The 72,089-nt window shown below is 33.8% G+C and overlaps 2 protein-coding genes and 1 pseudogene across 2 annotated transcripts; 2 read left to right on the top strand and 1 right to left on the bottom strand.

The window, feature by feature from the left end:
- Nucleotides 1–53,325: 53,325 nt before the first annotated feature.
- Nucleotides 53,326–57,358, top strand: LOC145137273 (uncharacterized). The gene is made up of 12 exons (XM_079071416.1): nucleotides 53,326–53,631; nucleotides 53,807–53,963; nucleotides 54,118–54,187; nucleotides 54,271–54,357; nucleotides 54,475–54,594; nucleotides 54,856–55,209; nucleotides 55,282–55,640; nucleotides 55,813–55,912; nucleotides 56,199–56,258; nucleotides 56,342–56,428; nucleotides 56,617–56,745; nucleotides 56,840–57,358. The coding sequence occupies exons 2-12, from the start codon at nucleotides 53,926–53,928 to the stop codon at nucleotides 57,140–57,142; spliced, it is 1,707 nt and encodes a 568-aa protein (XP_078927542.1). The 5' UTR covers nucleotides 53,326–53,631; nucleotides 53,807–53,925; the 3' UTR covers nucleotides 57,143–57,358.
- Nucleotides 57,359–58,477: 1,119 nt separating this feature from the next.
- On the bottom strand, nucleotides 58,478–59,440 carry TOM6 (translocase of the outer mitochondrial membrane 6). The gene is made up of 2 exons (XM_079071417.1): nucleotides 59,130–59,440; nucleotides 58,478–58,648 (listed from the first exon to the last, which is right to left on the bottom strand). Exon 1 carries the CDS (start codon nucleotides 59,325–59,327, stop codon nucleotides 59,163–59,165), a length of 165 nt encoding a protein of 54 aa, XP_078927543.1. The 5' UTR covers nucleotides 59,328–59,440; the 3' UTR covers nucleotides 58,478–58,648; nucleotides 59,130–59,162.
- Nucleotides 59,441–59,476: 36 nt separating this feature from the next.
- On the top strand, nucleotides 59,477–62,235 carry LOC145139988 (beta-1,4-xylosyltransferase IRX14-like; annotated as a pseudogene).
- The last annotated feature ends 9,854 nt before the right edge of the window (nucleotides 62,236–72,089 follow it).

Raw genomic sequence — 72,089 nt, 5'->3', positions numbered from 1 at the left:
CATACTCTCTGTTCGTGTGTTGTTTCCCGATTTCCGATTTATGACGACTGACAACAGACTACACTTGAACACATTAACTTAGTCCCGGCTTCGCCAAGCGCTTAGGGTGTCATCACTTAATCATCGAGGGGCCCACAAATATCGATTTTATCCCACTTTGGGTAAAAGGAACGGATAAACTTCGACTCAATGCTCGCTTGTACTAACTCACCGAATCACACACAACAATACGTTTTATAACACCAAGTTACTGATGCGTTTACATATTATCAATGTGTAACCGGCTCGCAAGATACAACTCACACATCTCGGTTTCAAGAATATAAGATATTACCGTCTCACCAATCACTCGTGATAAAATCCATGAAGCGATCCAAGTGAGCGTGGGTTTAATCCAATACTCTAATCTTATAGCAGTACTCATGAACTCTGCAACAAACTTGTGCTATGTCAAAACATTTTAGACAATCTACAGACGGATTCATGACAGCCTTCTTTCATACCTACTTCCAAAGTATGAGCGACTGTGGAGGGTTCGAATAATCTTATTATTCAGGAATTCAAAACATACAAAGTGAAACACAAGAATAATACTAATCCTATATGGCCCCAAACCTTTGAGTATAAATAAAACACCTTTTATTTAATCACCATATTGATTACTCATTATTTGTTGTTTCGGGTAATCAACTTCTTACTTGAATTATAACAACAATTGTCCCATGCTCTTAGCATGCACACTATGTTTTTCCTATGGTCTTTACTTTGTGAAATACATCAAATGAACACATTTCCAATGATGCTCATTTCACAATTCCTAATCTTAATCAATTAGTGTAAGAATACATACTCTCGCCACTACTAGAATATGTTAGATTCTAACATTTTATGCAACGGTCCTTTCGTAATATCACAGCGCCAAAGTCACCAAGACTTTGCCAATGAAATTACAAAGTGCTCTATTGGAAATTGTTACAAGACAACTCCATATTCATGAAGTCTCACATTCAAAGTACATTCCTTTGAACATCCTTCTTGCATAGAAGTTTCTAATCTAGACATAGATTCTTAACGACCAAATCCCAATAAGGAAACATTTCCATATTTTCCATATGACAACTCATTCTAAATATAATCTTATCTATTCATAATAATGTCAATATGGTCCATCCATGACTATACTTCCAACTATCCACAAGCGACCAATCTTTGGCGAACCTTAGATTGTCCTTGACAGTTGTTTAATTATTTTAGTCAAATCCGGTAGAACGGTCGAATATTACAGCATATGCAATCGATCCTATACCCGAAGCATATGGGATACGATTCATAATGAAAAATGTGATACTTTACTAGGTTCTTGCTATAATATTGTCATAATATTTCTATTTGCCGTGTTCTCAAAATTCGAACTATAGAGGGATGTCGTAATCATAATCGAACTTTGAGAATGCAAATAATAAATATATCCTTGACTAAATTCAATTAAAATTTCTCGATCTAAGCTTTTAGATTGGAAATGAAGTACAACATTCTCTCCCTTAATTATAACAAAACAACTTTTCAACCCCTGCAACTTTGCAAAGTGAAACTTTTGTTTTTCTACAATTAATATTGCCAACTTGCAATACTTAAAATAATAATAATCATGCTCCCACTAACATGATGATTATATCCATTCCAGCATAACATTTATACTCCCACTAGCTTTGACACGTATTCAGAAAACAGTTGGACTTCTAAAAGACAATACTTATTGACTTCCAAAGTTCATATTTCCAATACGATGTGCTTTGATAAGCCTTTATCTAAGCTTCTCAAAATCACACACCTTTCCTAAGACAGCTCACATGTTTGTCTAAACTAATTCAGAACTTATATTACTAAGTCCCAAATGTTCAGACCAATTGCCAAATCTCACAATTCGAACTATGAAGAGGGATGTTGTAATCATAATCGAATTTGAGAATGCAATTTACATAATCGCTATCTCCATAAAATCTCTCTTAGTGAAAGCGTTTCCTCACAATCATTTTCATGAAGGAGAGAAACGTTATGACACTTAGATTTTATGGTGCATGTGTTCCTATCCATGTGGATTTGTCATAATCATAATCATAAGATAATGTTTGTGACAAATCCAAACTCTTATGGACAGAACTTGTTCATACTTGATTCTTTGCCATCAAGGGTCCCACCATTGCTTTCAAGTTATTTAGCAGCTCACTTATGCCAGTCAATGTACTTTCATTAAACAAGGTGCTTGCCATATGCAGTCTATTGAGAACTCGTAGAACTCATATGCATAATCAACTCAACTGGATTGGCACAGAAACAAGAATACGTCAACATGATAGGTTACAATCCTCAAGTCGTATGCTAGTGTTTAATAGGTTTACTTCTTGATTTGTTCTTGAAACTTTTCGAGATCTTTAGACTCCCACTGACCTCTTGACATATTAGATTCTCTTATCAAGAAACATTTCTTGACAAAAACAAATATCCAAGAGTTATTGTGTGTCTCTAGAAAAAACCTACATGCAATTCGGTACTAGTTGGTCTTTGTCTTATTCAAGACATCACAACTTACCAAAATGTGCAAGTGTAAGAACATTCCTACTTAAGATTATGTTACTCAAGTCACAATCTTGGAGTATGACTCTAAGACTTGATTTTGGAATGAAGTACGATACATCTTATTGACTTAACCATTTCAACAATTCTCCATTCCTCTTCTTAGCCAAACTAGTGCACTAAGGTGTCCTTAGAGGATTAATTGTAATATGGTTCCTATGATTACCAAGACGATCATAAAACACGATACAAAAGTACTATCCCTTCTTCTTACATTGGAGAAACTTTTTATCTTTCTGCCTTCATTGATTCTACTTATTCGTTCTGCCATTAATTGAAAATTTTTCAATGATTCAGAATTACACTTAATCTTGTAAGTATAACCACATTTACTAGACCTTTAGTAAATCATGACGAATAATGTTATTATTTATGGTGGACTTGACTAGTGCACAACATTGTGTACTAGTTCCTTTAGTCCTTCACTTGACTCACATACTTATGTGAACAATTTCTTAAGTACCAAGATTTCCATACATTACACAATACAAGTTGTAAGATTCCAAGTTTCTGTCCAATTGAAACTTGGGCGATGGGAATCTTTCCTTACTTAGAAAATTATGACACTACCATAAATAACATAACTAAGAATCACATCCATTTCAACATTGCTAATAATAGAAATACACAAACATCAATTTTTCATACATGTCATTGCAAGGATAAATAAATAAGACAAAATCAAAATTTATTTTATTGCGGAAAAAATTTTCCTTACAACGCAACTCAATTGAAAAACTATGCTATTACATTTCTTAGCAATCTATCCTAACTCTAAGGAGCAGCTTAAAATCTGATCTTTGAATCCATGCGATCAAAATCCATTTCTTGGCGATCAGACTCAGCTCACTTCTTCCTTTAAGCTTCCTTTCTTTTCTTCGATTCTACAAAACATCAAAAATGTAATCTTATCACATAATGTATCAAGAATCAAAAATAGGAACTTATAGAGTTAGTTAATGGATTTTACCTGAAGCGGAGCCAAACGTCTTGACTCTCCCATCTCTTAGATCTCTCGGGTAGACAGGGCAGCTTCGTCTCCAATGCCCCTTCTCTTGGCAATAAAAGTAAATTGACTCTTTTGGAATAGCACACGGAACTACTTCAGACTTTGCCTTTCTCTTATGATCAAACTTTTCGACCATGGCATGCCTTTCGTTGCCATTGCCTACGTCCATAGAGTTTTGGAAGGCAGATCCACCAAACAACTTTGCTTCTCCAGTGCGCCAAATCATTTTTGATTCAGCAGCAACAAGCAAATAGGTGAGATCGATGAGGGTCACGTCGTGGTCCATCATATAGTACTCTCTTACGAACTCACTATATGAGTCAGGAAGCGACTGAAGAACCCAGTCAACAGCTAGCTTCTCACAGACAACGACTCCCAACATTCTTAACCTATCAATGTGTGACTTCATCTCTAAGACGTGTGCACACACTGACTTTCCTTCTTCATCTTTACTTGCCAAAAGGGCTTGAGTGAGCTTGAACTTTTCAAGCCTTTGAGCTTGTGGGTTAGAGAGAACAATAGGAGGAGGTGGAGGAAGTGAAGCATGATCTCTTGTTCCTCGATCGAATCGTGGAATATCATCTTCATGCGGAAAGCTTGTTCCAAGGGATTTGGGAAGACCATAGTTGTCATACTTTGACATCTACAAAATGGGAGAAAATTCAAGTTAAATGATTGATTGATTGAGTCCTTAATAAAACACCCAAATGAGATATTAAGGCTAGGACCCAACACAATACTCTACAACTTGGGATAGGGATGTCGTAACCCAAATTGCAGAACATTTGAAGGTAAGTGAATGACGATTCACTAATTTTCCACCATGAAAAAACGAAAAGAATATTAAGTTTTAAATGTATTGAAAACTCCTAGATCTTTTGAAATTCATTGAACTTTTCAATGGCATGTTTAAATCTCGATATGCCCCTCGATTTGTGATTGGGATGCCGAGGATCACACAACAGGGTGTGAATAACCATGCAAATATACATGGTGCCCCCAAAGTTACAATCACCTATTCGATGTGCCGGTTAACCACACACGCTCCATCGAACTATGAAAAACATCGAGCCACCCTTTGCCACCTTTGCTTAGAACCCAATTAGTGTGCCTGTTAACCACACACGATCCACTAATGTCTTAGCAAGGGTACAAAGTGTAATTTCATGGAATTGCATCAATTCACTTTTGCCTAAAGTAACTAAGATTGGAATTTGGTAAAACATTTAGTTACTTAATTATTCATTATACTTTTAATGAGGAGAGGGCTTGCCCAATCCTACCCGTTCGGCTAACGACCCTCCACCAATCAAGGAAGCGGTGGGTGAGAGTGAACACCCATTAAACGGCCATTTTATAGGCCATAACCTTATACCCCCTTTATAGATCGGCTTCGTGAATGAGGCCTACTAACGGTAAGACTAGCAGTTTAAGTTATACATATATAATATTAGACTTTTAATGTTATATATATATATATATATATATATATATATATATATATATATATATATTACAAGGGTGTATTTTACACTTTTAAAATACTAGGTGGTTTAACTTTATAAATTACACTTTTAAATATATACCATATCATTATGGATTTATTAATTCTCTTTTAATTAACTTAATAAAACCATAAGGGTGTAATTTGAACTTTTCAAAACTACGGTTTTAGAATTTAAAATTTCAAAAAATTAAACTTTTAATCAAAATTTAAATTCCAAAACTTGAGGGCAAGTTTTTGAAACATTTAAAAACATTAGGGTTTAGAATTTAAATATTTCAAAATTTTTAATCAAAAATTTAAATTCCAAAACTTGAGGGCAAGTTTTGAAACTTTTCAAAACACAAAGGATCAAATAGCAAATAATTTTAAATTAAACAATTAATTTAATGATTATCTAAATTTGACCTAATCAAGATTATTTACAAGATAATTCACCAAATAAATTCAAATAATCAAACATTATCAAATAAGGAATTTATTATTCAAATAATTGGTAATTATCTCTTGTTTTGTTAAGGATATTGTCAAAAAGGTAATAAAATTCGGATTTTATTAAACTAAAACGATTTAGGTAAGTATCCTTAAGCAAAACAGCAAGAAATCCCGAAAATCTTTCTGTCTGACAGCTAAACTCGTCGAGTCCACATTGGAATTCGTCGAGTTCCTCATGGAACTCGTCGAGTTCATCAGACAGTTAGCACAAAAATCGATTTTAAAGCATGAATGAACAATCAAGGCATCAATACAATAGAAACCAATCAAGGCTCTGATACCACTGATGGGTTTTATACAAAAGAACATCCTATGTGCTCATGCAAACCCTAATGCTTGGATCTAGGTTTCTCTATTGCACATGCAATTCATCCAAGACTCAAGAACCCTAATCTAGCATATGCATTTCGAAATTATCACATAAGAGCAGATCTAGATGATTACCTCTTCTTCAATGGCTTGAATCTTCTTGTCTTTGGAGCTTAGAGTCACAACTGTCACTCCTCTAATGGCTTACAAACACCACAAGCAAGAGAATGACTTATGAGAAGGAAGAAGAGCACCAAAAACGACCTAGGGTTCTTCCAAGAGAGTTCACCATGTTTCTGGGGCTATAGGCATCTTTATATAGTGAGGCTATTAGGGTTTTCAACTAGGAAACCCTAATTTGACTGCTTAGGCCCTAAGCAGCCCATGGACTCCCTTTAGAACACCCCTTGGACGAATTCCTTATGGGCTTCCCATAGAATTCGTCCAACCTATGTTCCAAGGTGATCCATAGCCCAATTGCAATTATCTTATAATTACAATTCCAGTCCCCTAACTTTAATTAATGTCTTTTAGTCACAAAACTAACTATTAATTAATTCTTGACTAATATTAATTAAACAATATGATTTCTCCTTTAATATATTATTCATATAATATATTAATAAATCATAGTTAATCCTCTTTCTCTATAAATCATCCTATCAAGTTGCTTTGGTGAAGGCAATCCAAAAGGACCATGCACAACCGGGTCAAGTACATACCAAATATAGTTACGGGCTTATACACAAATCCAACAGGTTAGGCCCGTATACTCCCTAGGGTTGGGCCCGATACACATGATATATGTATGTGGATAGGAGATTCAATTTCTTGGCGCTAGAGTCGAGATCTTGTGTGCATGCATTGTACGTATGATGGAATATGTGGTATGCTGAGGAAATCACTAAGCTTTTTGCTTATAGTTGTGGATTAAACTTTTTGCAGGTTGTTTATGAGAAGAGCTCGGCGGGACTGTACATACGCATCGAAAATGTTCGTTTCTACAGTTTTGTAAACTTAACTCATATGTTGTATAGTTTTAATCAAATGAATGTTATTTGATGGTTTTTAAAACAAAGGTTTTAATTGGTTATTATATTTTAAAAATTAAAAATCTCTTTTTAATTTTCGGTACGTTACACCATGTCAACAAGCCAACGTGTTCTGGCGCTAGGGCCTTTCTTCCCGAAGAACTTAGGAGCCCTGCAAGCATGGAACTCACGAAAAGCGAGGGCACGGGCCCCAAACTAACCAACGGCCAACTCCGCACGAAGAGCCTCAAAACACTCGTCCATCAACTCAATCATCTCCTCCTTGATCGACCCGAGCATGACATGGGCCACCTCAAGGATTGCTCAAGAAATCTCAGACATGATAAAATCACGTGGCTCATCATTAATAGGTCCATCACCAGAGCCATAACGAGAACCACCTCCATGACGAGTCACCATCACCATTCTAAAAAAACAACAAAAGGGTCAAAACATACTTAAAGAATCTCCTGTACTACAAGCCTCTTAGAATCTCTGTGACTCTCTATTATTGGAGTACGAATCATGTGCTTTCAGTAGTACTAGCCCAATACTACCTTCCACACCTATCCTTACTTTCCTCAAGAATCATCACGAATCATATAAGTCACTCCCCTTTGACTACACTCATAGATCCTCATGCTAAACAATATACATAGCATACTAAAGTACTTCCTAGGCTTTCTGATACGTGTTGATTGTACTAGTTTTAATCCTACTAACTTCAACACAAAGACAAACACACGAAAGGTAGTGTACCTATCGATTAGCAGTTTAGTTCAGGTAAGTAGGGTATCGAACACAGGGAACGGTAAACAATTAAAATTAATACTAATATTATCTAAATAAAACAGTATTTAAAAGGGGGTTTTCTCTAGTTTTGCAAGACTAGAAACTTAAGCAATTACTAAACACTTAAAAAAAGGACAATTAACAACTAAAAGAGAAACAAAAGACCACTAGATTCAATAAGATAAAAGAGACTTCCGTTTAGATTCGATTCACTTATTCCTATGGTTGATTTTGTGGCAAGTGCAATGGATTAATATATCAATGGTTACCGATTTCTAATATGATCAGGTTCATGTTCACTATTACTAATCCTTTAGCAAACAAGTTAATTCAAACAGTGGCCAACTGATTAAACTAACAGGTTTCTTAGTGTTCAGTTCGAATCAAGTAAGACTTGTAATATTAGTTAACTAAATTGGTTGATTCAATTAACTCATATGTGGTTGGTCATCACACATGCTCACAGATTAACTTACTTATTTTCTAGTTAACCCTAGGTTATGTTCACAACACTAGGCATACAATCTTGTTTTCACAAAACTATAATATTTAAGCAATCAAGAAGATGTTCATGCATCTCAATTAACTTAGTTATTAACAGAAAATAATTATCATTAACACATAAGGATCTTTTAACAAGCTTAACAAGATAAATAACCAAATCAATATAATCCAAAGCCACTAATCAAACCATATTCATAAGATCATCTAGTCTAAACAGAAGTATGGAGTTTTAGCCCATAACTTTAGCAAATAAATCCATAAAAACGAAATTCATCAATGTAGACATAATGTAAACAACATAATTAAGTAAATTACTAATGATTTTGCCTTTAAATCTCTTCAATTCCAAGCGTCTAGTAGAATTTCGAAAACCACAGCTTCTAAGAACCTCTCTGGCCTCCAAAATTCTCTAAAAACCTCCAGTAAAAGTTAGGGTTTCGAATGAAAACGATCTATATATAGATTCTAAAAAACAGCTCAACTTGTCGAGTTTTATGACCCAACTCGCCGAGTTTTTCACCTAAAAAGTGTGTACGGAAAGGCACTATTTTGTCGGGAATCTTCATCTCAACTCGTCGAGTTGGGACACCAAACTCGACGAGTTTTTCTTCAATTTTGCCTTCTTCCTTCAAAATCCAATTTCGAAGCTTCCAATGGCTAGATTCGCTTCCTTTCACATCCGAGCATGTCTTTGTTGTTGAAAATGAAATTTTAAACTAATTAAGCACCTTTTGTTCATTATTTGAGATAAAATCAACATAAAGTATTAAGATAATGCATAAATTTTATGATTAAATATGCCCATATCACTTTCCTAGGATTTCTCTCCCTATACGTGTCGAGAAGGTCTCTGTTGACACTAAAAATTATCCCATGAATGTTGGTCGTACATAATCACAATAAAATAGATGTTCAAATAGATGTCTATACCATAAGGCCTTCATCAAACAAGAACAAGTAACAAGGCTGAATCAAACATTCTAAGGCTATCTAGTCTTAACTATGTACCACCCTAGTGCATTCATCAAACAATTTCCAGTATCAGCATGAACCTAAAGCACCTAATCAATTCTCACATATCAGGAATACAAAGGCCTCTCTTAGCATGCATACTAATCATGTCATCCTGAGCAGATCCTTAGCCATATTCTAGCATGCAGCTCATATAATAACATACTAAGCATAACATTCATGTATGGGTATTTTGGGAATAACTTACTTGAGCTAGCTAATTGCATGCATCACACCCCTTTCTTTATAAAAAAATCTTTTTAGAAAATCATTTTCTTTTGAAAGATTTTGTTAATCCTCAGTTTAAGTTCAGACACATCGGAAAGTGTGTCCAAATCCCTCAGATAAAGGATTTGATACCAACTTGTAACGTCCCAAAAATACTAAGTAAAAATTTCATTTTTGAAACAATCAAAATCATTCATTCATTGGTTTAAAAGACAATTAAAGTGTAATGTATTCTCAAAACATTATAGTGAATACAAAATTAGATATTACTAAATAGAACTCCAGTGGATGCAGTGCGATCAGACCGTGCTCTTCCTTTTGGAACCAGAAGTACTTGAAACATTTAAACATAAAACCGTAAGCACAAGGCTTAATGAGTTATTCAAAATACCACATACCATGCACAACATAACGAGCCTATTTCAACCCCAAATGAATGTTATAGGCCAGAACATAGCCTTACAATCACCTCCTGTCATGGGCTAAATCATGGTCTTTTCCTGCAATGCCAATGGCAAAATCTTGGTCTTACATGCAAGTGTCATGTGTCATATCCTGGTCTTCCATACAATTACCAGGAGCCAAATCTTGGTCTTTCATATAATTTCCAAGGTTCAGACCTTGTTCTTCCATGCAAGAGTTACAAAGACAACTAGCATCCTACATAATATAGTGAGAAGACTTACCTCACACTTGAAGTTGAATACTATATTATAGTCATGAAATTGGTGCTACGCCCCACCTAGTGAAACACCTAAGGTCAAACCTTAGCCTACCTTCTATAGCTAGCAATTTGACCAAAAGTCAACCAGGTCAAAAAGTAAATGGTAAATGGTCACCACGTTGTGGCCAACCCATGGACATGTTGTGGCAGCTAAACGATGAAACTGTCATGGAAAACCCATCACCAAGTCGTGGCTAACCTCATGCCACGTCGTAGACACGTCTCAACAAGATAGACACATTGCATCACACCACTACGTTGTGGACCTTCCTTGGCCACGTCGTGGGTTTCATTCAGGAAGATATTTCCTTATTTAAGCTTATTCCATTAAGTCAACCATTAATACTTTATGTTGAATATGTGCTCAAAGAGGCTGGAATGATGCTATCTTGCTTATCTTTTAGCTCCACATGACTTTTTTCCTTCTTCAAATGACCAAGAACACCAATAAGAGCTCAAAAATGCAACAAATAGGATTATGGTTTAGTTTCTGGACTTGGAGGGTGATGGAGAGTAGGGGTGGAGGAAACCTTATCCATCACTTCCCTTAAAGGAGGCTCGAGGCCCAAAAATCTAGGGTTTTACATTCTGTCGTGGCCATTGCATGTCCACGTAGTGACAACTTAAATGACACGCGATCATATAAATGGCTTCCACGTCGTGGTGATCCTCACTAGCACGTCATGGCCAACCTAAATTCTCACAAATGAAAGTATAAAATTAATACCTGGAAAACTGGGTGTTACACAAAAGGTTGATTCAAGTATATGAATGAGATGTGATGTTGTGGAATCATATTCTTGAAAATAAGAATTACATTGACAAAGGTCTAGTTGGATAGGAATTTGGAATTCATGTGACCACAAGTATTATGATAAATGCAAGTCCTATTTGTTAAGATAGATGATTTAAAACACTATGTGATAATATGAATATCTGTTGAAATTAGTTTTAACTAATAGTCCGTTCAGATTATACACAATACGTACTACTTCGAATACATCCAAAAGTTTGGATTAAATGTATTTATGGAGTCATTTTCTTGAGCATGGAAACACGATATGTGTTACCAAGTATCCAGTTGGATCAGATCATGGATAACATTTTATTGTATATCTTATCGTAAATGTGAATCATGTTTGTCAAGATGGGTGATTAATGCATTATTTGGTGATGTGAAAATATTTGATGGAATTAGTTTTCACTAATGGAGCATTCATATAAACCCCGATACATAGTATGACTGACTTTGTGTGAACATGTTCATCCGAATAAACATTGAGACGGGAACCTTCTAGGTGTTCGGTGTTTTCATCAAATGAAGTTGAGAATCAACTAAGAAAAAGGATAAGATAATCAAATCCAATAATATTGGTGAGCATCTTAGTCAAAACCATATCGATCATCTAAGGAATTATAAAAAAAAGTTTTCATAAGCTTTCCTGCCCAAAACAGTGTCACGGTGAGTGTTGTTAGAGAAGAGAAACAAATCATTGGTTGATTTGTTGCTTGATGAGTTGATTTATGCTTAATAGAACGATTCATGTATTGTACCATGAATAGAGTTGGAAGAGTCATTGGTCTTACACCAATTTAGAAGGTTTTGAAACACTCTCTGAAATTTGGAGTAAGGGTTTATCCCTTACTAAGTACATTTGGAAGTCTATGATTATGAGGTTTATGTTCTTTGTGAAGTTCTCGACAATCTAGGACTCAAATTGGAGATGTATTGTCTCATTGGACATTCCATAAAGTGTTTTGGATAACTGTTTACAAAGTTTTTGAGAACAAAATGTTTGTTTCTCAAAGGGAAGTCTTCCAAGAGAGGGAGTTGATATCCAAAAGATTTAGTAGGAGCCACATTGATCTTGATAAGATTCAAGAGTCGACCAACAAAGAACCTAAAGTTGGCCCCGCTTACAAAACCCTCACGTCATCTTCAGTATCGATCCTGCATTCTAGATGAGAATATAACATCCCAAATAATTGGATTTTTATAGTTGTTGATATCCCAAACTCGGATTGTGATCATCAAGGTAAGACCATGGGAAGTACCACTCACCCAGTTACAAGGTTTTGTCAATGTAGATACTCATAAGGGAGTATCGATCATTCATTCTCGTAGTTGTAACGTGTAAGAAACCGTTGTTTGATGTAATGTCATGATTTTATGGTTTCATATAACCTGTAAGAAACAGAGTGAAGAGGATCATCATGATGTTTATCAACTAAAGATGATGGAGATGATGAAGAAGAATGTAGAGCTGACTGCGTACCTGATTTTCACGAAAAAGGGTAATTACGGTCCTACTAGTTGTGATTGTCTGCACTTAGGTGACACTGAAGTTCATCTGACTAGTGGTGGTGGTGGTATTTTACACTTTTGATTGTTGTTGAGCTATAAATGCAACCATTATTTTTCGGTAGATTAAGTAATAGTGTTTGATCAGGGAGGTTTGTGGATATGTAATGGATGCATTCTGCAATTGTTATGTTGAAAATTGCTAACCTAATCTTTTGGAAGGGACATTTTTGGTATGCTGTAACTTATTTTGGATAGGGCACAATAATGAAACTGGAGTGAATGAATCAAATTTACTTGGGATGGTAAAGATTCCCCACTTTGGAAATGAATTTTGTGTTCTTTTCTTAGTAAAGTAATGTTTATTTTCTGCATCCCAGGGGTGGATGCAAGTAGAAGAGTGCATGGGCACATGCCCTCAATTCCTTGAAATTTCTTATTTATATTACAACTGAATTTGGATAATTGTTTTATTTTATTAGAATATGCCCTCGATGACTTTGGGATGTTGGGCTAAACTTGAGAAGTATAAATAAATCCTTTAATCATTCATACAAATAACAACTAAACTTCTAATTTTGTATTCTCCCTATTAATTTAATAGTTTTATTATTTCTTTGTCTAGATAATTTTCTTAACTAATTTTTAGGTTTAAATTTTTAATATTACAATCTTAATTTATAATTTGATTTGTTGAAAAGAAAACTAACGAATGTTATGCGATTGAACGCTTCCAAAAGATGAAAAATGCTAAAGATAATTATAGTATGTAATTTAACTCTTTTCTTATAATTTTACATTTTTTTGTTACCGGTACATAAAATTGTTTTGAACTGTAACAAATCGTTATTTCAAACCTATGTAATAGTATAGGTCAATGTGTATTTCTTTTTATAATAATAAAGAGAAATTTTAGCATAATGTGTATATTTACATAATTGACCCTCAAAAATAAATTATTTAACAATCTCGATTGGGATGAACCAAGTGATAGAGATTGTAACAAGGTTTCCAAAAACATAAAGAACACTAAAATCTGAGTTATAACGAAGAAGTTATGACCAATCGAAAATTCACGACAAAACCGGCAAAACACTATTCAGTGTAAAAACTGAATTTTCAATAAAAGGCTTTTTAGCCTTAACAATCTAAATGAAAGTTGTAGTTTATGTTAAACCGAGAACTTTCATAAAAAGAACGGAAAAATCTGACTTCGTATGAGGAAGTTATGATTTTTCTAAGTTTCAGTATAGCAGTATACAGCTAAAAACTCGAAATTAAGATCGAGCGATTTTTAGCCGACACAACCTAAAAGATAATTGAAGGTCTCGTCGGTAGTAGTACAACGGTAAAAAGACAGACAAAAACGGACGTCGGATGAAGAAGTGAATTTTTAACGGATTCCCGTCCCGGTCTGTTTAAAATAATAATATTAAAAAATAAAATCAAAATTAGCCGATGAAGTCTAAACGAAAGTCGTAGAGTATGATTTTACCTACGCGTGCATATAAAGAACGCCAAAAACGGAGCTCGTATGCGAAAGTTATGATTTTCGCAAGTTTTGGCACAAAAATAAAGAAAAATAGGAAAACCGGGCAATTTCGCATGTGACACGTCACCTCGCACGTGGCAGCTGCTGAGTGGACTGAAGCATTGCGTGGCACCTTCTAATTCGACCAACTCCGTGGTCCAATCATCCTCGGACAGCCTCGCATGAGACACACCGGGCATCGCCTCGCACGCCCCTCGGATGCACTCCTTCGCACGTGTCAGTCTTCTATTGGACCGAAGTCCGGTCCAATCCGAGCCAGCCAGCAGCGAGCCTGCGGTCCGAAGAAGTCCCCTCCCTTCGCCACCTGTCCGATGCGTGGCAGCCTCGCATAGCCTCGGATCCGAGGCTTCGACCTATATAAGGCATGCGAGGGTTCCGAAATATTTTACACTTTTCACCCTAATTTTAATTCTCTTTCACATTTTCCACTTCCACAAACTCATATACAACCCCTAAAGCCCCGGTATCAAGCCTCGAAGCCTAAGCAAGCCTCGAAGCCCCGAGATTCCCGAGAAGTAACCTCTCTCCTGTCGAAACTCTGCCTAATTTGAGCCGGTTTCTCGACAAACAAACTCCTTTTCGTGAAACGAAACTCCGTCCAATTCACCACCTATCAAGTGAGTACATACCCCCGTATTTTCATAATTTCTACTATTTTAAGGGGGGGGAATACAAGCATAACACAAGAACTTTGTGTTATAAAATCATGATTTCAAATCATGATAAAACAACATTAAATCATTAAAAATATTCAAAACATTAAACTCTTTTATAAACTTATATTTTTCCCCAAAAATTCATATTTGTATATATATATATATATATATATATATATATATATATATATATAAATGAGATTTAAAAGACTTAGGACTGATAACTCATTCTAAGTCTTTTTCCTTGTTTGGATGTGGGCTTAAAGTACCGGTTATTTGTCCGAGTGTCGTTTAAATTTTACTTATATAATAAATTGTATATGTATATAAATATAATAGTTATTTCATCAGTTTAACTACCTTTGTAACATGCTGAGCAAGGGATTACATGCAAACATGGTTAAATACACAGTCAGAAAGTACATATAGATTATAATAGGTATAATTTATACATAGAACAATAATTCATGATACAAGTATACAAGAATACACAGTCTTACAAGAAACTAGGGTTTTGATACAGAACAAATCAAGGTTTACACTTATCAAATACATGTTTGGAATACTAATTCAAGAACATACTGTCAATCATTATTTCAGAATGATTGGGTTTTAATTCAAGAACATACTGTCAATCATTATTTCAGAATGATTGGGTTTTCAAAACTAATATACATGTAACGTTTATATGCTTTTTATGAGACACTCTATTCAGGTTGTTTAATTCATTTTAGACAACATAGGAAAAGTCCTGACATTATAACCAGAATCTCCAGCCGGGGATCGAAACAAGTGTGTGTAGATCTATATCGGGATTGACAACCCCGCACTCAGGCTGCTAGCTACAGTCAGATGAGTGGCAATTGTTATCACCAGTTTAAACGCCCACAAAGCATTTGTTTCAGGCCATTAGTCATAGTATGGTTATAATAACTCATTAAAAAGATATTAACAATACGTTAGTGTATAAATAACTAAACGAAAGTACACCTTCAAAGTACCAGTTTATAGAATACAAAATACAAAGGTTCAATACAGTTTTCAACAACAGCTGGTGGAGCCAGGCACACTCTCAGTTACAAGTTTTCATAAGTAATGCAAATACAAAACATTAATACACAGAGAACGGTTTTATGGGAATAAAACTACTTTTCATATACAACAGAAAATATAGGATTTTCTGGAACAAGTTACATATACAAGATACAGAGACATCCTTTAAACATAAACACTTATGCACTCACTCAACTTTATGTTGATACTCTCTTTTCAAATTACTTGTATTCTCAGGGAAATAATACACAGGTACTCCCGCTCTTTTGAGAAGATGGAGCTATGTTGAGTCATATCTTCTTTTGTATAACTATATTTTGGTTCAATATACAATGATTGAACACATGTAAATACTTATACCTTTTAAATAAAATGGTTGTTTGTACTTTGATTACTATGATGCATGTGTTGTGATACTACAATTCAAGTCCTCCACCCCCGGACGTTTCCGCCGTCTGGTTTGGGGGTGTGACATGAACCGACTCGAAAAATTATATTTAAATTTTTGTGTGCCTCCAACCAATGAAAATCCTGGATTCGCCTCTATGCATTCCAACCACATTTATTCCTTTTCTTACTACATTAATGTTAATGGTGTACAACTTCTATAAAACTGTTGAGCATATGGACCATAATTTATCATTATCAATTATTGGACTTGTTTGTAGAATCTTGGAAAACACAAAAATGGCATTATGTGTTAAAGGTTAATGGATTTTAAAATACCAATATACATAGGACATTTAAGGTCTTCCGTGTAGATAACATAAAATGGCAATATGCATGTGAGAAACTAAAAGTTACAAAAATAAACATACTATGGATATATTAAAATTAAATGTGTTTTATTCCAAACTAACAACCTACTTTAGTGTTAAATGCATAATGTGTTAAAGGTGCTTGGACATTAAAATAACGTTATGCAGGGAACATTTAAGGTCTTTAAAATTGTAACATTCAAGTTTTTGGTAAGTTTCCTTTTTGCCCTTTTTTGCAAAATTCCTTTCATTTTGGTTCTTGGCTAGTACGCGGGACGTACTCTATGAGTATGCTTAGCGTAGTAGCTATTGCTAGTCACGGGCATCACCCACGTACGTTGGGCGTACGTGGGATTACGTTGGGTGTATGCACGGTTTGGGCAAACCCTAATTTTTAGGGTTTGAACCCTATTTAAACCTCATAATAGCACCTCTTGGACATGTTTGATCAGCCTCCATCGTCTTATGCCCTAAAATCGAACCCTAAGTGCCTCTTGTGAGATTTTGAGCTTATTAGTGTGATTTTGGTGGTGTTTTAGTGATAGAAGAAGAAGAATAATAATAACTCTTGGTGGTTGCTTGGGAGTAGCTTGGGCTTGTAGATCCAGCTTCATCGTCATCGTTTCAAGCCATTTGAGGTATAAAGCTCACACCATGATGGCATTTTGTGTTAGATCTAGTGTGTGGTGTCTTTTATGCACTTTTGAGTCTTTTGAGTTAAAGATGAGCTTTTGATCTACTCTAGAAGCAATGGATGCTAGATCTTAGCTCCATTTAGGCCCCTAGTTCATAAAAATGCAAACTTTATGAAGGATATTGGTTCATGCATGTGTTAAGATCTCTATTAAGCTTCATTTTGAGTATTGGGTCCCATTAAGCCATGCATGTGTGTAAAGTTGCCAACTTTACGTGATAAGTCACCCTTAGGAACCAGATCTGAGAGTATAGCAAAAGGTCTTAACTGATTAAGTGCCTAATGAAGAGATCTAGTAATCTAGGGAGTACGATGGGCGTACGAGCTGAGTATGCCCCGCGTACTCAATAGTTGGGTGTTTTAGGCTTGGACTTCTCGATTTGGGCCATAGTTTGGGCCTTGTTAGTCTATTAGACTTCTGATTTTGGGATTTTGGCTAGTATTTTGGGCTTCCTTGGGTTTAGGCCCATGATGGGTTTTGGGCCCAGTTTGGAAGATTGGGCCATAATTAGGCCTTGGCTACCATTTAGGATTTGGGCCTTTTGAGTAGTTGGGTTGGGCCTTAGTTTTGGGCCAAGTAAGAAAAAGGGTAAAATCGTCTTTTACCTTGGTTATGGGCGAAGTAGCTTAGATTCTTGGCTGGGTTGAGATCCAATTAATAATTGGATATTATTTTGATGATGATAGTGCGGGGATTTTCCGGACCAACTGGCAGAAATTCTTTTGCGTATTTCAGCAGCTAGAGGTGAGTTTCCTCCCTGTGTTTGGCGGGTCGAAGGCACCAATTTCGACCCATGATTTGTTATGGTTAGGATGCTAGATATCTGCATGACTCTTACAAGTGTCAGGTGTTGGTATGCTTACCGGACGGGGCCCGATGACAATTATGTATCTTTGTGATTATTGCATGTGTTATGTATTTATATGTTTATATGTATATCGGGCAAGGCCTGATGGTGGGTAGGGCCCGAGACTGACAAATCTATATATCGAGCGAGGCCCATTATGTGTTTATTATGTATGGTATGTGGTATTTTGTGGAACTTACTAAGCTTTGTACTTACCGGTTTTAGTTTATGTTTTCAGCTACTTCTGGTTCAAAAGGGAAGAGCCTGTGATGATTGCAGTGCACACATCACCTTGTTCCGCATTTTATGATTACTCTGATGTTTTATGATGTATTTGATACACTTTGTTCCACCATGGTTTTATGATGATGTTTTGGATAATAGTTTTATTAATTTAAAAATGAAAACATTTGGTCTTAATTTTGGGACGTTACAAGTTGGTATCAGAGCATTAGTTTGAAGGATTCAGACATACTCTCGGGTGTGTCTGAACTCAAACTGAGGGTTTGGTAGAATTTTTTTCAAAAAGAAATGTTTTATAAAAAGGTTTCTAATAAAATAAAATGGGTGTGGTGCATGCAATCGACCGAGATCAAGTAAGTTTTCCCAAAATACCCATACATGTTTTATGATATGCTTTGATTTATGAATCTGTGAATCACATGCTAGTTACTGCTAAGGATCTGCTTAGGATTTGCATGATAGAATGCTAGGAGATATGCCTTTATATGCCTACTATTTGAGCTTGTAGACTTGCATGCTAGTATTGATCAGTCGGTGATAGGATGGCCTGATTAGGTTATGCTTGATTTCGATTACTCAATGCTCGAATGCTGCTTGCTTTATGCTTTTTAGGAGTTCTCACTAACTTCAGCTAACTAGTAAATGAATACGCTATGTTACATATTATGGAAACAAAATAATTTTAGAAGGTTAGGTTTTAACTCTATTACGCAGCTCTTGTTTGAGTCCAACCGTTGTAGTGTGAGACCTTTCATTTGAAGAATTATCTGGTGTCAGTGATATGTAACTATATTTGTGAGCTGGTTAGAGGATGTTGGTAGGAGTTCCTTCTACAGCTGATGACGGAGACTGGTGTGGTGATTGCCCTAGGAAAACCTAGGAAGAGATTTAGTGTTGGGAGCCTTGTCTTGTGAGGTCAGCTGAAAGCTTGGAAGAATCAAAGGGAGGAGTTGTGGGAAAGACTGGGTGCCACAACGTTGAACATGTATGGACAAGGCGTGGCATTAAAGTTTCATACACATGTTTTAGAAGGTTGTCATGACGTGGAAATGGATAGCCATGGTGTGATAGCTGGTGCAGCCCAAGATCATGAAGTTTTAGGGTTTATGCCATATTTAAGCCCCTAAACCTTAGGTTTAGGGCATCCTCTTCAGCCTCCATCTCCCCGTCTAGAAACCCTAGCCTCCATGCATGCTTGATAGTCCATTTCATAAATTTTGAGCATTGTTCTTGGATTTTTGGTAAAGCCTTTAGAGAAGGAAGTTCACAAGGAAGCCAAGGAAACAAGACGCAAGTTGGATCCAACATTCTCTTCAAATTTCTGAGTTGAGGAAGGTATAAAGTTCATACCTTGACACTTATTCTTCTAGATTCAAGTTCTAGGTCATATTTAGGTGGTTTTGTCCCTTTCTTGGATGTTCTTTGAGTTTGAAGAACTCCAAAACATGTAGTGGCTTCTCCAGGTCCTTGGACTTCTGTTGATTGAGAAAAAGGACCATGCTTGGTGTATTTTGTGTCCATGTTCAAGTTATAGCCTCATTAAGGACCTAATAGACTTTGAATGCTATATATAACCTTAAAATGGAGACCAAATGGATAAAGTTGGAAACTTTATCCATTAAGTCGGTGTGGAAGAGTAGATCTTGAAGTATGAGCTTGGATCTAAAAGGATTAAGCTCTTAATGAGATAAATGGAATTTTCTAGTGGCCACGGCGTGGAGAAGGGTAGTCACGGAGCGACGAAGTCAAAAATCATGACTGCCTTGTTCTGGCATTGTCACCGCATGGCAATGTCCTTCATGATTGATTGTTTGACTTTATGCTCCCATGATGTGGCCAGGGAGGACCACCACGTGGTGTTTACTTTGACAAGGATTGATCGTTGAATTTTTGACCAAATTAGACCTTAGTTCAAACTTGAGTGTTGTGGACTGTTGATTAAGATTCTTCCATGTTTTGGGTGTTAGAAGGTTTGTGGGAGCAAGCAGTTTAGAAAGGGGAGCGTGTCGCAGTGTTTTTGGGTTCTTCGATTCAGTTGAGTTTTCCTCATTGTACTTGTGAGTCGAAGGCACCAATGTCGGACCACTAAGTTATGTATCCTGGAATATAGAACATTGCTATGTTGTAGTGATATGTTAGATCTGCATGATTATATGTATGTTGGTTAGATTACCAGTAGGTTGGTTATCGTGTAGTAGGGTGTCATAAGGGCCATATGGAGTCATGTAGGATAGCCTGAGAACTATTGATCTAGTCTTTCTTGCCTATTCCTTGTTTGGTTGTGGCTCTAGAGTAGGATCATTTGTTCGGGTGGCTATTTTACTTCTGGTTCCTTATGGTTATGCATTTCATGGAGAGTTTTTGGTAGCAGAGCAGTGTGTTTTGATGGGTCTAATAGGCGGTAGTGAGCTGTATGATTGGTATTTGTCTGTATTTATGTGCCTACTTGATCGTTGTATGTTGGCTTTCCAGTCCGACGACTGATTGGGCCAGGGTATTCCACTCTGATGACTGATTGGACCCGTTGTATGTTGGTATTCCAGTCTGATGACTGACTGGGCCAGGGTATTCCAGTCTGATGACTGATTGGACCCGTTGTATGTTGGCATTCCAGTCTGATAATTGATTGGGCCAGGGTATTCCAATTCGATGACCGATTCGACCCATTGCATGTTTTGTCTGTATTTGGTGTGTGTGGTATTTTGGGGAAACTCACTAAGCTTTGTGCTTATCCAGTTGTTTATGTTTTCAGATTCTATCGGTGATCGTGGGAAGGCGAAGGCGGGACTGTGCACACTTATCAGTAGCATTGAGGATTATGCGTCTATTTTATTACTCTGATTTTCGATAAATGTAATTTGGAATTGATGGTTTTTCTTAAAATGGATTTATAATTGGGAAAATTCACCTTAATAAAAGCGAAAAAAAATTTGGTTGTGAAAATTCGATATTACAATTATGCATGGAACATTTAAGGCCTTTAGAATGCCATAAATTACTGTCACAATTTCAACCTATTGATTACCTCCTCCCCTTCCCAGAAATTACCTTTACCTTCCCCATTAAGCTTAGTGACCTTTCATTTACCATTAAACCCCTATAAATTACCTTCAACATTTGAACCTAATGATAACCCTTTTTCTAAAATTCCTCAGATAAGTATGGCCAACTACAACAACCATTGGGTGATTAGAGGCTCATGCCCATCAAGGCCTCCATCTGCCATATATGGCTATTATAATGCCATGTATATCATGATGAAGGTTCATCATCATGGGTTTTTTTACAGGGACACCCGAGAGGAAATATGACACAAAGCAAATCGTGTGTGTAAAGTTAGTAAACATTCATAAGTTGACTCCATAAACACTGGAAGACATTGAAGGTGCACTCGTGATTAATATGGAGGTCAATTGGTGCTCGTTGATATGTGATGAGATATTGGATTACGATCTTATACCACTCCACACTGAGTACAACATTGAGAGGTTTAAAAGAAGGATTTTCCCTAGGCACTACAACATTATACAATACAATCAAGGACCACCGACATGTGATATTTTCTGGCATGAGACACTGAAGAGAGCTTATCCTAATAAACTTGGGAATCTGCTTTATGAATTTGTCTTCGACAATCCGAGTGCAACTCGAGAAGATTACACCAAGTACATGTGGGAACAATATGTTGTTCGAATTCCTAAATATTACATGTTATCAAAGCTAGATTATGCAAGAAGGTTAGTTAGAACTTGACAGGTTGAACATTGAAGATATGAAGACTGATGAAAACCTAGCCTTGTTTTTTGGTTTGTTTTTGTTTATCAGGAAGGGGAAGAGAAGGAATGTATTTATGTTTAACTTATAAGCCTATGTGGCCAGTTTATATGTACTTTTCATTAATTTTAATTACCTTTTAATTACCACATCAACGAGGCAAAAATATGTTGCAGGTGGCAAAATGGTTAATTTAACAGGTAAATTTAAACTTTAAGGGTGTATTGAGCAAAAAAAAACATAGTTGGTCAATCCTAGACAACAACTAAATATCATTTTGCTACGGTCTTAATTTCCTTTTCGTCTATTATATAGTTTTGTGACTTTTGTCAAACATACCGTATATATATACTAGTCTTCCTATATGTTTTATATAAGTGTGTTAACATATTTGCTGCCTAGATCAGTGTCTTACTACACTCATATACACGTATATATTCTCAACCGAATTAATGAAAAGGGGAATGGATGTTTTCCTTCACTTTTTTCAAATTTATCGATCATATCGGAACTTATTTGGGACCAACCATATCCCACATGTTATTAATTAACCTTCTATTTCTCCACGGTAAATGTGCAAGCATTGTTGAACTCAAAAACTTGTCACATGTATGAATGCATGAAATTTGGGAACTTTACAACTCCCAATATAAGGTTTATTAATGCTACTGTGTGAAGTGTGTCTGTTTATATTTTAATTATTTATGAAATAGATAAATATGAAATAGATATATAAAACAAAACACCTTATTTTCTGTGTCATTTCAGCTTAGAAAGTGGAAAATGCGTAAGAAGAAGAAGAAGAACGCAATCAGCTTGGAAGGGGGGAAAAGGGTTGTGTTTCCCATGTTTACAAAGATTCCAATATTTCATTTTTGACTATGGATTCGAGTTCTGTGTTTTTTCTTTTGGTTTCTTTAACGTCTCAAGATTCGAACTTTAGTTGTCCTTTTAGCAATTAATAACTAAGAAAACTTTTAAGGTTTAATTATGTTAATTATATATTATTAATTTTGATTATGGGTCATACTAGCTTTCTTTGTAAGAGTTAAAATAATTTCTTTTAAATAATTATTTGTTTGGCAATGAGTTTTTAGAAACTTTTAATGTTTAAATTTTATGAAAAATACTTGAATTAAAGAAAAAACTTTGTTAGAAATGTAACTTGATCAGCAATTGACCTTGATGACGATCTTATTTAACTAATGTTGTGGCTTTTAATCAAATATACATAAATATATTTAACAACGCTAGTCAACCAATCTTATTAGTAAGTAAGTATATATTATATATATTTAAAAGAAATAATTTTTAAAAACATTAGATTATTAGTACATGTGCACAAAAGTGAAATCTGATATGATCCGGATCCGAATCCAATTACGATTCGGTTTCAATGATGTCACTAATAATCCAATCTATTCGGTCCTAATCCGGCCTCGTCCTGACTTGATCAGATTTATGGGGTAGATTTGGATCCGATTTTGGGCTAATCCAGGATCAACTCCGGTTAAGGTTATCGGATATGGATCCGGACCTAATTACTCCGATCTGAATTTGAAAATTGTGTATTTTGGTAAATTTAGTTTTCAGATAGGATCATATCTAAAATGGCTATCCGATTTGCTTGTGCACCTCTAATTATTAGAAACACAAAACCAAAATTTATACTATTATTAGTGGTGTTATTTTATTTTATAATAAAATGAAAAAAACATGTTTGACGTTCCAAGAGAAAATACAACGAACAATGAGGCCATATGGCAAATGGAATCTTCTTATAATCCAACACTAAACCCAAAGACTTAAATTTTGTCTGTAAGTATGTCTGTCAAGCTTACTCAATAATCAATATTATTTCACTCCCCTATACAAATAATAGAAAAATTAACCAAGGTATAATTAAAAACTTAAAAGGGCTTTCATCTTGTGAATATTACCTTATCACTTAACTCTTGTATCTATATCTTTATTATGACATGATTTTGAACTTGTAGTAATGAAAAATACAATATTTTGTTGGTTATATAATTAAACTTGTTATTTTATTTCTTCTGGTTGAATTAAATATTAAATATTAAAAAAAATAAAAGCAATACAAGGCAGTTTGGAAATGTCTTTATCATGCTACAATGATGCTATGCATTTGACTTCTTGATCTTACAATTATGAATTATATATTGGGGAAGAGGAAAGTGGGTATGCGGCAGCAAAGAGGAATCCTAAGGGTGTATTCTGGAATTAAAGTCAAATCCTAAAGCACAAAAGAGATTCCACTACGAAGCTAAATTTGACTTATTTACGCTTAGGGTCCTTATGATTGCACAATCTTTCCTATTGACCCTCTAAAGTAAACTCACGAAACTGAGTTTTGGGGAAATTCAATCTAATCATAAAGGATAAGGTTTTTCTGCTAAAACTGGAATGAATTATAATAAAATAACCCTTTTGCATATTAGAAAGGTTCAAAACGATAAATATAATATTGATATAAAAGTTAAAACTTTCTTTGCGGTCCTAATTACGGATTATTTAGCCGGACATATTAACAATGGTCTTGGAAAAAGCCTTTGACAAATCAATCTTGATTTAATATTTAATTCTGTCCCTTGGACCCCGCTAGGGGTGCTGCCCCTAGACTCCCTTAAGGGGCTGCAACCCCTTGGAACCTTCATGGACCCCCGTATTCTCGAGTTCACAATTATCACATCGAATATGCACCCTGCACCTTCAAGCTCGGTTAGTTAATGAAACTCGGTCTATCTCATTATTAATATAATTACATCAAAATATGTTGATAACACTAAAATCACCAACATTAGATAGGTGATTCCTTCGGAAATGAGATAGAGTTTCCTAAGGGAACAAGAGTATGATTCCTTCGAGAATGAGATAGAGGTTCCTACAGGAACAAGAGTATGATTCCTTCGGGAATGAGATAGATGTTCTTTCAGACACAAGAGTATGATTCCTTCAGGAATGAGGTGATGGTTCCTTAGGAAATATACATAGATGATCCTTTTTGGGGATGTAGATAGATGAATTCTGTAGGAATAAAGATTGTGTATTATTTGTACATGGAGAAGATAGGAGCACAAGAAACTTAGATTAGGAATATTATTTGTGTGACAACCATCAAATTTCGGTCAAGTCAAAGTCAAACAAAGTCAACTAGTCAAACCGGTCAACTCCATTAACCCTTGTATGATAGGGTTTACGTTATGTAATCACTGTATAATTCGCTATTTTAATGAGAAAACATCATTTGGAAAGTTCATGTGTTTGATTTTCCTTAGCCTTAACAGTGCTAAACAATGAACCAAAGCGATAAAACACTATTGCACAATCATCGGGATTGTGTAGGACACTAAATCATGGCTTAACGGGGTCTATGGACCTTGCGTTGCGAAGCCGGACACTCAAAAAGATCACAAACGAAACCTCTCGCAATCTCATTCAAACCCTACTCAAGATTACTTGACGCTAATAGGATCGAAACTCATACACTACGATATAAATTGACGTTAATAGCAACATAGTATAGTACAACGTTATAACTATAATCAAATTAAATTATGATACCATATTAAAATCAAATCAAAGTATAATGCTCTAATTAAATTTAAAAGAATCAAACTTGAATGCTATAATTAAACTTCAAATCAAAGTAGATTGTTATAATCAAATAATAACTCATCTTTTATAAAACTCCATTTTTATAAACTTTACATTAAATTTTATAAAACTCTATTTTTATAAACTTTACAATAAATTTTATAAAACTCTTATATTAATTATGTAAAAGATGCTTGTGTTAGTGGGAAATTATGAAGACCACCAAAAGCAAAAAGATTATTCTCATGGTCTCCCACTCACACCTCCCATCCACTTTCCTTTCCTTTTTCTCCCAACACATTATTCTCTTCACCACTTAAACCTTCTCTATTCTTTCTCTCACTCTCAATCTCGAAATTTCCTCCAAGAATACTCATATTCCATCCAAGAACAATCTATTATACTCAAATCTTCATCCCTCTTGAAGCATTCATCAAGGTATGTTGTTAAAAGTTTCATATTCATACAAGAAACAAATTAAATCCACCAAAATATCTAAAACTCATTTTATGCATAAACCTGATTTTTCTCAGAATCCCATCAATAAAATAAGAAGTTCTGGAAATTTTCAGAAAATAATTTATTTTTATTGAATTATTATGATTATTGCAATAAAGTAGGGCACTAATTCACATAAAATACTTTTTGCATTCAATAAATTCTGAGAAAATTCTGGGATGACCTGTATACTGATTAAACATGATATATGAAGTTTCATGCATTTATATTACTTTTTACTATTATTTATGATTTTATTGATTAACTAATAATGAAATATATAAAAAATACTTCCCATAGTCACAAATATCTGAAACTTATACACTGAGCTAGCTCTACATCATGTTATAAAACTATGGTTAATTTTACAGATTTTTTGAGAATCATTTACTATTTTTCCCGAATTTTGTGTTGTTTAATCATTAAAATATTAAATAAATACTAAAACAGTTCAGAAAAATATACAAATTTTACAGTAATTCATATTGTATGAAATAATGATTTCCTAATAATTTCATAATTTTTCAATACTGTTTACTATTTAAAACTATTTTCCTAAGTATTTAAGCATGTAAAAATGCATTTTAATGATTATTTCATATAAATAATTGTTAAAATCTGTAAATAATTATAATTGGGCAAGTTATTATTTTAATAAGAAATTATTAAAATCTGGCATAAATTGAAAATATAAATTAATTATGCAAAGTAAGTAATTCAATTTAAAATTCATTTAACAAATAAATACCTTAATATTATAATCAAAATGAATTATTGTTAATTCATCTAATATAAGAATATGTGTCTAATTATTTGTATTAATACTCCATTCTCGTTTAGCAGTTCCTAAACCAAAACTATTAATTATATTAGGTTCTACGCCATTTTGACCCGAATCGTCTATCGTACGACACACGCATTTCGTTTTGGGACTAAAGTGAGTAATCTACCCCATACTTTACTTTTGGGATGTATCATGTGGTTCTAATATGTTCCAACTTCATTTTATTGTTTTATCACAATTGAGACATTGTTGGGACATTTATACGTGAGTCATTAATTGTATAACTATTGTTTGTTTACGCTACATGTACTTGTAGTGCATTACCATTTTTAGTCTAATCTCCATGACTATGCCCGTATTCTTGAGGTACGTTATGGACAATAATAGCGCTATTGGGTTGACCACCCCGCCTTGGGACGCTAAGGTGATTGATCCCACGTTGTTGAGTGTGTATGATGATTAGATGCTCCATCCTATATATGTTTATATATATATACATATGTATATATAGGGTGAGGACTTATTGTTGTTGTTATCATTTGTTAATCAATTTTTGATTTATAAACCGTTATCTCAAATACAATTGTTTGCCGACTTCAAAAGAAAACAAATTTCTAATTATAAAGGTTTCAACTTCACAATTTTCTCTACTAAAATTAGATTACTCACCAACTCTCGTAGTTGACCTGTTTTTACCCATGATGCAGATTTGAAGAATGAAGTTGATGAAAATTAGGTTGTGCCTTAGAAATCCACAAGACTATTTGAATTTGATGTAATAAATGTTGTTCATATTTGGATTTGTATTTGTATGTTGTGGATCTTGTTTGCATACTTAGTACTTAATTGAATCTAATCATATTATAACATAGTTGTCATGAGACTTTGAACAATATATCACGCCTCGATCGATTCCGACAAGGATCGGGGTGTGATAGATTGGTATCAGAGCCCTTGACTATAGGGAATTAGGTTAATTGCCTTGACCTAGTCTATAGCCTCTAGGGTCCTCTCGTATGCTAGTTTATAAAATACACACACAACTGTATGCAATTCGCACTTAGAAAATCCTAGGAATACCTTTGTGTGTTAATTGCTCCCTTATGTGCATACGTATTACTCCTGACACTTATATGTGTGCATACACTTGTGAATATTCTCCACTTTCTCTGAAAATCACACACATACTCAAGTTGTTTAACAAAATGTATATACATATATGTATTCCTTAGAGCTCATAGGAAATTCAAAGTCATCCACTCTAGTTGGGTAGGATCATAGTAATGGACGCGTAGTAACTGGAAGGGGGAGGTGCCGGTAGCCCGAAAGTCCTGACTAGGTAAGCATTCGTATACATCCCAATCAACCGAGGGACCAGTTTGCTTATCTGGGGACCAAAGGCGAGAGTTCCCAAACCTATAGGCCAAAGCGTGTCATTCACATTACTTTTGAGCCATCAAAATACCCGACCTTATCAAACGTATCCGAAAGGATACACTCCAAAATGGCCAACTCATTGGACTATTAAGTTCCCTAATGGGCCTAGAAGTGGGAAAGAAATGTGAAAACTTAGTTTTGTGGGGGCCCACGCAAGTGCTACATGTTTCACATTTAGTAACCATGGAAATCCCAAAAGGTGCCCAACACTCCTAACCATGGCCCAACAAGTGTTTTACAATTATTTTACCCAACAATGTCTAAAAAAAAACTTTATTTCCCTAATCAATTTACAAATAACTCACAAGTCCATATGCGTGTTTCTCATAGTTGACATGTTCCTTGTTTGGTTGTGGACTTAGGGTAGACTCATTAGGATCAACAGTCTAATAAAATTTTAATTACACATAATTGGGGGCATGTCGAGTGAATCTTAGGAGTGGATCAGACATGGAACAAATCACAAGATTATAATCAAGTTATTCCTACTAAATTCATAAGTCTATTTATATAGACCTCTGGTATAGAGTCGTCAGTGTAGTCGTGTCGGCAATCTAGAATATAGCTAAATACATAATACAAACTATAATACCCAAATTATACAAAATTTTCTGCATAAAAAATCAATAGACAAACACAATGAAACTAAAAAGGGTATCAATCTATCAAGAGAAAAACACATACAATGTAGATTAAAATCCACTAATTATAACAAAATGGCTAAAAGAAAAGGTAAGGACTAAGGATTGTTAAGTCCTCTCTTCTTATAAATAGCTTTGAAGCAAGCTTGCCTAAGCTTCTTTGTTCTTTCTGTCAATTCCATACCTGGCAATTTCTCCATCATCTTCTTGTGCCCTGCTAACGTCTCTACCTCCTCCTTTAATCCCAACTCCTAGTTTTTTTAGGTAGATGCAATATATTTTTCGTGTGAGTTCATAAAATTTACAATGAGTTAAGTTTATGTAAATATAAATCAGAAATCGTAGTAAAACAATTGATTCGATGTGGCATATGCCTAGGGCCTATGTTTATGTTATAAAGAAACTAATAATTAAAATTTTAGAAAATACCAAAACTACTTTGGTTACCAAGTGCATGCATACATGCATGAGTAATGTATAGAAGGTTATTATCGTAGTTTACCTTGGCATTTTGAATGAGGGATTGAAGGCTCTTAAGTTTTCTATGAGGCCATCTGTTTATGTTTAGCTCTCTGCATCTTTTCTTCAACAATGTTAACCCTATCCCTAGTTCCTTTGCTGCCATGATTATCGGCATCTCAAAGTACTTCGCTATCTCTTCAAACTCCAATGGTCTCAATCTATTTGCCACCTTCCGGCCACCGTGATCAGTGGTGGCAGCACTAGAACTACCTGTAGCCTCACCACCGGATTTACAGTCTTCATTGAAACTAACCAATGGTAAATTACCATCCTCCGAACAATCCCATAAGCTTATGTCTTTAAGGGGATCCAAATCGTGAAACTCATTTCTAGAAATGATGTTTTGATCTTTGTTAAGTACTGTGGAAACGTTCTGATCGAGCACTTCATGCAATTTTTCCGACAACTCGTAATCATGATGGTCGAGCATGTCACCACTGCAAAAATCCAAAAAAAAAAAAAAAAAAAAAAAAAAAAAAAAAAAAAAAACTCAAGATAATCAAATCCAACACGATGAAAGACTCTTTTTGATCACTACAAATCCAAACCATGTTTTGATCAATATAGACAAAATCACTTTTCTGTGCGAAAGATGGGGTAATGAGTGATGTTTATATATACCTGAAAAGATCTTGATGATCAAAGTACTGAAACCAATCGAGGTCATCTATGTGGTTTTGATGATCTGCAGGTGGATCCATTTGTGAGGGAGAAGTTAAAAGTTGCTGTAAGAATGTGATGATTTATATAAGTGAAGTGGGAGAAGTAATTAATAACAAATAAAGAGGAAATGAATATATATGGTCTTTGAACTGTAACCTTCTTCTTCAATTCACACACATATACGTATATGTTGCCGCAAATTATGACTTATGTGCCTCATGCATTTAATACATCACATGCCTACCGCATATTCTTGACTTTGAAGCTACGTACCAGTTTCAAATTTCCCCAGTAGCACACTTTTCATTAGAAAGTACTCCAAGTCTTCACACATGAACCAGTTAGAAAGTACTCCAAGTCTTCACACACGAACCAATTAGAAAGTACTCCAAGTCTTCACACATGCAAATTATGACTTGTGTGTCGCTATAGGTAACTAATAAAATTTTATTTTTTAACCCCTTAAATATCAGTACAAGCTTCTAACCTCGACGTTTAAATTCAAAATTTCTTTTTATTACTAAAACTAGCATCGATTCAAGTATATAAACCATGAATCTTGAGAACACGGCAAAACCCAAATAAGTCTTATCATCTATGTAAAAAAAACTCAGGGTTTTTACTAGTAAATCTATCAGTGGCGGAGCTTGAACAATTAACTTGGGGGGGGCGAAAATATTATAAACTGAAATTAAAATTAAAAAAAAAACAGATTGTTTTCTACAAATAAACACCAAAAACACCTAGAAAAAGAATTACAACTCAGCCCGACAGCCTTTAATGTCTTTAAAAACAGATTATGAATGATATATTAGTAAGCAGACAACAATTTCTCTTTCAATGTTTTCATCTTTCCCATGATTATATCTAGAAAAATCAAAATGAAGGAACAATTGATCCAATCAAAACAAAATCAAATTCAAAATTAGAACAATAACCAATAACTCATTTAACAATAACCAAATCAATCTTTGTTGTCACTTTTCAGTTTTGTTTGAAGCTGACAAGCTGTTAAGCATAACCAAATCAATAACCAAATCTATAAGTTCATAACTTATAAATCAAATTGGCAAATCGCCAAATCGCAAATGACAGCCAAATTAAAAGGAAACTCAGTAAGACAGTAGTAACGCATAAATAGGCAACAAATTGACAGAAAACAGCAGCAGCAGTGCAATACGCCAACACCAACAATCAACAATCTTACAATCAGAAAAGAAAGAACATATGAACAGGATTTGGGTCTCGGGATTACATACCTGATTTCTGTGAAGTGAGAATGGGGACTTGGGCACTTGGCGATGGCGATTGGCGAGAGTGAGACCAGGCGACTGACTTGGCGAGACAGCGACAAACGAACAGCAGGCGAGATAGGCAGCGAATTGGGAAAATGGGGATGAATCAATTTTGATTTCTTGATACCGCTTGGTCGTTTGGAGAATTAGGAGTATTGGACCATTCTGATTAGGAATCGGGAGGGGCCAAAGCCCAAGTTTGAAGATAGCAGGCCTATAACTATTTTATTTTGAACTACAATTCCTACTTCTAGCCCAATAATACTACGCCCCTGGAATCTATGAGGGCTAGTGTAAACATTATGGTCATATATCATTAAGATTCTATGGACTTAGAATGTGTGATTCCGCCTCATTCCCTGTTCCTTGTTTGGTTGTGGGCTTAAGGCGGGGTCACCCAGCCAAAATGCCCTTGCAATCTTAATGATATACGACTAGTTTACGTCAATCGACTATAAAAGAACTTGTAGGACTTATAATGCAAATTTCGTCAAAATTTGTTGAAACATTCGTAATGATGGAACTCGCTAACTACGTTATAAAATATTCACAGTGGTAATACCAAGGATAAAACAGGGAGTATAAAAGCACACATAGAATACTCTATCATCCCAAAACAATAAACTCCTTTTAAATTGACTCAGTTCAAGTTACAATAAGAAATTTCCAAGGTCATCATGTGACATCAGGAGGGTTGTTCCTCACCATAATCAATTTCTTGTACTACGAAAAGTTTTCCACATCTTTTTCCAAACTCTTGAAGTCCCAATCAAAATGCAAATTTCGGGACGAAATTCCCTCTAACGGGGGGATGATGTGACAACCATCAAATTTCGGTCAAGTCAAAGTCAAACAAAGTCAACTAGTCAAACCGGTCAACTCCATTAACCCTTGTATGATAGGGTTTACGTTATGTAATCACTGTATAATTCGCTATTTTAATGAGAAAACATCATTTGGAAAGTTCATGTGTTTGATTTTCCTTAGCCTTAACAGTGCTAAACAATGAACCAAAGCGATAAAACACTATTGCACAATCATCGGGATTGTGTAGGACACTAAATCATGGCTTAACGGGGTCTATGGACCTTGCGTTGCGAAGCCGGACACTCAAAAAGATCACAAACGAAACCTCTCGCAATCTCATTCAAACCCTACTCAAGATTACTTGACGCTAATAGGATCGAAACTCATACACTACGATATAAATTGACGTTAATAGCAACATAGTATAGTACAACGTTATAACTATAATCAAATTAAATTATGATACCATATTAAAATCAAATCAAAGTATAATGCTCTAATTAAATTTAAAAGAATCAAACTTGAATGCTATAATTAAACTTCAAATCAAAGTAGATTGTTATAATCAAATAATAACTCATCTTTTATAAAACTCCATTTTTATAAACTTTACATTAAATTTTATAAAACTCTATTTTTATAAACTTTACAATAAATTTTATAAAACTCTTATATTAATTATGTAAAAGATGCTTGTGTTAGTGGGAAATTATGAAGACCACCAAAAGCAAAAAGATTATTCTCATGGTCTCCCACTCACACCTCCCATCCACTTTCCTTTCCTTTTTCTCCCAACACATTATTCTCTTCACCACTTAAACCTTCTCTATTCTTTCTCTCACTCTCAATCTTGAAATTTCCTCCAAGAATACTCATATTCCATCCAAGAACAATCTATTATACTCAAATCTTCATCCCTCTTGAAGCATTCATCAAGGTATGTTGTTAAAAGTTTCATATTCATACAAGAAACAAATTAAATCCACCAAAATATCTAAAACTCATTTTATGCATAAACCTGATTTTTCTCAGAATCCCATCAATAAAATAAGAAGTTCTGGAAATTTTCAGAAAATAATTTATTTTTATTGAATTATTATGATTATTGCAATAAAGTAGGGCACTAATTCACATAAAATACTTTTTGCATTCAATAAATTCTGAGAAAATTCTGGGATGACATGTATACTGATTAAACATGATATATGAAGTTTCATGCATTTATATTACTTTTTACTATTATTTATGATTTTATTGATTAATTAATAATGAAATATATAAAAAATACTTCCCATAGTCACAAATATCTGAAACTTATACACTGAGCTAGCTCTACATCATGTTATAAAACTATGGTTAATTTTACAGATTTTTTGAGAATCATTTACTATTTTTCCCGAATTTTGTGTTGTTTAATCATTAAAATATTAAATAAATACTAAAACAGTTCAGAAAAATATACAAATTTTACAGTAATTCATATTGTATGAAATAATGATTTCCTAATAATTTCATAATTTTTCAATACTGTTTACTATTTAAAACTATTTTTCTAAGTATTTAAGCATGTAAAAATGCATTTTAATGATTATTTCATATAAATAATTGTTAAAATCTGTAAATAATTATAATTGGGCAAGTTATTATTTTAATAAGAAATTATTAAAATCTGGCCTAAATTGAAAATATAAATTAATTATGCAAAGTAAGTAATTCAATTTAAAATTCATTTAACAAATAAATACCTTAATATTATAATCAAAATGAATTATTGTTAATTCATCTAATATAAGAATATGTGTCTAATTATTTGTATTAATACTCCATTCTCGTTTAGCAGTTCCTAAACCAAAACTATTAATTATATTAGGTTCTACGCCATTTTGACCCGAATCGTCTATCGTACGACACACGCATTTCGTTTTGGGACTAAAGTGAGTAATCTACCCCATACTTTATAATTTTCAATACTTTTGGGGTGTATCATGTGGTTCTAATATGTTCCAACTTCATTTTATTGTTTTATCACAATTGAGACATTGTTGGGACATTTATACGTGAGTCATTAATTGTATAACTATTGTTTGTTTACGCTACATGTACTTGTAGTGCATTACCATTTTTAGTCTAATCTCCATGACTATGCCCGTATTCTTGAGGTACGTTATGGACAATAATAGCGCTATTGGGTTGACCACCCCGCCTTGGGACGCTAAGGTGATTGATCCCACGTTGTTGAGTGTGTATGATGATTAGATGCTCCATCCTATATATGTTTATATATATATACATATGTATATATAGGGTGAGGACTTATTGTTGTTGTTATCATTTGTTAATCAATTTTTGATTTATAAACCGTTATCTCAAATACAATTGTTTGCCGACTTCAAAAGAAAACAAATTTCTAATTATAAAGGTTTCAACTTCACAATTTTCTCTACTAAAATTAGATTACTCACCAACTCTCGTAGTTGACCTGTTTTTACCCATGATGCAGATTTGAAGAATGAAGTTGATGAAAAATAGGTTGTGCCTTAGAAATCCACAAGACTATTTGAATTTGATGTAATAAATGTTGTTCATATTTGGATTTGTATTTGTATGTTGTGGATCTTGTTTGCATACTTAGTACTTAATTGAATCTAATCATATTATAACATAGTTGTCATGAGACTTTGAACAATATATCACGCCTCGATCGATTCCGACAAGGATCGGGGTGTGATAATTTGTATATTCATTGTTGTTCATTTTTATATGTATGATTTTTATTGTAAACCCGTGATTAAAACTGAGATTTAAAGTGTTTTAATTTTAGTAGAATTCCGCAAATTGTAGATAAAACTTTGATAATTCCCTTAGATATTTGTAATAAAAATCAGGGTCGTCACACACTAATAACTATAAAAAGGATTTGGAAATAAATAATATGTTTATATGTGATAAAGCATTATTTTCCCCCTACAACAAGATAAATAAATAGATACTGATTATTTAATCTTATTAAATCAAATAAAATAGTTTATTTAATAATTACATTAAAAAAATATTAAATAAGACAAGAAATTAATTCTAAGTAATTAATTATATGAGTTGAGTTACTTGACTCGGATGTCATGAAAAAGCTCTAGAAAGCTCATAATAGTTTAGATTTTTTTTAGAACGACAAACACACATTCACCCATACACACACTAATCTTACTTTTAATTATATACTTGTTGTCCACCACGAGACTTGAACCCTAGACCACTTAGGGGAATGACACATTTTCAATACACCTGATACTTACTACTAGGCTACAAGGCAGCTTGATGATTATGAAAATAAGTCACACTACAACCCTAATCTCGCTCTCCTCCCCTTGCCTATAAAACGACTTCTTATTCTATCTCCTTGAAGTTGACAAACTCAAGCACACTAAGAAATATGGAAGAAGAACTTTAATCGGTTGATATCTAACAACATTTTGTATTTGCTCGTGTAGATATCGATATTGATAATCAACCATGACTATCGTCTCCTACACTAAAGGTTCCTTACATAGCAATATATGGTTCTTAAAAACCATACAGTTGTGTTCTTGGTTGAAATATGAATTTTAGGGTAAATAAAAATTTTAAATTGTTATTTTTCATCGAGCGGTTAATTCTTAATTGTTTTTGAGCTGATTAAACTTCAAAGTGGTATAGAGCCATATTTTAGACCTAATAATCACCTTTTTTGTTTTTTCTTGATCTTTCGTTATTCATCTCTCTTTATGTTTTTAAGTAATAATCACATTTGTTTTAGATAATACTTTTATTTATAAAAGTTGTATGTATAATTTTTTATAATAAACCATTAAAAACTGTTCATTAGAATGAATGCATTGTTTTTGCCTAGTTTGAAAGCAATTGAATGTCTAAATGTTTTTTTTATCATTCAAATGTTATGTGATGTATGTTGGTAGTTCAGTTTGAGCCTAAGGGACTATTTGGCAGGATCTGAATTTTTAAGATCTGAATTCTTAAGAGGTCTGAACTTCTAAGAGGGTCTGAATTTTTAAGATCTGAATTTTTAACATGTTGTTTGGTTGGAACCTCTGAATTGTTGTGCTGAATTATAAAATGACCATTTTACCCTTGTGTATTATTTTTTTGTTGAATTCAATGTTTTTGTTTATAAAATAACCTAACTAATTTCTTAAATAACTATAAAATAAATATAAACACCATACAAAAGAATATAAACAATGTACTCTTAAGATTATAATTGTAAAACTAGGAAAGATCTTTATCAATACAAAAATAATAAAATAATGTATACAAATACAATCATATATGTTCTTGAACATGGGAATGGAAAAATGTTGCTATTCTAAAGACCATAACAACAATCGAAAGTTGATCAATTAAACCGATTCAAGAATAATCATCTAACGACCATAATCTATTACTTGCAAATCCACTGCTACATTCTTTTTGTGCTTCAAAGTCTACATTTTTTGTGCTTCAAAGTCTTCACAAATTCCTGATCTCATGCTCCCTCGGCCTCATGTATGCAAAAAAAACACGCCATAATGAAACTGCACATAATAACATAAAAGATCATCAATTTCATTTTCATCCTTAATTATCTCAATTTCAAAACCAACACTTATCATAAAGACACAAACACAAGAAAACAAACCAGTTGCACAAATGATAAGCAAAGTCTCTTCGCTTCCTCTTCCTAAAATGCCTCATCAATCATATTGCTTTCTACATTACGGCGAGCCTAAAATAGTAATTATTCCAAGAAATTAGGGGCAAACAAATCAAGTATGAATACATTGTTCTTTGTTCATGGTCATAAGGGTAGCTGTTTTGTAAGCAAAATGATTTCCAAAACTCCAATTTTCACATATACTAATTAATACAAATTAAAATGATTTCCAATTTTTAACTTTAATCAGCCACATAAAATACTGAAGCATGCTAATGCAACCCTCTATTGGAACATTATCACAAATTTAGCCCAATACATTTCTCCTAGACATTTCATCGAACAGGTAGTAGACCACACTGAACGGACACACATTAGGTAGAAAAGGGAAATCGACATCGACTCCAGCAAATTCAGAGAACAAAAAATCGATTCTACTAACATAAGAAAACCATTTCAGCGAAAAGGGACGAGTTTTAGGGTAAGAACAAAAAACCTTACCGTGATGGTTACATGGAAAGTTCTGGTCAGTAGAACACATCCACATATTTTCGATTTCAGCATAAGGATTTTTGAAAGTATTTTCAATTTCAGAGATGGTTACATGGGAAAATCGATTTCAGAGAAGAGATGGTTACATGGAAAAAACGATTAGGGCTTACCAGCGGGAGAAGGTGCGGCGCCAGAGGTGTGGGAGGTGGCGTCAGAGGTGTGGTAGGTGGCGACGACCGGAGATGTGAAGCTGGAGAGGATGAATGCGGGTGTTGTTTGATTGCTACAGGAACGACGAGAAGATGGGTGACGAGGGTAGGGCGAGGAAAAAAACAAGAACGTGTGCGTCTTTTTTATTTTCAAATGTATAATGAAGTCTGAATAAATAAGAGGCTATTTTTTAATTAAGAGGCAAAAAATAAGACCTTGCCAAACAATCTGAATCTGAATTTTAAAACGATGCCTCTTAATTTATCAATTAAGAGACTACCAAACAACCCCTAAATTTGTAATAATTAAGATCTTATTTTCTTTGTTTTTTATTATAAAAATGTAAATACATAACAAAATTTGCAAGTGAATTACTTAGATATTGTAGGATTTTTGTGCATAATATTAGATTCACATTGTGAATTAGATACGGTTAAGACTCACAATATGAATCACAACGACCTAAAATCATGAAAAATAATAATTTTTATATATCAATATTTTATTTATAAAAAACAAAAATTATGAATTTTGATATATTCTATTTTTTTATAAAAAAACAAATTTTTTCTGTAAACCTATAGATACCCGTCCAACTAACAAATATATAGCTCATTTTATTTGGCTCCAACCATAAAATTGGTTACTTAGTTTTAAGGTTAACTTTAATATCTTGTTAAATCTCTCTCTCTCTCTCTCTCTCTCTCTCTCTATATATATATATATATATATATATATATATATATATATATATATAATTTGGACCAGATCTGTAATAAAAATCGAAATTTTGGTCAAAATTGTAATTTTTGAAAGTTGAATAACCTGTTGCCCGGGTAAAATGGTCAAATTGAATACAATTACCGGTTTTTGAGACTTAATTGAATAAAGATATATATAAGGACTAAATCGATTATGAGGTTAATATGTAAGGATTTTTTTGCAGTTTTCACACACACACACACATACACACACACACACATATATATATATATATATATATATATATATATATATATATATATATATATATATATATATATATATATAAAAGTAGGTTTTCCTTTGAGATTCCGAAAAAAAAATTAATGTTCTTGAGATTCAACATCATCCAGATATTTCTTATTTGCAGATATATATATATATATATATATATATATATATATATATAAGTAGGTTTTCCGTTGAGATTCCGAAAAAAAATTAATGTTCTTGAGATTCAACATCATCCAGATATTTCTTATTTGCCACTTTAACGCTCCAGCGTATCAGCGCGGCGGGAGAGTTATAATCATAAATGATTATGCAGCACCACCTGTTTCTTTTCCACCGACCACAATCGCCACCGCCACCAGCCGATCCACCACTGCCACCCCCGTCGCCTCTACCACATCTACCTCTGCAACCACCACCTTCGTTGCCACCAACCACCATCATTGCATATGATTAATCACTTTGCAAACAGACATATATGTGTAACCATTTATGATTAGACATATATGTATAAATATGTATAATTGATATGACCTTATTTAAATATATATTTTAGGAAATTATATTAATATATTTGATTAAAATGTTATATTTAAAAATATATGATATTTATTATGTTTTGGAATGATTAGATATAGTTAAAATCGGAGTTGGGATGAAAAACGAAGAGAACGTAGCTGAAACGGACGAAAAGCAAAGAAAAACGGGAAGGAGACTAAAAGTATGTTGCACCCTTTCCTAGGAGCGCCACACCCTATTTACATTTTGGAAAGCTCCCATGTCGGTCTACGTATTCAGGTGCAATAAGGAAACCCGACCACCACGCCGCACTGTCGCAAAAACTATAAATATACGAGATTTTCAACCCTAATTGGTATGTAGCCATTGGCAGCCTTAAGCTGTGATTTTTACTTGACTTTTGACGTCCAAAAACGCTAGAGGGTCAATTTCGAAGCTAGAAAATCGATTGGAACAAGGATTTGAAGATTCATGCGCTATTTGTATCGAGATTTCACTTTAGGTTTGGTTGATGATTGTATCTCGCAATCTTTAGGTGCTGTTTTTATGTTTTAGTTTACTGATTATGGTGTAAAAACCTTTACTTTTTCTAGATGTAGATGAACCCTCGTGAATATGTTTTGACTTCGTTCGTAGGATTATGTGTGTTTGGTTAATACCTGTGTGCGATTGATTGTTTATCTTTTATGTTATAGTTGTGATTTTTATCGCCTATTATTGAGTTATGTGTAGTTAAGAGGATCAATATAACTACATTAACTTAAATCTTAACTGCTTTATGATCATTAAACTGTTAGGACTAGAGATCGATCAAATCACATAGGTTAGGTAATACTAATAGTTAACTTTGATTGTGTTAGAGAATCATAGATATACATGTTATGCTTCGATTGATTGTCATGATAATTGATAAGAATCGCTATATCATATCGTTCATAGTTCGAATATATTTAATTAATTATGTTTTCACTAATTATATGACATTTGTGTTAGTTGTTCATTAATTATTAGTACTAGAAAATCCGACCAAGATAACTAGTCATATTATAATTCGGCAATCAACTCATTAATCCATTGCACTTCTAATAAATCGAACATAGAAACTTGGGGAATTCGCTTCTAGTGGAAATACTTATTATCTATTGTTTTAATTTAGTTCTTTACTTCGTTGATTAATTGAGTATTAAAGCAAGTTTAATTTAGTTTAAACACCCCTATCTTTTACTTTACTATTATTAGTTTAATTAACATTTGAATTATTTGATCTAAATCATTTTTGTTCCCCTTGTGCTCGACACTCGACACTCAACACTCGACACTCTTTCTTACCACAACTATACTAATATATGATTAGGTTCACTTGCTAGTATATGTGTGTGTGTGTATTAGTTTAGACGTGATAAATTAGGATTTATAAATTTAGAACTGTTGCATAAATAACACATCAAGTTTTTGGCGTTGTTGTTGGAGAATGGTTGTGTTTAGTTCGAATTATTTATCTTTTGATTAAATTTTAGTTTTTAATTTTTAATTTTTATTTTTAGATGGATATGCTTGATGTTATTCTTGGACGTGAGTTGTAGGTACTTGATGATTTATTTGATCCGGAAAAAAGATTCAGAGGAGCTGGAGAGGTTGTTAGCAGAAGACTTGGACAAAGAACAACAACAACCTGATAATTCCGTCTTTGGAGAGAGTTCTGGTATGTGATCCATTTCTGATGAGTGTCCAACCGGTTCCGACCCTTGTCAAAATTCTAGGGTTTTATAGATTTACGCTCATTTGGCCGATTTTATAAACAAATAGTCAAATTTTACGAATTGGTTCAAAAAGAGTATTAAATGCAACGGATGGATGACAACGACGTTATTAATATTTTATTAAGCTGAGAGTCCAACTCAAGTCTCGCATGTCAGGAGGCAAATCAACTTTTTAAATTAGTTTGCATTTTATTTTCTTTTTTAACTTTTCGTTTTCATTTTTAGTTTTATTTTGGAATAAAAGTGCTTTTGATGATTCTTATTTTCATGACAAGAAAATTTTCAGCTAGAAATTGATGATGGGTGAAAATGTAAGAGTGGGTTGATTATTACGAGAAGAAAGCAAGAAGCATGACACACAAATAAGTGTGGGGTGCACATTCGACATGGAGATATACCGAGGAGTCTACTAAGCTATCACTGTCACATATGGTAAGAAACTGTACAAGGGACTAGTCAAGAAATTAGCTACTTTAAGATTGGTCGATTCATGCAGCGGTGAAAATTCAAATTTTCACGATATCGCTCCGCGAGCCTAGATAACCCGTGACGTGGCCAACGATTTCATCAGACTGGTTTTCCAGATATTTGAAGACCAGAACACGTTAATCCTATCTGCGTGTTTCAACGGTATTATACATCACGAGCTTATTCTCGGAAAACCGCTTCACACCAATTATCATTATGCATTGTGAAGAAGCTATTTACGTGATTACTCTCCATTTTTACTTCGAGACCACGACACGCCAATTCTCACTGTTGGCCGCGACGAAGGTTTTTATCGCAATTGAAGTTCAAAAAAGTTACTGAAACCCGCTGCGGCCTTTTACTCTACCACACCATGGAAACGCCCCTACAAATTACTTTTCAGCATTGAAGTTTAGCAGCCACCTACTTCTACGCCATAAGTCCACTATTTTTAACAAGGATGTTCATATTCTGGAAGTTTTCCAGCAGAAATATTCATATTTAGCGTAACATCCCGATTTCCAGGAGTGTGATTTTAGGGATTTTATTGCAAATAAGGAAGCTTACTCGACGAGTTAGAGGCCCCAACTTGTCGTGTAGAGAGTGGCCAACCCGCGTGATTTATGAGGTCTACTCGACGAGTTGGAGGACCTCAACTCGACGAGTAGGAGCTGGAAAATGAAACCCTAATTTTCAGGGTTTTACACCCTATTTAAAGGATCATTAGCCTCCCTCTGCCTCCATTTTTGTGTGTTAAGAAGCTTGGAAGGTGGATTTTGTGAAGAGAGCTTGAAGTCTAAGGAGCTTAAAGCAAGGAGAAGCTTGTGGATCCGATTTCTACTTCATCTTAGCATCATCCTGAAGGTAACAAGTCGTTACCTTGACTTCTCTCTAGCTAGATATCTTCATGCAAAGGTTTAGGGCTATTTCTAGTTTGTTGTGGAGTTATTTCTGGTTTTGGGCATGATCTGAAGTTGTAACTTCAGATTTGGACTCCTCTAGCCCCTTATAGTCATAAAGTTCTAGTCTTTAGCAAGTTATGGCCTTCTCCTTACCTAAAACTTCTTCTTCAGCTTGGTTTTGGCCTTTAATACCTTGCATGCACGTAAAGTTTGCAACTTTACGTGGTAACTATGCCCTAGGAGGCTAGATGTATCATTTGGAGCTTCGGAGTAGCTTGAAATCGTCTGGATAAGAAGTGGACTGCATAGACTTGACGAGTTGGATAAGCCAACTCGATGAGTCGAGACGGGTTTCCCCGTTTTCTAGATTCGGCATGAACTCTACGAGTTAGTAAGAAAACTCAACGAGTAGATAGGGTTTTTCCTGATCTTATGGACACTACAAGGACTCGACGAGTTGCTTGGCAACTCGGCGAGTTGACTCAGGTTTTCACGGTTTCTGAGTTCTGGAGGAACTCGACGAGTTGGGTCAACGTGGACTGTTGACCTTGACTGCCGACTTTGACTTTGACCAAGGGTTGACCAAGTTTGACTCCTGAGGGTATTTTGGTAATTTGGGATTTTGATGGACTTGGTCCTATGGTGGTTATACGTGGTGGAGTTCGTGGCTGTGATTCGGGAGCTTGATCTTATCGCTACAGTTCGACATTGTGAGGTGAGTTTTCCTCACTATACTCAAGGGTCGAAGGCACCAAGGCCGACCCTTTGGATTGTTATTCTGCTTTGTCATTAGTGAGATCGGTTGGATCGGTATCCTGGTAGATAGGATGTTGCTATGAATAGAGATGTGTAGATCAGTTTGACTGTCTGTAGATTGTTATGTGATTACATGTTATATGTGTGCATGTTTGATTGGTAGTTAAGGGCATTCCATCCTGTGGATGATTGGACCCTAGTATGTTGTCTCTGTAGACTTTTATATGATTATATGATATAGGTGCACATGTTTGATTGGTAGCGAGAGTATTCCATCCCGAGGATGATTGGACTCATAGTATGTTGGCATTCCAACCCGATGCTTGAGGGTCGGGGGTATTCCAACTCGATGGTTGATTGGATTTGGACCCACAGTATGTTGGCATTCCAACCCGATGGTTGAGGGTCGGGGGGATTCCAACCCGATGGTTGATTGGACCCATAGTATGTTGGCATTCCAACCCGATGGTTGAGGGTCGGGGGTATTCCAACCCCTGATGGTTGATTGGACCCATAGTATGTTAGCATTCCAACCCGATGGTTGAGGGTCGGGGGTATTCCAACCCGATGGTTGATTGGACCCATAGTATGTTGGCATTCCAACCCGATGGTTGATTGGACCCATAGTATGTTGGCATTCCAACCCGATGGTTGAGGGTCGGGGGTATTCCAACCCGATGGTTGATTGGACCCATAGTATGTTATTTGTGATTATATATATATATATATATATATATATATATATATATATTGTTGCGTGTATGAGTATTTTGGAGGAACTCACTAAGCTTCGGGCTTACAGTTTTGGATTTTGTTTCAGGTACTTCAGATGATCACGGGAAGTCGAAAGCGTGATCGTGCACCTCCTCACATTTTTATGATCTTGATTTTTGGGATACTCTGATGTCTAAACTATTTTGAAAACACTTTGTAATAACTTAATGGTTTTAAATGGTTGAAAAAGTTTTAAATTGGCTTGATTTTTATGGGTGTTACATTTAGTATAAACAAGCGACCCACGACAATCATCCGATCTTGCGACTATATACCCAAGGTGACTTTGTTCCTTTTACCCCTCTTTTATTTTATGTTGGAAATATAGGGTTTGTAGTGGAGATCTAGATACCAAGTTGGATTGTGAGAACACTTTCCGAACTGATATTTCTACCCTATGTCTGGGTTGTAAGAAATTCAGCCTAGGATAATCCAAGTGGACACTTACGATTCTAGGCACAGAAATCGTAAGCCAAATTGCTAGAAAGATTCTGCGAAAGTTTGAAGAAAACGAGAGCTAATTTTCGTGGGTTTCTTCTCAAAAGGAAGAGCCGTTTATATAATAAACGAGATTAGGGTTTCATTCGGGTTGGGTCGTCATTAGTTCCTTTGGAAGCAAGTCAGAGTAATCCGGATTTTAATGAGGATTTAGGGTTCCAAAAACTAACGAGTTTCGTTAGTTTTACCATAATCCAGCTAGGGGCTCTGCCCCTTTGACCCCGCTAGGGTCGCTGCCCCTAGACCCTACCAAAGGGGCGTCACCCCTTTGGAAACCCCGGACCCCCGACTTGTCGTCGAACCGGCTTCTAATTTGATCGTATGCATACGTGCACTCTGCACCAACCCGTACATATATTAGAGTACAAATTATGAAACCCTTTAGCTCTCATGTTAGTTACAGTTACATAAAATGACATGGTGACACTAAAATCACCAACATTTTATATGTTTTAGTTATTATTATATACAATGATGGCATTAACTTAAGTGTGGGGTAAGAGATTGAATTAAAGGAAAAAGCATGCTAGATTGAAAAGAAAAATGAAAAGAAAAAGTTCGGAAAATAGTCTAAATTAAAAAAAATAGGAAATTTAAAATTTTGTTTTGATATTATTGCGATTGAATTGAATTTTCTAGTGTTATGTGAGATAATTTGATGCGAATTCTAAGGTTTAGTTAAGCCAAGTGTGTTATAATATATTTGTGGCTTCCCAGTTCTAGTGAAATCGTTAGACAAAAATGCAATCTTGTGTATTTTGAGGGATATATTTGCATCGTGTACTTAATTATACCCATGAAAAATTATTTTAGTCATTACATATTAGACTATATCATTAGACAATAAATGTTGAAGTTAAGTTTCCAAGCTTAAGCATATGTTTTTCTAGGTTTTTAGTAGAGATAAAAAAAATGAGTTATGAAAAAAAAAAGTTGTGAAAAAAAAGGTTGTCAAAAGTACTAAGTGAATAAGAGTTTACAAAGTATGAAGATCTAGAATCAGGAAGAAATGCAAGAATCAAAGTTACGAAGATTAGAACAAGTTATAAATGTCAAGTTGCATCAAAGTTGTATCTTTTATTTATATGTTATTTTATCATTTGTATGCTTGAGAACTTAGCAAAATACCTTGCGGATAAGGAATTTTCTAAGGGTGTATTCGGAAGGATGTAGAAATGAATATTGTTCAAAATAAGTGGGGTGCATTTATGAGGATCGTGAGTATTTAGGACTTGGAAGGTAATTAGGACCTAGACACAAATATATGCATTGAGACGAGACATAATTGGTGAATTCAATTTGGGTTATTCTATGTGATGTTGATAAACAAGATTTTGATGTGTGGTATTAAAATGAAATCATAATAAAATTTGGTTTGCTTAAGGACAAGCAAAATATAAGTGTGGGGTCTCTGATATGGCCTTATTTAACTATATATTTTCGGTCATTATCTTAATATATTTGATTAAAATGTTATATTTTAAGATATATGATACTTATTATACATGGAAATAATTAAATACAGTTAAAATCGGAGTTGAGATGCAAAAGGAAATGAACAAAGTTGAAACGGATGAAAAACGATGAAAATTGGGAAATTGACTAAAAGCGCGTCGTGCCCTGTTTAAATTAAGGAAAGTTCATGTGACGATATACCTATTCATGTGCAATAGGGAAACCTATTAGGAAGTAAAGTGGAAAAACATGCAAAACCAAAAAAATATACACACACAAGACACAATATTTATGGGGTTCGTTTAAGGTGACCTACGTCCACATGCAGGAGGCGAGTATTATTTATTTATAAGCTCTAAAATAGAGGTTACAAGTACAATTCACCAGAGATTCGCCTATCACTCTAAAATACAAGACACTTCGAATGACTAGCAAGCATCCCTATTTATACTGAAGAAATCAGACCTAAAACCCTGCCCATAGGCTTATGAATGTTGTCAACCAATCACAATTCTCCATGAAACAGGTTTTGGAAGATTCATCCATGACAAATAACAAATGAGCATTAGCAACGCACATTATGGAACACGATGAGCCATAGTGGAGCATCATGATGCACATGTGGCACATCATCCATCATGGTGACGTATCATGGTGTATTCCTTGAGCATCTTCAACTTTGAAGCATACTTGAACAATCTTGAGTATCATGGAGGACTTCATAGCATATGTGGCTCATCAAGGGATACCATGGCTCATCAAGGAACCAAATCGCACATCAAGCATGATGATGGTACATCATGTGTAAGGGTTGACACATCTCATTTAAGAATGGTGCACCTTCCTCATAAATGGCACATGAGTCTTCTGAGTGACGCATCCTGCTTCTAAGTGGCACATCCTCCTTCACAAGTGGCACACCTTATTCAACAATGGCACACCATCCTTCCTAATGGCACACTTTGTCACCAAAGTGGCGCATCTATGCGTAGAGTGGCACACCTTGAGCATAGATGTCGCATTTATGCACCAAGGTGCTCCATTCCACTCCCAGGTATTCCATACCTCTTCCAGGTGCTCCATATCCCCTTTTAGAAGATCTGTACCTTTTTCAGATGATCCATTCCCTTCTTAGATGATTCGTTCCTTTGTCACATGCTCAACGAACCCCAAGTTCTCTATTGTGTTCCAAGTGCTCCGTTAAAATCAAATGTTCCATGCAAATGCTCCAAATGCTTAAGTCACATTTAACAAAACCCGACCTCCATGCCACGATGAAGATATTACCATGTTGTTATGTCGCTAAAACTATAAATATACAAGATTTTCAACCCTAATCGATGTGTAACCATTGGAAGCCTTAGGTTGTGATTTTTATTCGACTTTTGACGTCCAGAAACCCTAGGGGGTCGATTTCAAAGCTAGAGAGTCTACTGGAACAAGGATTTGAAGACTCAAGCATTACCTGCATCGATATTTCACTTTGTGTTTGCTTGATGACCGTGTCTCTTAATCTTTTGGTGATGTTTTTCTGCTTTACTTTACTAATTGTGGTGTAAACCTTTACTTTCGCTAGATGTAGATGAACCCTCATGAATATGTTTTGATTTCGTTAGTAAGATTATGCTGGTTTGGTTAATACTTGTGTTCAATTGATTGTTTATCTTTCATGTCAAAGTTGTGATTTTTATCGCCTATTGTTGAGTTATGTGTAGTTAAGAGGATCAATCTAACTATATTAACTTGAATCTTAACTGATTTATGATCATTAAACTGTTAGGACTAGAAATCGATCCATTCCTAGGGTTATGTAATATTAATTGTTAACTCTGACTATGTTAGAGAATCATAGATATACATTATATACTTCGATTAATTGTAATGATAATTGATAAGAATCTCTAGATCACATCGTTAATAGTTTGAATGTATTTAATTAATTATATGTTCACTAATTACATGGAATTTGTTTTAGTTGTTCATTAATTATTAGTACAAGGAAATCCAACCAAGTAATTAGTCATATTACAATTCGGTAATCAACTAAATATTTCATTGCACTTCTAATAAATCAAATATAGAAACTTGGGAGATTCGTATTCTAGTGGAAGTACTTCTTATCTACTGTTTTAATTTAGTTCTTTACTTCGTTTGATTAATTGAGTGTTAAAGCAAGTTTAATTTAGTTTAATCAAAACCCCCCGATATATATATATATATATATATATATATATATATATATATATATATATATATATATATATATATATATATATATATATATATATATAATTTCATAAAAGTATTGAAATGCTTTTACACAATACGTTTTTCTTTTTGTTAAATTAATTCCAATTAAATATTATATGAGAAATTGACTTATCAGGGTAATTATCTTATCAATTTGTTAATATTTGGATAACTTCATTTTTTGTACATATCTAGGTAACAAAATTGTTGGAAGTTTATACATATGACCATTATGACCGGATGTTGCAATTTACAGCCGATCATAATGGTCATATGTGAACACTTCCAACAAGTTCGTTATCTAGATGTAACACCCAAAATCTAGAAGATCAATTATGGAACAAATCCCCTTTTCCAAGGACCAACTCGGCGATTTGGTGAAGGAAACTCGACGAGTTGGACACTGATTGAGAAACCCTAATTTTAGGGTTTTGCACCCTATTTAAACACCTTAAGTCCCAGGTGTTAGCCTCATTCCCAGCCTCTATAGCACCTAACCCTAATCTCGAAACCCTAGAGCCTCCTTGAGTGTGGTGAGCTCATTGTGGGTGTGTTTTGGTGTGTTTGAAGCTCATTAAAGGAAGAGAAACTTGGTGCAAGGTGGTGGTTCAAGTAGGAGCTTTCAAATCTTGATTCTCTGCTCCATTTCCAGCACATTTCGGGTATAAAGTTCTAACCTTGCTTTATATTTTCTTAGAACTCTTCTTGGGTTGGATTGTATGCTTTTAGCCATGGATGGGTGGTTGATGGGGAAGTAGAAGTCCCAAGTGTTTATTCTTTCAGATCTATGATCTTCATGAGCTCTTTTGGCATAAAGGTGCCAACTTTTTGGGTTTAAGGGCTTCATGCATTTATTAAGCCCTTCTTTTAGCCCTTTTTAAGCTTTTGGGCTCCTTCTAGTCATGCTTAAGCATAAAGATGGAAACTTTACGTGGCCATCTAGCCTTATGGGGTCAGATCTGCATTTTGGGGTATTGTCTTTGATGATTAAGTGCTTAATGGTTAAGCCTTCACTCTTTTAAGTCTAAGGTTTGGGTTTGGACCCCTTTAGGTGGTTCCTAAGGGTAAAGTTGGAAACTTTACCCTTCTTGATCTCATATTGGTCGAGATCTGAGTTGTGGAGTCCCTAGAGTCGATAATGTTGACTTAATGTATTAAGATGTGGGTTTCTAGCGAACTAGGTGAGTTTATGGATAAACTCGACGAGTTGGCTTGGCTTTTCCGACTTCGCGGATTGTTAGATGAACTCGACGAGTTGAAGGATGAACTCAGCGAGTTGGGTCAACTCAGGCTGTTGACTTTGACTTTTGACCTTAGCCTTTGACCAAGTTATTCTAAGGGAGTATTTGAGGTAATCAGTTTTGTAATCAGGAAAATTATGGGCTTAGGATAAGACCCATATGGGATTGGGCCCAATTTTGAAAAATTGGGCCAATAGTGGGCCTTTGTGGATCTTTTGAGTTTGGGCCTCAGTTTTGGTTCATGATGGGGTCAGGGGTAAAATGGTTATTTTACCCCAAGTATGGTTGGTGGGCCTTGGGTCGGATTCCAATTGTTAATTGGGTATTATGTTGATCTGATAGTTCGGAGGTGTCGTCAGGGCAGCAGCTAGGGAATTCTTTCAGTGAGCTTCTGCATTCGAGGTGAGTCTCCTCACTGTTCTATGGGTCAAAGGCACCAATGTTGGTCCATTTTGGTTTGTGTATTGTAGGAAGACCAGGGGTGGCCCTTGGCAATCTATATGCAAGACCAGAGTCTGAACTCTGGCAGTTAACTTATTAGTAATGGTAGAATTGTATGCTACTTGTCTTTGTGGTGCTTGCATGGAAGACCAGGAGATGGCTCCTAGCACTTGTCTGTAAGACCCAGGGTTGCCCGGCCTAGCAAGGAAGACCACGAGGCAGCTTGTGGCATAATAGAAAGACTATGGTTGGCACATAACACTCCCATTGATTATGTTTATGTGTGATATGATCATGATTTGTATGTTATGTAAGGCTCGTTAGATATGTTTGGTATGTGGTATTTGGGGAACTCACTAGGCTTTGTGCTTACGGTTTGTGGTATATAGTTTCAGGTACTTTCGTTTCGAAAGGAAATGGCCTGACTTGATCGCAGCGCATTCACCCGTGTTTTCCGCAACGTGTGATCTTTGGGAATGAACTCTGATAATTGTCTTATTTGAAATACTTTCAAATGTTTGGATAAAGTTACAATGGTGTTTTGATTATAATAAAAAATGAAATTTTTATCCTTGATTTTTGGGATGTTACACTAGATGTATACAAAAAAAAAGTTACCCAAATATGAACAAAACAAAAATGTAATAACCTTGATAATTAAATTTTTCTTCTTTTTTATTTTACCTTTTAATTTTGATTTGATATAAAATTTAACCTAAATGATTAATATTTTTAAAACCACACAATTTTGGTAAATATCTTTTTAAAATACACTACCTTGGTTATAAAAATAAAATAATAATAATAATAATAACTTATAATTTACAGGGAAAAAAACATCGTCATTTTATAGAATTTTATTGTTTAAGATATTAAATATAAAAATTAAAATTTACTAGAGATGAAGATCAATAACATGAACGTAAATCTCTGATAAAAGTTTGAATATTTTGGGTTGGATTATGATTTAATCCAACTTTTATTTTTTGAACAGAAAAGTTTTGATTATTTTATATTTTTCTCAAATTAACGAAAAAATCCTTATTTTTTTTCAATAGAAAATGTCAGATTATCGTATAAAATTATTTAATCGGGACTTTTCTGTTCAAAAAATAAATGTTATGATTAAACCGTAAACTGATCCAAAATATTGAGATTTTATCGAAGATTTATGATAACATGAAATGGAACACAATCTTCAATGAAATTTGCTCTATGTATTACATGAATTTAAAATACAAAAAATAGAAGTAACTTTTATCTAAATCAATAGTATTGCTCTTGTCTCGTATATATAGAGTTATTTGATAATTGTGCTACCAAAAACGGCTCTCAACATGTCGTGTCCAATTTAAATGCTCATAAATTGTCATAATTATTATTTTAAGAAAATTTAAATAAATCTATTAATATTACAAATATTATAATTGATCGCCTTAATAAAAACGGAAATTGAATTATAAATGTAATTACTTTTTCGTTTTGTTCACATCTGGGTAACTTCGTTTTTTTTATACATCTAGGTAACAGACTTATTGGAAATGTTCACATATGATCATTATTATTGACTGTAACTCTGTAACTTGCTACAGGTGGTCATAATGGTAATATGTGAACACTTCCAAAAAATTTGTTATCTACATGTGTATAAAGAAACGAAGTTATCCGGATGTAAACAAAATAAAAAGATAATTACTTTGATAAGCCAATTTCCTATATTATTTTTTATTAAGACAAATCAAATAATATGTTTGTTTTGTGTGGATACTTCCTTGCTATCCATGATGGATATACATAGTTAGACAAAAAAGAACACGTTACCCAAATGGTACATATATTTTCAAATTATTCCATTTTTTCTTTCCATTTTCACCTTTCACCCCTTTTGAGAGAATAGTCATTTTTTTAAGTATAAAATCTTACATTTTGGATTATGATTTGTTTACACAAAATATTACGAACCTATATTCTGTTTCTTTTGTTTTTATAGCATGTATAAATGTGGCTAGTCCATAAGAATTGTCATTGACAATGTTTGAACCCGGTCTCCTAAAGTTAGATGTGTTAGTTTTTTCTTAATACCCGAAGTTTTTGTCTTTAGTTGTTTAATTTTTTGTATTTTCATAATTACTATTTGTAATTAATAACAATAATTTTGGCCGCGTTTGTTTTTATCAAAAATATTACAAAATAAGTGTATAATTTAGCTTGTGTTTGTTTTTTCTTAAAAGATATTTTTAACCTTTTATGTCTGCGGACAAGAAATGTTTTAATAAAATACTGTTTGTTTTTTTTCAAAAATGATAACTAAAAAATGTTTGTGCTCCTTCTTTTCTACTAAGCAATTAGAATTTGAATCTTGCCAATGGGCAAATGTTTTAATAGAAGACTGTTGTTTAAAAAAAAATGTAGACCTAAAAATGTTTGTGAGTCTTCTTTTCTATCTAACAATTCAAATTCAAATATTGCCTATGGGTGCAACATGTAGTTCTCCTACTTATGGTGTGGGAGTGCTCATATACCTTTTAATTTATTAGACTATAGGGAATGGATGTGACTTAGTGTGTGGCATGCCACCCTTGACACAACACACACCATCCCTGGTGTGTGGCTTATGCTAAGCTCGGCTACCACATGTCTAGCTTCTTCTTCTCTCTATCAAATGTCTCCCTCTTCTTCCACCATCTCTCATCTCTCTTCTCTCCCACTCCTTGCCCTTGATATGAAATAGATGTCACCACCACCATCTATGTGAGAGATGAAGTGGAGGGTATTTGTCATAGTAGAACCACCACACCATTTCCTCTAGCCTTATAAATGTAACTAATATACTAGAATAAACATATAATAAAATAACATGATACACTGATATATCTTATATTTGTTTTTCTCCCAAAAACAATCATGATGCTCTAATGATATGGTATAAAAGATCATTATTCCCCCGAAAATACCTTACCCTGTGTAATGCAGCTTGTTCTTGCACTAATGTGTTAGATATGAATAGTATTCTTATGTTTTCATTTGGGAACAGGTTGTTTATTTTTATTTGTGTAATAACAATTTTCTTTTAGAGTTTTTGTATTATATATCCTTCTGATGATTCAAAGTGTTAATTATTTTTACAAAAAGAAACTACTATATATACACTTCAATTACTCTTTGTAATTTAGTAATTTTCATCTTTAACTACAACAATTTCAAATGTTATTCATCGGAGATATGAATGTTAAACCATACTATCAGCCTAGATTTTAAAAAGAAAGTTATAACAAATATATTTACTTGTCTACAAGATTTAAGTCTACTCTTATATATATATATATATATATATATATATATATATATATATATATATATATATATATATATATATATATATATATATATATATATATATATATATTTGGAGTGAGATTACCAAATTGATGATTGTTTATATTTGTGTGATTACATGTATAGATAAAAAGCGTGTATGTAGAGAAGTAATATTTAAGCATTGAATTTGCATTTGGAATTTGCTTCTTTTGATGCAAAAGACAAAGGCTAACACTTTGCAAAAGCTACCACACGCAAAAGGTAGAATCACTTTCTAAGACAGAGCAGTGACGAGTCAAAAGTATCATAAGCTCCCCTCCCCATCTTTTCCTTTCAATCACCAAACACACACCAATTCTGATTGCTTCAGCAAAATATTGCTGGGTTGGGTATGAATGATCAGTGAGAATTAGATAAAAACACATTCGATTTTGGGGTTTTATTGATCCGATATTCCGTAACAAAATTTGTAGGACCCGTGAAGGTGAGACATCTTTCTCTGTTTACCAGCATGTACCGTGTTTCTGATTGGCAGAGAGCCAGATAGAATCTTATTGACGTTTGTTCTTGGTGTCGTAATCTCTGCCATTTGATAATTGTCGCATGATTTTGATATATAAGTTTGGCGTTTCTGTTGGAATGCTTGTTAATTTTGTCAGATTATGTGTTCTTCGCTTTGGGCAATGGAGTTTCACTAAGGATTTTTTTAAAGCTGGGCCAGGGCAACTCGCGTTTTTATCTTCATACTCCAGTTGCTTTTGAAGCTCGTGAAGTGAAAATGGAATTCATTGCTTCAAGGCACAAGCGCATGAAAAGGTATGCCCCATAACTGTTCGATGATTTTACTCTGAGAAAGTTTTTTTTAGCTATAATTGCTCTGTTTTAATGGATCTTACGAAAGGGGTCTTGAATCTGTGATTTTATAAGATCAAGTGCTCACATTCACTTTTTCTTTTCTTCACATTGACAGTGATCCAGCTACAGAAAGAATCCATGATGCTAAGAACGTCATTTTCACAGCTCAACTACCTCCAAAAAAGGTGAGAAATTTTCGTCACTTTTAAAGACTTTCAGTCATTACAAAAGTTGACTTGTTAACCATAGCATTGACTTGTTCCAATAGGCTATGGAGCAGGTGAAGATTTGTCAAGAGCCTGTACTAAAACCTTGTGAAAGCATTGAAGTTAAAAACAACACTCTAAAAGAAGAGGTTTGTTTACCTTTTGGGCTTATAAATGTTCTTCTGCAAAATAAATGAACTTTTACATTGTTGCGAATGAAGTCTTTATCTTAAGCTTATTAACTTTAATCTTTTTTTTTTATGTAGATTGAACAACTCCAGAAGCAACTCCAAGATCAACTTGTAATACGCAGTGAACTAGAGAAGGCAACGACTACCAGTCAATCTTTCTTACAAGATCCTCTTGATGTAGCCTCACTTACAAAGGTTTGTGATCTTTCCCCTTGTGGTAGAAGGGCATTCAAGTCTTTTTACAGAGGAGTTACGACCAATTTTTGTCCCATAAAAAAAGAAGGGTATTTATGTCTTTTGGACAATACCCTTGTCCCACCTTTTTTTTTTACAAGAAGTTGCAGTCTTTTTGTCGACATCCAGTCCAACGCATTAAAAAATATTAGGAATTGCAACATAATGTTAAAACATGATTTTAATTACAATAATTCTCATATTTTGCTATTCTTTACTCAGTCTTCCAAGGATCTAATCAAAGAAATATCCATACTGGAATTTGAAGTTAAGCATTTGGAGAAGTATCTTTTATCATTATACCGAAAAACTTTCCAAAAAAAGGAACAATCTTTATCAAGATCAAAGGAACAACAACAACAGTTGTCGATTGTCAACTCTACAACTTTTGTAACAGCTCGAGCCTCCTTCGATAATCCACCTAAAGATTTTTGCCCCATTTTGGAATCACAGCAACTGGAAGATTCCTATGTTAATCGAAGCCACTCATCACTTTCTTACAGAACTCCACCACTTTACATGGCTGTTAATCATGCTGTGGATTCATACCATTCTTTACCCTTAGGAATGCTCGAGGTAAGATTTTAATTGTAACATTTTCTAGTTTTTGGAAATTTCAAGATTTTCTTATCGTCAACAATCTTTCAGCTTGGTAAAGATGATTATTCAAGCGTTAGTCTTTCTGAGCATCTGGGTGGATGTATTTCCAATAATATCCGTACATCAGCAAACTGGCTTTCAGAGGAAATGATCAGGTGCATCGCAAGCATATACAGTCACATTGCAGATCCACCCTTGATTCATCATCATGACTTCCTTTCATCTCCCATATCATTTCCATCACCACCAAGTGGGTCTTCACCACGAGACCAGTTTAGCATGTGGAGCCCACATTGTGAGGAATCAGTGGAGTTCAGTGGAAATTACTTTACTACCCTTGAAGTTCAAGGTATTTGCAAAAACACCCACAGGCCAAGTAGTGTTGAACAGAAGCAACGCACCTTCAGGCAAGTATATAAAAAACTGCTAGTTATTACAAACTATAGCATATATATATATATATATATATATATATATATATATATATATATATATATATATATATATATATATATAGTAGGAGTTATTGTGCTTTTTAAAAAGACGTAAATGCCCTTACACCAAATATCGTTTTTACAGGTCTCTTGTTTCTCAGTTAGAACAAGTTGATCCTAGAAAGCTGAAACACGAAGAGAAGCTAGCTTTCTGGATCAATATACACAATGCACTAGTAATGCATGTAAAGATTCCTTCTATTGTTTACTCTTTTTGTTCTCTGCTTTGACTTTAAATGTCAAACAAACTAATTTCAGTTTCACAACTGATATGAATATCTTTACATTTTAATGGAAAAAATGAATAATTACATCAAAAGCTAAAATAAGTGTTACACGAATGAATGTTGACAAATAAAATATAACTATAAGTTTGACATTTAAAGTCAAAGAAACAGACATAAATATCATTTTTTTTATCGTGATTTGAAATGGTTTAATTTGAATTTTGTTCTCATGATTTGTTTTCAGGTCTTCCTGGTTCATGGAACTCCTCGTACTGCTCTCAAGAGGATATCATTAGTCCAAAAGGTTAAATCAGTCATTTTACATTTCTACAAATATAACATACTTTTAAACTGTTGTAACATAATACTTATTTTTGTATGATACAGGCTGCTTATAATATTGGTGGTCATAATATTAGTGTTGGAGATATACAGAGTACAATACTTGGATGCAGACTGCCTCACCCTGGACAAGTATATTTTCATTAAACTTTTATTAACAATTTACTTTTATTGTTAATAAGAAAAAAAAAAAAAAAAATCAAAGTACAATGATGTAATAAAAAGAAATGAAAGTAAGATACTATTATTAGTATACAGAAGAAATAAACAAAAAGTAGGTTGCTATTTCTTGCATTTAATTATTTTTTATTTGCTTCTAGTGGTTTCAATCTTTGCTATTTCCAAACCCAAAGTACAAGTCAAGAGATGCACGAAAAGCTTATGCAATGAAACAGCCACAACCTCTTGTATACTTTGCACTTTGTTCGGGAAGCCGTTCTGATCCCATGGTAAATAAATTCTACGCTTGGAAATTACCAAAATGCCATTTTACAAAATAAAATAAAGACAATAGGATTTTATCTACATAATTTTGTGAATTAGGTGCGAATATACACTCCTAAAAGTGTCTTCCAAGAACTTGAAGTTGCGAAAGAAGAGTACATTCATAATAACTTCAAGATCCAAAAATCCCAAAAGATGTTTCTCCCAAAGCTTGTGGATCTTTATGCAAAAGATTCGGGTTTGTGTCATGCCATTTTAATGGAAATGATTGAACATTCGGTGCCTGATTGTTACCAAAAGAGCTTCAAATCGATTAGAAATGCAAAATCTTTGAAGAAAATCGAATGGGTGGCTCATGATTTTGCTTTTAGGTATATACTTTCTCCTGATTTAGCCAAGTGAAGTTCAAAATCTTGAAGGTTTAAATAGTGGTTATTGAGATTGAGATTGAGGCTCCTATGACTAGTGTTGTTGGATTATGATGATGTATTGTAGTGTGATATGAGTGCCATTCTTTACTACTATTATTATTCTCTTGCATTTTTATGTAAATTTTCAAATAGCAAGAGGTGAGTTTGATGAGATGTATATATATATATTTTTCTCTTATTGTTTCTACTTTTGCAATATCTTTGAATGAAATTTTATTTTAAGAAGTCAAAGAACAAGTTTTGTAACAATTTCAATTTAGCAGCAACTTGAGTAAAGGGCACTAAAGGAGTTGTTTTTATATTTCATTACGCCATATTGAAGATGGATGGCTAAGGAGTTGTTTTTATTTTTAAGGAGTAATAGTATCTTTATTTATAAGGTTTTTTTTCAAAACCGAATACATCATCTTAATGTATATAAATCTAGACTAAATAAACCGTATTAATGTGCATAAATGATAATTTTATCCTTAAAATTCTAAAAAACAAATTTCACATTTTTAAAACATAATGACAAATAGGTAAAGGGGTGGGGCCTTCATACATTAAGCTGGGATTTTTGGTTTTAGGGTGTTATTAATTAACTTGTTTTTTGAGCTTAATGCGTGAAATTACTAAAATAGTTTATAAGCTAATTTCTTAAAAAACTATCCAATATTGTTTATTAATAAACTCATCAGCTTTTCCTCAAATTTTCCAAATATACCCTTATATATCTAAAATCTTATATTGTCATTTTACATTTGTCATCTAGCTTATCAATTAGGCTTTAGCAAACAACAAACACTATTACTTTATGAGCTATGAATAAAAATTAAGGAGCTGTTTGGCAACCTCTGAATGATGATTCAGAGGCCTGAATGAATTTGCCTCTAAGAATTAAAACAACCATTTTACCCTTCCTTTTATAAGGGAACAACATCAAATCATGACACAAAGACTTTGCCACAAAATTCAAAGCAATGATGATGTAATTAGTGTTGCTTCTCAACATGAATGAGCGCGTATACATAACATGAAACAAAGGCTTTGGTCAAACATTTGAATCGTTGTTTGGCATTGCGATTAGAAGCTGATTTATCATAATATCAATTTTTAGTGTTTCACAGTTTGAAAATTGATTCTGGATGTTGAGATTTGGTGACACTTAATCGCAAAATGATACCAACAGGTAGATTTTGAGCTACAACAAACATTCCTGGTTAAAAATTATGCAAAAAAATGATTAGCTAGTCGTTCATTTATGATGCTATTTTAGAGGTCTAGTGTTTTGTATCATAGTATATATTTGTTTGAAGCAATTAAATCTTTCAAAGACAATTTTTATATAAATGTAGTGCCATAAAGGGATTATATAAAATCTACTCTCCTAGTTTCCTGGATTCAAAAACATAAACATAAGCTCAAGAAATTGAATCAACAGATGAGATTTTGTTTTCAAACCACACTTCTTCCACAAAGCAATATCCCAACATAGCTGCAAAAAAATAAAGATAAAAGATTATCAGATTTTTCTAGATTAAGAAATGAGGGCTTATAGTTAGAAGAAAAAACACCTGCAAAGGATTCCAAAAGCATCATAGATAACCAAGATCTTGTTTCTTTTTTACTTAAAGGAATCAACGAGAATGTGGCTGAATCAAGTAAGCTATATATTGGTTTGTTTTACTTATTACAGAAAGAAAGACTTGATAGAAAAAGCATCAAACTTTAATCGAAATATGATCATGGTGCAATTGATTGTTCTAATTGATGGGCTGATGGCATAACAAATGTATTAGTTCTAATGTGTTTACTTAATCTGATCTAAAGGTGATAAATTATGTTTTCTATATACCAAAATCACTAACCCTAACTTTTCATAACACCGGATGGATCACAAATTTGAGCAACTTGACATCAATTTAAAATTAACACAAAAAACCAAATAACTTCTGAGGCAATTTTTCAGTGATTACCTCTAAAATCAAGATATCATTGGAAGAACAGAACTAGAAATCAAGAACGAGCTCATCTTTGCTGCCGGAGAAGTAATGAAGAACATAAGGAGCAACACGAATGGCGACAACCCACGACCCGAACATGGCAACGTGCACACGAAGCTGCTTCAGAGCAGCTTCTTTGTCTGGTTTGCGCATGAACATACCCGGAAACATCTTCGATCCGATATGTGTTTGGTTTTCCTTTTGGGATTGATGAGATTTTAGCGAATCCGAAGAGCAATTCAAAAACCCTAGCCCTCTCGTCTTTGTCGACTCCTACGCTATTTATTTGCAGATCTAAGAACTGAAACTTTTCAGCCCACATGATGTTTGATAGACATAGGCCCCATACCGGCCCAGTTTAGCATACTATCAAAAAAAAAAATTTAACACCTAATCTCTAAATATTATTAAAAAAGAACCTTAAATTCTCCATTTAAGAAATCAGGGTCATTCATTGCATTTCAATCATATATTCTAGACCGTTGGATTATTTGCTGACATCATTGTTATACCCAAAAACTCGTTGCCTAACGTTGCCTTCCGTTCGTCATTTACTCCCTCGCTTCTTCCGATCTAACCTAAAGAAACAGAGAATCCATTCGCTTCTTCTTCAATCGGCCAAGATGACACATCTTCTAATCTCCACCCCAACCCGAAGGAGGTAATGAAAGCTCACAGAATCATGGAAATTGTTCAGCTGGAACAGAAGGTTCAGTACGGGATTAAAAACCCTAGACCTTTGATTTTTGTCACTCCAACTTACGTTCGAAATTTTCAAGCTTTACATCTAACCGGATTGATGCACACATTGATGAATTTTCCCTACGAAGTCGTATGGATCGTGGTGGAAGCTGTTGGCACCACCAATGAAACGACAGCGTTGCTGGCAAAATCGAAACTTCAAATCAAGCATATTAGGTTCAAGAAGAAGATGCCCATTTTCTGGAACGCTCGTCACAAGTTGGAATCCGAGATGCGATTGCAAGCTTTAAGGTAATCATAACATATCCTATTTGAATTCAGATCCAAGATCAAACTTTAATGGATGTAATTCTTAATGATCCAGAGTTGTGAGAGAAGAGAAACTTGATTGAATTGTTATGTTTGCCGATGATAGCAACATGCATAGTTTAGAACTCTTTGATGAGATCCAAAAAGTGGAATGGATTAGTATTGTTTCAGTAGGGATTCTTCTTCATTCCAGTCATTCTAACGAAGACCCTTTTGAGGTTCAAAAGAATTTAAACGAACCAAACAACAAGAAATCACCATTGCCAACTCAAGGTCCCGCTTGCAACTCATCTGATCATTCAATCGGGTGGCACACGTTTAATTTTTATGCATATGAACAAAAGAGTGCAAATTACATTGGTGATATGGCAATCGTATTGCCCCAAAAACTGGAATGGTCTGGATTTGTAATGAACTCAATATTAGTCTGGGAAGAATCTGAGTTCAAACCTGAGTGGATCAAGGATTTGAACGAAGTTGATGAAATTGAAAATCCTCTTTCTTTGCTTAAAGACTCATCAATGGTGGAACGTAGTTGTGATTTTACAGGTGGAAACTCTATATCCATTGTTGCACCGTGCTATTGTTGCTGCCTCAGCTGTTCCAGATCTTCAAGGTAGAAATGTTTGTTTTAATGTTTTATATATCAGATGATATGATTGTTAGTCAAGTAGGGCTTATTGAGGAAAAGGGCAGGAGTTGGAACATATGAAGGTGTTGTCATCATTATTATTGTTATTCTTTCAAAAGCAATAGTTTTGAAATCTGCTTTCTTTTTATTATATACATTTTATCTACCTTTTACAAAAAAGATATAACATATCAACCAATAGGTGTTAACATCTAATAGTTTTTGAGTTTCATTTCCGGTTGTTTACTTGATTGCTAGAAGGGTACAACAATACAATGCTATTTTTTACTTGATTAGCTTACTAGCTTAGTTGAGTTTTGCAATTATCCATGATTTTGAGTTTGATGATTCAATTTTAAGCCCGATGCTACTGATTACTTGACTTAGAATTTATGTTTATATAAAACTGATATCCTACCATGATAACCGGTATATCAAATCTCGGCCCTTCACCGATATTTCATTTTTGACTGCGATAACTGCTTAGTGCCTGATAGAGTTGAATCAAATCTATTGCCATTTTCTTGTTCTGTAACCAGTGTATTCTATTTTATGTTTTTCATGCTTTTCGTGTTGTTAATGTTTTCTTTTATGCTATTCGTCAGATCGCTATGACTCGATGCTTGATAGCATAAAATCAAAGTTATTGCCATTTCAGCGAGACGGTGTCAGGTATGTAATATTATTGACTAATTTGTGTGTTATTTGGTCAGATACTCATCATCTAAATAATTCATGATCTTTTTATTGCGGGTTTATATTGCAGCATGGAGGGCGTGTTCTCCTGGCTCTGATAAAATGGGCCTTGGACAAACTCTTCAGGTAATATGGATAAAAAAAACTCAGAATGGTCTGCAAAATCTTTAAGAAATCATGTAGATAAAATGGTCATTTAGATGCAACATTTTATTAAATGGGTAGTATTTAATTATTGATTATCTCTATATTATATGTAGATCTTGAAAAAACTTGAAGGTGTTCATATGATCAAAGGACCTAATCCAAGTTATAATGACATTTGCTTCTCGGGTGCTGGAAGGTAATCTTTATTATCTATTTAACATTAATCATTGTATAAAAGTAAATAATAATAATAATAATAATAATAATAATAATAATAATAATAATATGAAAATGATAAATATTTTTATTTTCAGTGATGTTTCACAGCTATCGAAAACTTTCCCATCTGTTGATATGTTTTTTGGGAAGGGACAAAAGCTGTCATTATCCCCTGAAAACTACTTGTTCAGGGTAAGCATTTAATAATTATTTAATTATTATCAGTATCACCCCTTAATTATGCGTCATATTCCATATCCCAATGTATCCTTATCTAAAAAATTCAAAGTTTTTTTTTTCAATTTAATTACCATCTGTTTGTATGCACTTTTTATGCAGGTTGAAGTTGAATATGGAATATATTTCTTTGGATGAAGGTTTTCGATCTAAAGTTGAGAGCTTTAATATTCTGATACATGTAAATACTGCCGGATATGGTCATTTGAAAACATGCAGTTGTCGATATAGAGGTTATAGACGGTGGTTGAAGCTGTTATGAATACTAGCACAAGAAAGCAAGAAGGTTATAGACCATAGTACTTATACCACCAAAATATGTCTTGGTTGATTGTACTAACAATTCATTGCAATTGATAATTCAATTTACCAACTAATTTTTAAAATAGTAAAACTCTCTATTTCTGCTCATACTTCTTGGCGGAATTACAAAACATGATGCCAAAGATATTGTTATGAAAATACCGAGGGAAACTTCCTATTCTCATCTAGAAAAAGTTGTCCATCGTGATCTAAAGCAGAAGGTATCCCTTCTTTAGTATTTCTGCCATTTAATCTCTTTGAAACCATCAATGTTGGTTTTAGATATATTTTAACTTCAACCTACAATTTTTTTTTGCAAAACTTTCGGTATGCGGCAAAAGTCAAAATATCTATCCTTAATGTTATGGATTTCGGCTTATCTTAGTTGTGACTCACAACCGGTAAGCTACCTTTTTACAGAGAAAACGTTTTTGATATAAACATTTGGTTAATCGATTCAAATGTATAACATGTTAGTGCTTCTTGTTATATGTTAGTACTTCTTGTTATCTGGAAGCCAACCATTCTTGGGTTAAACTGACGAGATGGTATCGTTGAATAAATAACCAAGAAAAGAATGATAGCATCACTAGCCATATGTTTTGTCAAAATAATGTTGAATAAATAACCAAGAAAAAGAATGATAGCATCACTAGCGTTGAGTAAGATAATTCATTTAATAAAATTTATGTTCTTTAAAAACGTGTCGTAACATACCTGTGATATATTAAATTTAATATGAATCTTATCTGTGGCTTGAGGAAAAAACAAACTTTTCGATATCTTAAATTAGGTATGATTTTAGCTATATGTCCATCGTCATTGCAATCTATTTTTGTAATTATATTGCATATTTATTGAAAAATTATATATTTATTATATTTTTTTTCTTATTCTACAAACTTTTCAAATTTACAGTTTTTAATATGGTAATTATTATCTTAAATTAGGTATGATTTTATCTATTTTTGTAATTGTATTTGACATGTTATATTGATATTATTTTCGATATCATACCATACATAATACATATTTTAAGTATGGAAATGATATTACATTCCAAAATCTTTATGTCATATCAGCATTAACCAAATTTATATTTCCCTATAAATATAATGTCTACGATTTTTCATTCCAAATCAAATTTCTCTCTAACTAATTATCTCCTTCATTGCAGATAATAGTATTTCATGGCAACTAACAATGCAGATCAGGTCGTGTTTGATAAGGTTGCTGAAATCGATGCATCCAAAGAGTCTTTGAACATACGTGTTAAAATCGTCTTGCTTTGGAAGCAGACCTACAAAAACAATCCTAATATGGTCGGGAGCCTAGACATGATTTTAATTGACCAGCAGATACTGTTTCTACAAACTTTATTTTTTAGATTGTCAAATGCTTATGTTATTCAAATTGCTTCAAATATGTGGCAGAAAAATATGGATTAAAATCGATTTATGTTCTTTTGTTTTATTTCTATTCAAACAATTTTAATAATCAACTTTAGTCTATGCAATGAAATCTCTTATTATTCCTCTCTTTTTTTTATCAATCTGAGAAATTTACAATTATTAAAAATTTGGTGATTTTAGTTCCCGATCCCTTCACTCAATATTATTTTTATATAGCTTTATTAATTTTAATTATCAATTAAGTATGTCGATATCTTATTATTATTAATTGTGTAATGTTTCTACAAACTTTATTATTTAGATTGTCAGATTTTTATGTTATTACTTCAAATTTTATGTATTATTGCATAAAAAGGGTTCTTGATTGTATGTTTTACACCCTTAGATCAAATTCCTCGCTGGTTCCAAAACTCTTTAAGCATCTTTGGTTTTCCTTTTCTACTACATTCAATTTGTTCCTTTTCTAAGCATATTTAAGATCAGGTACGTCGCCTTTATTTTCTTTTGAACATCCCGTCTTCAGCGACTTCACTTTATAGTCTGCATTCTTGAATCAGTAGCTTGTAAGTTTTAAGTGATAAAAAACTAAGATATGTGAAGGTTCCTAAAATATCTAGGGCTAATAGTGTATGCGTATGAAACGCAAAATATTTTCATTTTTAATGTTAATTCATTAATATCATATTAAATATAAAGGTTTATATATGTTGTTTGTTTTTTAATTGATTTGTTTATCTTGATTAACGACTGAGTTTATGAAATAAATTTATATTTCATGTATAATGTTAAGTCTTTTTAATATATATATATATATATATATATATATATATATATATATATATATATATATATATATATAACTTATGATTTTATGTTTCCGTGTCGATATCTCTTTGTGTCGATTGTTATTACAATCTAAAATACAACTTTTGAAGTCTTTTAAATCAACCACGAATAAGGATGAACCTCTCATTGAATTTTCATCCAAATTACATGTTAATTCATTCGGAAGACTTCAAAATTGCAATATATTGATATAATGATTACTTTGACCCAAGTTGGTTGTTATTTTCTACCTAAATTAAAAATTGCAAATAGCTTTCTGTTTATGACTTAACTGTCGTCTGTGTGTTTGTAATTGTTGTTTCTGTATGAGTAGGGGTAAAATGGTTATTTTTTACATTTTGACCATGTAGCATACTAAGATTATAAAATGTTAAATTATTAGCTAATAATCCACATGGTTTTTACTTGGACACATGAAAAAAATGAGACATTTTAGTTGGTACCAGTGCTATTTTAAAAAGTTAAGTTTGAATCTATTTTTTTCCAAATTTCAAAATTTCATTCACAAATCTGATAACCGTGATATCCCAAAAATTGCATATTTAGCTATGTTGTTATTAATGGTTTAAAAGTAAAAAGACATTGCTATTTCATACCAGTATGCCATAATTCATAATAAATATTTTTATCTTTTTTTTTCTTTTTTTATTATGTAAATTTAGTATAAAACCTTCATAAATATTTTGTTCTTTTATAATAGTAAAAATACGACAAAATAAATATATATACCAACATTCCCAAATTGCCCATGCACTGTACATTTATTTTTACTACACATTTTATAACAAAAAATTTGCATTTTTTTGCTTTGTACATTTAATCATAAACCCATGATTGCAGAAAGTTTGATATATTTTTTTTTATAAAAGCCCCGTTTAAGCATTATACTTAATAAACATTTAACTTCAAACAATCATTATTTTGTCCACAAACAGATAAATTGCTCAAACCACAATTGCTAATTGTAGCAACCCTTCGTCCTTGATCATATACTCTGAAAATGAAGATTTCCTTCATAACTTTGATTTCCATAGTATTGCTGATCTTCAACAAGTACATCAGGTTTATATACATCACTTTTATTTACAATATATAAATTATGTGAAATTGGTTTTGTATTATTTATATCTTAATCCTTGATTATTATTATTTTATACTAAAATTTAAACTTCCATTAACATTTTTTAGGAAAAAACTTTAATTGTTTTCGGTACGATTAAGCAAGTATGTGCTGAAGGGGAGTGGTACTGTTTTACTTGTACTAGATGTCAACAGAAAGCCGTAAAACAAATTTTAATCCATGGTGATCAGTTTCAAGATAAAGAAGTTTTTTATTGTAACACTTCAAGCTGCATGAACAAAGTCATTTCTGTTGTTCCCAGGTTTTGAAACTTATTTTATAAATATTTTTATATTGTTATGTTAAATTATATAAATTTATATTACTAAATCTGTTTACATCAATGCTTTCAGTTTGAAAATCACCATTATAGTTGAAGATATTACTGGTTCGGTACCACTTACTAAATCTTGACATTGATTGGCTACCACATACTTGTACGATTTTAGCATCATCCTTGTGCAGACTCCTTCTTGCTGAATCTTATGATCTAAATGAATACATTTCAAAGATTTTATTTGTTATCAAACCAACGACTACAAATGCCAAATGGATACCGTTTCCGAGCTCTGAATACACTGCGGTAAAGTTTGCTTTGGTAGTTATCAGTTCGAACTCATTACATTTCAAGGTCATTCGATTGTCATACACAATGCCATCGTAAGAGTTTATACGTAGTATATTTTATGTTATTAATTTACTTTATTATTTACTTATATGTTATTTTATTTGTAGTGACCTCCTTAAGGAAAAAGTGGACTACAATTACTACAACATAGAATTGTTTTCATCTACTACATGGCAATGGAGGGAGTTTCAAAATATCCAGTTACCATCATCTGTTTATCATGAGCCAGTTACAAGTGGCAGTGTCGTTTACTTCTTATTATCTAATGATACCATATTGCGATTTGATATTTATTCAGAAGAACATATACTCATATTTGCACCTTCTACTATTAATGACTTCAAACCGTATGCATCGAGACTGATCAAGTTTCACGGAAAATTGAGATATTTCTCTGTAAGTGGAGATCGTTTGTGGGCTATTTGCGTTTTCATTCACAATCGGTGGGTTAAAGTAGATCTTAGTACTTACAATGAAGGTGCACATGAATGGTGGGATTATAGAAACAATACCCTATATTTCTTTAAAGGAAATACGATTGAGTATATGGTTCTGGCACATCCTTCTCAACAAGTTTTTTCAATTCGTTCTGATTTTGATACAGTGACTATGCCAAGTAGATATTAGTGATTATATATATTTTAATTTGCATTCGAACATAGTTGTTTTTTATAATGAACTATTTAAATATTTTATATTACTCTATGATTTATTAGTTTTTTTTATTTATTCTTTTAATCATAAACTCATGTTTTATTTTCTATGTACAATACAAAATTATAATAATTCAGATAAAATTCAAGTATTTGGTCATTGTTATGTGTTCAAGCATATTTTTCACACACAAAAACATAAACATAATAGTTTTAGATCTCTTATAATACAATGTTGACTTACAACCGATTATGGACTAAATTGACCAAGTCTATTATTATCAAGTTGTTTTAAGTTTAAATAACAAACTATGTTGACCAAGCCTATTATTGTCAATTTGTTTTAAGCTTAAAGGTAATTTCCTTAATCTTTGCCTTATTATTTTATTTGCAATAAATGTTTTGATTTCAACCGATTTAACAAAGATAGTGTTTGAATCGAAGATGTTGGAAGCAGCTAACATCAGAGATATGCCAAGATGAATTTTTAATTTCGTCTGCAATATTTTGTGGAAGTTTATTTAAACTATAATGGGAAAATAATGTTTGTGTTTATTGATTATGGTAATGTACTTTTAATTGTTATGAGGTTAAAATAGTTATTGTAATGTTTGTTAATGAATTTAAAATAGCTATGGTAATGTACTTTTAATTGCCATGCTTCCTATGATGTAATATATGTTTACAATTATGTGTTTTTTTATGCGCTCCCCGCGTTTAACGCGGGTCATAATCTAGTTTTATTAGAACCAAGAGCTAGAAAGAAAAACAAATTACGTATAAAAATGCAGGTTTTGGAGCCAATCGGCCAATTTGATATGAGACTTATGATTTCAATTAAAATAGCATAGAAGAGTGGCTACCAACCGAATAAAAAATGGAGTATTGCTTATGGTTATTGTTGATAAAAACCAAAGTGTTTTTAAAATGCCAAAGAACTCACCATTTCGTGTAAATAATGACTTCGATGACAGTTTTTTTAGAAATATTGACTCGTAAGTCATCCACCTAAGAAATAAGCTCTAAGCCACCTCCCAATTGTGTAAAGTCCGTATATTCGGGCTAGTCAATTTAAAGATAGTAAGTGTTAAAATGAATTTTTGATAGAAGATTATTTAGAACAAATAATCTTAATCAAAGTATAATATATGTCACAAGGATTTCGTACATATAAAGAACGTTGACATTCGACTTATAACGAAGAAGTTATGATCCGTCGAAGTTTTGCGACAAAACCGACACAGCGTTGCGTATTGTAAAGAGTGAATTTTTTATAAACTACTTTTTATCTTTGGAGATCTAAACGAAATTCGTAATATACGTTAAACCGAGAACATACATAAAAAGAACGTCAAAATCTGATTTCGTTTGAGAAAAGTTATGATTTTTCTAAGATTTAGCGTAGCAGTACACAGTCCGAAAATCGAATTTTAGATCGATCAATTTTTATACAACACAACCTAAACGAGAATTGAATATCTTATTAATAGGAACTCAACGATTTAAAGACTGTCGAAAACGAACGTCGGATGAAAAAGTTATGAATTTTTAACGGACTTTAACTGTTTAAGCCTATTAAAATATAACTTTAAAAATAAAGTAAAAATTAGTCGACGGAGTCTAAACAAAAGTTATAGATCAAGTCGCTACCTACGCGTGGATATAAAGAACGTAAAAAACGGAGCTCGTATGCAAAAATTACGGATTTTAGAAGATAATTAGTTTTTGGAGTGACCAGCGAGTGACACGTGGCACCATCTCAGCCACAGCTTCCTCCCCAAGCCTTGCCATCAGATGGTGAGACATGGCACCCTAACGCAACATGTTAGGCTCAGTAACACGCCGTGTTTCTTGATTTCCAGCCTATAAATAGAGGCGCAAATCACCTCATTTCCACACACCTTCTCTTAACTTCTCTCCCAAACCTCCCCAAAGCCTCAAGGCTTTTCTCTAGTCCTTCTTAGGAGTTAGAGGTGAGTCCCGGAGCGCCAGAAGGCTCCGAGAAGAAGAACTTTCGGCTCATAAGTTCTGTCCGCGTAGAGCCTGGTTCTTCGCTAAACTCTCTTGTAAGTGAGTTATGCTTACCCTACTTTCAGTATAACTTATGTTTAAGTTCATTATCGTTATTATGAACCTATAAACAAAATTTATCAGTGATTCAAAGTCGTTACACTGATTGATCTACTTATGGGAGAGGTGTCTAGAATGGTCACGTTGGGCTTGGTTGTTGGATTCAGAAAAGTTATATGCTGAAATGGTCATGCCTCCCAACTGTCCTGCCTGGCTGATCCTTACTTAATAGATCATGTACGTAGAATTTTAGTTAATGATGAATCTATAATAATAATTAGTCGCAATAAATATTAGACTAAAATCTAGTAATAATGATAGTTTCGTCGAACGAAAAGACGGTTGTTATGCCCGAATTCCAAGTCATCACTTTAACAAGTGAGTGCATAGTCTCTTTCATGAACATGATTTTATTACAAGTATTAATTAAGGTATTAAATATATGTTTATGTTTGAAATATTTGATATTGCCTGAAATACGTGTTAAGAGCATATATGATGATATATGATGATTTAGGATACAGAGTAAATCTAAATTAATTAAGAGGAATATTGGGTAGTATATTCTTACGAGTACAAGTGAGATATACACGGAGGGTAGAACTTTAAAATTTTTCATTAATCCGAGAGCATGGATTAGACATAGTCATTCGTCCTTAGTCCGAGAGTGTGGAGAGGGCATGGTCATTTATCATTAATCTGAAAGCATGGATTAGACTTAGTCATTCCAAGAGTATGGAGTGGGCATAGTCATTTGTCATTGATTTGAGAGCATGTGTAACATTCCGTTTAAAAAAAATAAAATAAAATAAAATAAGTAATAAAATAAATAAAGATAATAATAATGATAAATAAAATAAGTAGATAAATAAATAAATAATAATCCCTAAAGTCTCGAGATATATTTTATATTTTGTTTTATTTTAGCCCTAAGTCCGTATTAATTGATCAGTGTTAGCGGGGGAGTTAAATGTTATAATTTCATGAAAATGGGGGCTATATTGTAACATTGGGACTTGAGTTGTGATGAAATCTAGAGGCAAGGGGTTGTTTGGTAATTAATGGGCTTAATTTGAAAAGAAAAGGGGATGGAGGGACTGAACTTGTTAAAAGGGGAAAAGTTTGAATTGGAGGAGGCGGGGCTAAAACCCGTCACCCCTCCCTCGTGCCTCCTCATTTAAATGGTTACCCCTAAAAACCCTAACCATAATCTTATGTTTTAGCCGCCACCCTTATACCCCCAACCTCCGTCCGCCGCCACCTCCATTGTTGAGGTCGGAAACCACCAAGCCACAGCAACCGCTGCCGACATCGCGTCCATCGGAGACCGCTGAAGCCAGCCACCAGAGCAAATCTTCTCTATGTCGGAATAAGAGCACGACAGTCGGGGATTAGTTGCTGTTGTGAACCACCGAAACCCTAGCCGCCGGTGACGACGTGAGCGACCGCTGCCTTCTCCGCCGTTCTTTTTCTTTTTCGTCGTCATCCTCAGCCACACAACACGACAGTCGTCGGCGGTGCGTGGAACTCGTGTTCGTATGTGCATGTGTTGCTGATGCGGTTTCCCTCACTCCTCTCCATCCCTTCTGAAGCTTGTCTGAGCATTGCAGTTGTAACGCCCGCAGATTCGGACTAGTCAATTTAGAGACAATAAGCGTCAAAAATGACTTTTTAATAAAAGATTATTTAGAATAAATAATCTTATCCAAGTTATATTATATGTCACAAGCGTTCCGTACATATAAAGAACGCCGAAATTGAGTTATAACGAAGAAGTTACGACCTGTCGAAGTTTTACGGCAAAACCGGCACGGCACCGGAAATCGTAAAAAGTGATTTTTTGGTAAACTACTTTTTAGCCTTAGAGATCTAAATGAAATTTGTAGTATACATTAAACCGAGAACATACATAAAAAGAACGCCCAAATCTGACTTCGTATGACGAAGTTATGATCGAGTGGTTTTTGGCCAACGCGACCTAAATGAGAATTGAATATCTCATTAAAAGTAGCTCAACGGTAAAAAGAAAGACGAAAACGGACGTCGGATGAAGAAGTTATGAATTTTTAAAGGACATTTCTTGTCCCGACCTGTTAAAAATATAACTTTAAAAATAAAGTCAAAATTAGCCGACGGAGTCTAAACGAAAGTTGTAGAGTACGGTCCCGCCTACGCGTGGATATGAATAACGTCAAAAACGGAGCTTGTATGCAAAAGTTACGGATTTTAGAAGATAATTAGTTTTTAGAGTAACCAAAGAGTGACACGTGGCGCAATCTGAGCCGCACCTTCTTCCCCACAGCTATGACATCCCCAATTTCACGGGCAGAAAAGACCGATTTTGTTTACGCTTTATAAAAATCAGAGTACCCTTTTAATAAAATTGTTGTGGAATTTGTTCCCAGAAAAACATGATAAATATATTATCAAAGTATTTCCGAAGAAATGTATTTTATTCATATTAAAACTTTGGGATGTCACCGTCAATACTGAAACATAAGCATAAACAGACCTTACATTTATTTACACTAGTGATCTACATCTCCTTTAATCTCTCAGTGTAAAGTAGCTTCGTATCGATACCTGTGATACAAATAGACTGAGTGGGTCAGGTTGGGAAACCTGGTGAGTACATAGGGCTTTCAACCCACAATAATATAATTATTATATTTAATCATCAAACAATCAACCCAATTACCAATCCCCATTATCTTCTTTAATCTTAAAAGATCTGCCCTAAGAATCATCCATCCTTCATTCCTAAGGATTGACCTAAGGAATAGGCACGAAGTCCATCGCTGCCCGAGGTTTATACTACAAGCACTAACGAACGTCGATCCCCACGTACTGATCCTATACAATGATCTTACAAGATCTAGCCTAAAGGATCGATATGAACAACAAACTGACGAAGCTTCTTTTTACCCCCAGACACACCCTATCCAGCATCGAACTTTGCC

The sequence above is a fragment of the Lactuca virosa genome, chromosome 9 (assembly GCF_052849685.1).
Source record: "Lactuca virosa cultivar CGN04683 chromosome 9, Lactuca_virosa_CGN04683_v6, whole genome shotgun sequence".
Taxonomy (NCBI): domain Eukaryota; kingdom Viridiplantae; phylum Streptophyta; class Magnoliopsida; order Asterales; family Asteraceae; genus Lactuca; species Lactuca virosa.
This window is presented reverse-complemented; position numbering and strand designations above follow the sequence as displayed.

Excerpts from the sequence above, each read along its gene's own strand:
- LOC145137273 (XM_079071416.1), top strand. The coding sequence starts at position 53,926 with ATGGAATTCATTGCTTCAAGGCACAAGCGCATGAAAAG. Across the intron at positions 53,964-54,117 it reads AGGCACAAGCGCATGAAAAG|TGATCCAGCTACAGAAAGAA; the intron begins GTATGCCCCATA and ends TCACATTGACAG. Across the intron at positions 54,595-54,855 it reads ATGTAGCCTCACTTACAAAG|TCTTCCAAGGATCTAATCAA; the intron begins GTTTGTGATCTT and ends TTCTTTACTCAG.
- TOM6 (XM_079071417.1), bottom strand. The coding sequence starts at position 59,327 with ATGTTTCCGGGTATGTTCATGCGCAAACCAGACAAAGAAGCTGCTCTG.